The 72,089-nt window shown below is 44.6% G+C and overlaps 1 protein-coding gene across 1 annotated transcript; it reads right to left on the bottom strand.

Moving 5' to 3' along the window:
- Positions 1-25,096: 25,096 nt before the first annotated feature.
- Positions 25,097-67,179, bottom strand: brinp3a.1 (bone morphogenetic protein/retinoic acid inducible neural-specific 3a, tandem duplicate 1). Its single transcript, XM_070908658.1, has 7 exons — positions 66,926-67,179; positions 53,047-53,237; positions 51,318-51,502; positions 37,724-37,829; positions 37,087-37,323; positions 32,582-32,804; positions 25,097-26,213 (listed from the first exon to the last, which is right to left on the bottom strand). The coding sequence occupies exons 1-7, from the start codon at positions 67,177-67,179 to the stop codon at positions 25,097-25,099; spliced, it is 2,313 nt and encodes a 770-aa protein (XP_070764759.1).
- Positions 67,180-72,089: the final 4,910 nt, after the last annotated feature.

The following is a 72,089-nucleotide window of genomic DNA, read 5'->3' as shown; positions in this document are numbered from 1 at the left end:
ACTGTCAATGAAAAATATAAAATTGTTGGAGGCCATTACTTCCAAGTCATTAGTTAAAGGTGGGTGGACTGTGCAGTCTCATGAAATCATCTGTGCTGCTCTTCAAGTCGTTCTCCTTGCCGGGGAATGGGTCACTGCAGCACAGTTGTGAGTGATTGCCTCGCGAGACAACTGCGCTCTAATGTGAATTAGTATGAATAGGTGAGAGAGGCCGCACTTGTACTGTAGCAGCAGGGAGGAGTGGGAAAAGCTGTGAAATAGGTCACTTAGAGGGAACAATATTATACTAAATTTTCATTCAGCGCAAGTAGGAAAAATGCATTTAAGTGCCTATTACTCTTGAGCTCAAATTAAGGTGATCTTTGGCCTGCTCCTTGGAAAAGATCACTCGTAACAAAATGGCCATCTGTGCTGCTGTGGTCCTTACGAATGAATGTGTCCATCAGGATTGATACTGCGTTCAGGGCCGGTCCATTTTAAAGTATATCAAACATTTCAATGTCTCACAATCTGGTCAACCCGAAATTCAAGTTTATGACAGACAATATTTAACAAAGCTTGCGCGAACTGATGTATAACCTGTATGCTGTGCCAGACTGTGTTAATGCGCAATTTTCCTCCAAATTGAAAACCGTGATTTCCAAAAATGGCGGTTCGTTCTTGTCGCAAAGAGGATATTGTGTATGTGTGTGTGTGTGTGTGTGTGTGTGTGTGTGTGTGTGTGTGGTCCCGTCATCTCGTTTGATGTAAGGCGGTCTTAAAACTCTAAAGCTCTAAAGTCTTTTTCTCGTCTTGACGTTCCGATAAAATCAAACTCGTTTAATATTGTCGGATGTTTTTAGTCTCGGCTCGCGCAAAAAAACCCTCAAACGCCATCTCACACACACACACACACACACAATTCGGCTTGTATCTGATCCACCAACCAACACTTACTTTAGTGCGAAATCTTCATTTCTGAAACGGGTCGCCTCTCAATCCCACCGTCTGCTCCCACTAAAATGGCGCCGGTAACCAACGGGGGCTGGCATCGAGTTGAGGTGACAAAATTCAAAATGGAAAGTTTGAATGGAAATAGTTTATCTTTGTGGATTATATTGATGCTGAATTGACAAGAAGACTGTTGAAATCCGCAGCTCTTTATCTTGTATTTCTAGAGTGATGTGTTTTTTTTTTACGGACACTTCAGGAATTTTTAATGTTATATTTCTCAAAGGGAGTTTGGTGCAATTTTTTCCCCAGAGAAGATAAGGTTGTCTGACTGTTACTGCTATTAGTTATTGGTTTGATTGTCTAATAATGTGTGTATTAAGTTGTGATCAGGCTAATTATCAGCCACTTGTAATTCTATATATATGCAATAACCCTAACATATGCATTATGTGAACTCTGAGGCAACAGTTTATTTGTCACTCACTGCTGAAAGTCACAGAACACAATGAAAAACTAATATTTTTTATATATATTCATAGATTGTATATACAGTCTATCGTCTGCTACTACAACCAATGTATATGTATATGTAGGAATCTAGTTGTAGTCTTGTAAATAGTGAACCTGGAAGATCCCCAATCTTTGCAAAGCCTTATAGTCTGACTAAAAACTCTTTAGATGTGAGAGAGATGAGTATGGAAGATTTAAAATGCCTACATGAAAACCAAATCCACCATAGATGAGGCATAAAGCTAAAATGAAAAACAATAAAGTGTGGATTTGGCCCCCGTTTCTTACAACTACTGCAACCGATGGTAAATAAAAAGCTCCTTCTTAACAATTTACTTTAAAGATTGGAGAGGGTGCTTTCAGCGAGACAACTTATGAGACAAAATAATATATTTCAAACAGACAAAAACAAAACAAAACAAAGGTAGCAGGTATAGTCCCAGCCGCCAGACCATCCAGGGGCATGTTTACGGTGGTCCGCCACGGCACGAGAAACCTCATGTTCTGTGGCCTCGCAGCCTGAAAAGGTTTTCAAATCAACCTTTTTTTTTAATCCGGATTATTACAGGATACAATCGAAGGAGCCAAAAAGGAAATAGTGTACCCACACTGACATCAGGGATGAAAAAGATATGGTGTGAAAAAAATATATATTCATATATTCTATTCTGTTCAGTTTTCCCCCACAAAAGTAAGGTGAAGAAGTGATGAAGGTGTGATCACTGCCGAACGTTAGAGGGAGTTTGGGAGGGAGGAAGATGGAGACAGGGAGGTAGGTAAAGGGAGGGAGATGGAGGAATTGAGGGAGGGAGAACGAGATGGGAGCGGAAGGGAGGGATAAAGAAATATAGGGAGGGAAGGACAGAGGAAGATGGAGATAGGGAGGGATGGATGGAAGGAGATAGAGGGAGACGGTGAAGGAGGGAGAGGCAGGGAGGGAAATAGAGCGGGGGGGGGGGGGGGGGGGGCAGTGAGCTGGGGAGGGAGTGAGAGGTGGAGAGGGAAAGAGGAAATTATAAAAAGGTAAGATATTTAACAAACCCAATTCCCTCCAAAGAAAAACACACTGCACCATTAGACAGTCTCATTTGTTCCATTTCAATATACTCAAGTGGAACTGAAATGGGTAAATATAGCTGATAATAATACTGATAATTACAACTTTTGGAGGTCTGCACCTAGTTGTAGAAAAAAAAGACAAACTTTTCCCCTGAGACATAAGCGTGCCCTGCAAACAGGCTCCAAAAAAAAATACTGAAGAATAAGTGGAAGCCGCAGCTCGCTGTGACGGAGTCCCTCCGGCGTAGGGAGGGTGAATAAGCAGACCTTCCTGAGTCGGTAAACAGCCGGGTCGGGTTGGTGCCTTTTAAAAAAACGGGACCGCCTGCCTGTCACCGCCTGTATTCACTCGGAAACCCTCACCTTGCGTCTCATTATCGCGACTAAACTTCAGTACGCAAACGTAACGTTATCCAATCCATCACCTGCAACTATTTTGACTTTTGAATTTTGGGTGACCAATAATAAGTGTGTGTTCTGTACTGTGGTTGTGTGTGTGTGTGTCATGAAGCAGAGGGAAAATCTCGCACATTTTTACATTTTGGACTGTTTGGATTTTGTATTAGGGATGTGGTCTGGAACAGGTGTCCATCTTGGGATAAATGTGCACCAAATCAGACGGACTAAACACAGCCCAATTGACTATTTTTGGGCTGAATAACGGTGACATGACATTTAGCCCAAAAAAGTCCGTGGACGTCTGGCGCTTGGTGGGGAAGGGCTTTCTCGGATAATCATTTAATTCATTCTCGGTTTTGATTGAAACTTGTTTGATAGTGTAACGACGTGGTGTGTGTGTGTGTGTGTGTGTGTGTGTGTGTGTGCGAAGGAACGAAACTGTCCAACGCGTCGTGGGCTTTCCTCACAAGTTTAGTCAAGACCCAACAACACATCATCAGTTACACGAAGCCGTTATAACACTCCTCCTCGAACCCTTTCCTCCCTCCCCAGAGCTACGCGACAACGCGACACCACCGCAAACACCAACCATGTGCAAACAAGCTGACGGACACTCAACGACACTCACAATCTCACTCTTGCAACAGTGTGACCATGGGTTCCCCATCGGACCTTTTTATTGCCATGTCACAATTTTCCAAGGTCGCAAACAGTCACTTGAGTGAGTACACTTACATCTTAACAGATGGAACAAATGGCCCAAGCCACGTAAATAAAATCAGACTCACGATTGACTTATTTTGGCTTATTTTAACAGTCAAATAACGATTTGAATGACGGTAAAGATTTCTTTTTACCAGACCATGAGCGACGGTAGGTAACATCTCACTAGAAATATTAAGGTCTGCATGCAACTGCTGGGCTGGTAGATTGCCCACCGGCGTGACTCACTGTAGTTAATGTTCTGTTGTCGTGTTCTTCTCATGACAGCTCGGTAGGTTCACTGTCCACAAGGCCAGCCTCAACGTTTGCTGATAACCTCCACATGAGTGGCACCTGAACCCTATTAACCCCGCACTGTGTGTCGTCCTTGGTGTGCGGCGGTAGGCGGAGGTGCGCCGCTGATGAACCGCGGAAGAACGCTCGAAATCTTGAGTGCAAAGCCGAGTGTGACACTGAAGAGGGTTAAAAAAAATAGAAGCGTTTCTTTTGATTGCATGCTCCCCTTGTCGGTTGTGTTCGCTCGCGCTGAAGGACCTCGGGGGTCACGTGATCGGGAGATTGCATGAAATCATGGATCCCGAGGGTCAATTGAAGCATCAAACTTTTGGGGACGCTGCTTTTTCACCAAGGAGAGGCAAGGCAGCTTTAGCACATTTTATACACAGGGTACACATTCGCACTGAAACAACAGAACACATTTCATGAAACAAATCAAAAGAAAATATTAGAAGGAAAACAAAGACCGAGTTTCATTAAGAGCAACGACGACCAGATATGCTTTTAGCTATAATTGAAAAAGAATTTGTTGAGATCAGTCTCAAATCTTCTGGAAATTAGATAGATATGCGCAGTATTGCAGCTAACAGCAGCTAACAGCAGCTTCACCATATTTGAATTTAAGTGATGGCTGCTGACCCTTCCCCTAATTTTTCGTGATTATATATTATATATATATTTTTTAAATCTATTTTCCGACAGACTGCAAGCCAATGCAGAGATGTTCGAACTTTTGATGTTTTTAACTCTCTCAGGGGGAGGTCAGTGTCAGCCAAATGGCCCATAAGCCGTGGGGTGTTCAGACCCTACGATTTGTAGTTTCATCCCATCTAGCATGTTGTTTTGAAAGACAACCGACTCTGTGTTTGAGTCTTTCTCCGGCCCCTCTTGCCCGATGTCTTTCGCATGTCGTGCACATCATGACGGGGGACCGACCCTATCGCCTGACAAGAACATCGTGATTGGACGATGGATACGCTCAGTGACAGCATTTTAGCTTTCTACCATATGATGATAATGTCAGGGAAAGTTTAGGTTTAAGGTACACTTGGTTAAGGGTTAGGGAAAGATTGTAGTTATGTTAATAAAAAAAAGACATGCAGGTATGTAACAGGACTCCAACACTGGTGTCCTGCATAGTATTTGTCCTACATATAGTATGATGGGCTATAAATCCCATTCCATCCACCACCCACACCTCCACTCCTCACTACATAAAGGCCACTCTACCTCCTACACCGGCAATGGATGTTGGTATTGGACATAAATTAATCTAATGATGACGTAATTAGGAGGGATACTGGACTGGAAAGATGGCAAGCTTATTTAGTCATGGTTCGGTGTGCCCCGTCTCAGCCGAGTCAAGGCAAAACTGCGATCACCCTAATCTGGCAAAGTAACCACCTTGAATAAAACATAAATGTGGTGTAGCCTGATCCTAGCATTGGTCTTTGATCAGACGTGTTCTCTGTCTGGGGCTTTCACACCAGGGACCCTGGCCCGGATCAGCACACTTGACCCCAAAGTCCAGTTCGTTTGATTAGTTCGTGTACCGGACCCAGGCACGGGAAAAGGCGGTCTCGAGTACAGTTTGAAACTGTGTGTGAAAACCACTGCACCGAAACACGGAAGTAGACCGCTATTTAGAATGTGACGCTCAAACTAGTCGACTGTACCGCTCGGGTCGGCCGATCTCAACCCCTCCCTCGAACTGCAGGGCCGTGGCTGATAAAGTAGGAAGGAAGGCCATCGTTCAGCAGCAGTAATAGAAGGCAGAGGGCTCGTAGTGCTCTTGTCTACACTACACGACAACGCAAACAAATGGGCGTAGTTGATGACGCGAGGGTGCTCTTCTTCTTCTTCTTCTTCTTCTTCTTGATGTGTTATGGCGGATTGCCACCACCAAGTGCACTCGGGTACGGACCAATGTGAAAGCTGACCGGCAGGGGAGTGTGTGTGTCGGGGTGGGGGGGGGCGATCATACTCAGGCACGGTACGAATCAATCAGTACCTAATGTGAAAGCGCCCTGAATGATCTGCTGCTTTCAGCCTGACAAAACGAAAACTAGTGGACAAGCTGGTTACCACAGTTAGCAAGGACGGACAAGTGATTTAACAATCTGGCATATTTATAAAACTCGGCTCAAGTTTAATCAGGAAGACTATCTGTATGCCTCATTCATTCATCTCTCTCTCTCTCTCTCTCTCTCTCTCTTCCTGTTTCTCCAGTCAGCTTATCAAGGGGCGTTTACTCCACCCGGTAGCACATGCTTGGTCTCATATTGCTGCTGCCAAAACTTAAATGCGTTCTCCCCTCGCCCGCTGTCAGCTGTCATTTCAGTGCGGAATCACCGCGACCCTCCTCCGCCCCTGCTCATCTCCGGATCTTCAGCCATCCTTTCACCACCACCAGTGTCTAGACTCCATCGGGGGTATCCTATACTACTCACGGCTTCACTACCCCCCCCTTAAAATATGATGGGGTCTAATCACCCAAAAGAGTCTCCACATCTTTATTATGCACGTGTCAATAGAATATTTGTATGTGTGTGTATATATATATATATAGATGTATATTGTTGCCTCGTATGAAGTCTCTCCTGATTTAAATATTGTCGTCTCTTGTAAAGTTTGCATGGCTCGCTGCAAATTAAGACAAATCATAAATATTCAGTGTCATCTTGTCTGAACGAAGGCGAAACAAAAACACTTTAAGTCGCCACAGCAGGATGTAAATCCTCCCTCCTTAAAGTATTCATTTAAAGACTCATAAATTCGGCATTTAGTCAGACGAAAGCAGCCAACCAGCGGATCACGCTGTGCGTTGTGGTAGGGGGTGGGGGGGGGTGAAGGCAGCACAGCGGCAGCTTGTCATTGTTTTTTTCCCCTCTTTTCTAACTGTGGTTTGCCGACTAGATACGTAGTATAGGCATCTGTCGCTCAGCCTCGCTTTTGTTTTTCAAGGAGGTGAGGCAATGCCACGGACGCAGCTCTATACATCAGTTGATGTCAACAAAGCTGTTGAAAGTCTCTTGATGGGAAAAGAAGACATTTCGAGGTAACCCAACGCTCCACTGAAAGCATGCCATTCTATTCTGATGACGCACACACTCATGTGTTGTTTACATAATGTCAGTGTGGTAACGTGAGCGGGGTTTTTTTTATTTTTATTGTTATTAACAAGGAACAAGAAAGACTTGGAAAGGTGGAGGGGTATGGAAATAAGAGTTCTCAGATCTTCCTGGGTCCCCCTAAGGCGAAATAGAAAAAAAAAAAAAAAAAAAAGAAAGTCTCCCGGCAAAGCGTATGATCACCGCGTTTTTTAAGGAACTGTCAGCGTTCTGATGATTAGTCAGGCAGATTTAGAGGGTCTCTGAAACATGCTTGAGAGGGAGCGGAGCGCCGCGGTGACAGATGCTCGTCTGTCTGTTTCCCATCAGGCGGCGGTTTTAAATTGTTTACAATGGAAAGCGCTAAAGGTGTTTGTGCGGGTACGAATTCGCGCTTCAGTGAGGTTTTTTTTTTTTTTTTTTTTTTTTTTTTACGTGAACCCCGTTTCTGCGCGTGATGCGGGAACAGAGGAGGAAGCCGGGTAGGGCCTCCGGGCCTGATTTTCTGTTGTCATCTCTGATCTCCGAGCCTCCACCTCGTGTTTCTCCTCAGGGGCTTTTGCAGCAACAACACAGGCCAGAAGATAAATACGATAACAGCAGCTTTTAACCTACTTGTAATGAAACCTCTTGAAAGCTCGATGCAAAGTCGGATTGAAATAAGTTGATTCCAAATGTGCATACTTGAAGTAGCTTTTTTTTTTTTCTTTCTTAGAGTGTGAAGGTGGAAGGAGGGGGGGGGGTATTCTTCAAACGCTGTTGCTGAATGTGTCAGTATTTGAGAGTCAGCACAGCAGTGCTCACTTGCAGAGGGAAATAATTGGCTGCACTGTGCAAAGGCACACATGTCAGTCTTCCTGGGTGCAGCCGCGGATGTGATAATGCCTACGAGTTGTGCATCTTTCAGCGGTCTTTGGCTCTGTGCTTCTCGACGTATGGCGGACAACGCGATAAATGCCCCTTAATGAAAGTCCACAATCAAAGAGCTGCTTTTCTGCTCGTTCACGCCGCGACTCAACAGCTTTCCCCTTTTAATCGATGCCTGTCCTCGTTTGCGTGCGTGTCCGCTAATGGCCGCTCAACGCTGTGATTTTGCTCCGCCGCCATTAACGTTTCCCGTAACGTTAATTAACTGCAATTTAACCCCTCTGGGAGGAGACAGGTTGCAGTATTTTAACACCCACTGTATGAATCAGTCCTTTTTTCGCAGAGTTTTTCCTCGCTGGCTTCCTCTGAAGTTGTCTCCACGTCCTCCGCGGCGGTTCTCGCTTTAAGAGGGGTAAAAGAGGGAGGACACTTTTGATAAAAGCAGAACAGGAAGTGCATGTGTGTGAGGGAAATGTGTACATTGCTGCATAAGCTTCTAGGCCCCATTTTCCTTTGCATTGACACGAAAGACAAATGCGTTGTTACAGCGACTTGAAACACGAAGCCTACCTTCTTCCTGGCAAATTGTCAGTGGATGCCGTCTTTAATATCCACCTACACATTAATAATATAAATTACGATAACCAGGGGTATCGATGCATAAATGAAGATATGGCCCCACAGGCTTCAGTGAGAGCGGAATTTATTATTTCTTAACGTGGTTCCCGTCGCTCCTCAATGGCACTTTTTCACCTAAAAGTGCCCAGTGGCTTTCCACAGCCTGTCAGATTGTCACATATGGAAAGTACCCACAGCAGCGGCAGGACAGGAAGACACTAATAAGGTGACAAAATACAGAGCCAAGCATTTTCTAGGGGGAAAACCGCTGCCACCGTGATTTCATATGGAAGAGAAAATTAATGTGCCGCGCTCCTCCAATCCTGAATCTTATCTGTCCCCTCTGAATTTTTCAATAGTTATTGCCACCAAAAAATCGTTGGGTTTCTCCAGGCTTTTTAGAAGCGGGGGGGGGGGGGGGGGGGGGGGGGGGTCGGAAACTTGTGTGATATGCTCTCTATTTGCTGCTAATGCATAATGATTGAGAAAAAACGCTGGCACAGTAATATTCATCTTTTCTTGACCGGTGGCTCTTGGCGTTGGTTTATTACAGGAAAATGATGGAGAATTAGGATGCCGAGGTTATGCAGGAAACTAAGCAGCGACTGCCGACGAATGGCGCGCGCAGACAAACATTCGAAACACCCGTTGTGAATGGAAATTAAAGTCATAATGGTCGACTTGCACACACAAACACGTCATTGCAAACGCGTAAAAGCAGCGCTGGAGTTCTAAATGGACATTTTTAATTGCTGCATCTTGACACAGTAGTTGACGTCAAGGAGCCCAGAGGGACTCAGTTGTTTTGAAAAGTGTTCATCTCAACAAAACTGACGGGCAGGCCAATGGATAGAAGTTGCGGATCCCCCCCCCCCCGCCCCCCCTCTCTCTCGTCGTGAACCGCTCCATTGTGCTAACGAACCTGTTTTCGCTCTCTGCCCCACATCCGCAGGAGAATCATCTCTGAAGCTGCACCCTCTCATCGTGGAGCGTCACGGACTTTCAACCCACAGTCTGTCAGTTTGATTCACAACAGTCGCCGGCTTGGCATAGAAAACAGAAGAAAAATGCACAGAAACGTGTGATTCAGAGGGACCCGCTTACCGACAGACATGCTATACATAGAGAGGGGCTTGGGGGAGAAGTCCTCTGAAGGCGATCTGAGACACCTGCGCAGCCTACCGCGCCATCCATTAGATATAAGCCAGTCTCAGATGGCCTATTCTCAATTGGACGAAATCATTAGTTTTGCTTGAGCCCCTATCACTACATAGACTTAGCTGTTATCTCACCAGGGACTACTGCAGCCCCCACCACCACCACCGCCCGTGTGACTCCTCTGCTTTTCACATTCTTCTCCCTGTGATGCCCCATCATCCTTCGCTTCACTGCTGCAGCTTCTTTTCCTCTTCATCCTACATTAGGTCTTTTCTTTTTAGCTTCCTCATCCTCAGCTTTGTATTCCTACATTTTCTGGGGAGTATTCCACTCCCCTGCTCACTTCTCCTTCTCCTCTCACCCAGCATGCACTCTGTCCATTTGTTCCCCTCTCTATCATCTCTGCCGCCGCCACCCCCCCCCCCCCCCCCCCCTCCTCTCCTAGCTCCTTTTCTAACCCATCCACTATTTTCTCCTGTCCTCTCCGCCTTGCTAAACAGAGCCCCACATTATCCCCCTCCTGCTTCTATCAGGGGTAGCTAGGCCTGTCAGCCCCAAGCCTCAGTTAATCACTCAGGCAGCCAGGCAGTCGGGCAGCTCGTTGCTAGCTCCCTGGACACTAATAGCAAGACAAGCAGAGAGCGAGAGCAGGGAGGCGGGGGTGGACTCATTAGGAATACAGGTATTTAAGGAAATGGTCCATTTCAAATCAAAAGATAATTTGTCTCCTGCTCAAGCAAAGGGTTTTTTTTTTTTGTCTGAGACAGGCTGGAGTTATATTAGGTCAGCTGCAAATGTGAAGTGGTGGGATTGTGTTGCTCGCTATTCCGGGGGCCCGGGCTGTTGACATTATCAATTTGAAGCTTGATAAATACTTCTCGTGTTCAGATGGCATATTTTATTCCCAAAAGAGAGGTTGGGTTTGCTACCCAAAGGCGTTTTTTCTTTTTTTTTTTTTTATGCTGACTCAATGTTGCTGCCGAGCCGATGGGGTAGGACTCGATAAAGTTGAAATATGACCTCCATTTGCACAATGACATTACTTCAAATAAAAAAATAAATAAATAAAAAAAAGGTTGCTGTCAGGCCTCTGAGGTGATCAATGCATTTCAACAAATCCCTCACTGCCCATTTTGTGTTTGCATGGCCAAATCAATACCAGAGCGAATAAAAAATTCATACCTAACAGGCAAATGAAAACTACGAGATGAATGACAGTACTTTTTATCCGATGAGACGGAGTCCACATAACAACCTCTTGTCTCACTTTTTAATGGATCCACTCTTTGTGCTCGAGGGTTGAACACAGTAACACCTGAACTGGGTTGTAACTGGGTGCTGAGTGGGACTAGAGTGTGCCTTTCGAAAAGGAGCACCAACCCAGTCTCCCCCTTACAAATGGAAAGTTGAATTCATAATAATGAAACGCAGCCTTGCTCAATTCAACACAACGGAGGGTTTTTGCCACTGCAGTGTTTACTTTGACCGTGTTCGGACCGACATTAGCACGCAGCCCCCTCATTTACAGCATTTGAATGAGGCCAGTCCATCGACCCAGTGGGGGGGGGGTGCCAATGCAGAGGCAACAAAAGGTTGAACCCGGCTGCAACATGTCAACCAGGGCGACGCTCCCTGGTTGGCCAATAAAATAACTGCAGCCTTTTGCAGCCAGTGGTGTCATTGTATTATTAAACCACTGCGTGTCATGGATCCGTTTCTCAAAACTCATAATCTCTACAAAAAAAAACCCAACAATAAATACATTTTCAGAGAATCACAAACACTCTTAAATCACTTTGTATTGTCTTGATGTGGGTCATTAGCAGCAAGCAAGCAAACAAAACTTTATTCATGTAGCGCATTTCATTCCAGGTGGAAGCATACTGTGCAGCCCACAGCGTGAGCTACCATGGAAACTGTGGATGGTGGTAAGCCATTCAACTCAAGAAAACACAATTAAAGCAGACACATGAATAATAAATGTGAGTTACAACCATTAGGAAAATGACGACCAGTAAACCACACGGCTGTAAGCAGGTATGTACATTGCATTTTTCGAGATCAGACATCACAAAGTCACAAAAGAGACAAAGGCAAACCATAAAATACAGACTCAATATAAGAAAAACAAAAAGGGCAATATCAGTGTATTTTTTTTTTTTTGCAACACTGTCTCCTAGAGGGTTTTCAAAATGATGGATTATGTTCAGAGGTGGGGTTGGGGTGGACGGCAGACACCAGAATCCAGGGTTCGCTTCCAGACTTGTGTCTTGTGGTTTAGGTTTAGGCAACGCGAAAGCCCTTTTGGCTAAGGTTCGCCAAAGGTCGTGTCACTTTTGTGACTTTTTTCGGTATGAAAAACAAGCGCTACTAGTGCCCAAACATCACCGCGAAGAAGTTGAATAATGCCGAAATATTACATTTTACTGACACGTTTACTCTCAACATATTTGCGTCCCACCACGTCCATTAATGGACAACATTTGTGCCCTGAAGAACTTTGCCAGCATTCGGGGGCCCGTTGAGGAAACTGTCAGTGAATGAATGCGGTGTCACCTTGGAACATATAATGTCCTGTTCTCCTCATACATTCGCGTTGTGGTCCCCCTTCCACACACTGTCGGTCAAGTGGCCTAATGATGACGCCGTGAAAGCGGCTGACTCGAGAGAATCTAGGGAGACAAAGAGAATGTCAGCGTGGCGTTATGCTGTCGTTACCACTTGTACGCCACAGTGGCCGCTGTTCCGTAAAAAAAGTCACTGAAGGGTACCAAACGTCGGTGAACCTACTGAATAAAATTCACTCACTATTCTCAAAAACTACCTTCACACATACCCTGAAATACCATTGTAAGCTTGTAAGGATGGTGCTATGCAGCACAGGTGTTCCTGTTATTGTGTCCACCCCCTGCACTCTAAAAACGTGTCCGTTATCAATTAACAGAACGAAGAAAAAACATGCAGCAGTACAGCGGGAGCAGAGGAAGTGGACCTGTCACCGTGTTGACATCCCTACTTTTAGAGGAACATTCTCAGGTGCAGTGGCTGGCAGTCTCCAGTGTTTACCGGAGGAGCATCATTAGCCCGGCGTCTCACAGCCTTAAAATGTCATATATCCACAGTAATGAACTGAGAGAGCACGCACTATTCCCAAACTTCCCCGCCGCAGCGCCCACATTAATCCAAACGCTCAAACTCTGCAACTGGAGTCCCTCCACTCATTAACAGTGGCAGATATCAAGATAGGAATAATGAGAAAGTGCCCGCAAGTCAGGACATACAGTGTATAAAAGAAATGGAAAGAGCAGGAGAGAGAGAGAGAGTGGGAGAGAATAAATCCTGTCATGAATGGGAAAATACCCCCCGAGAAATGCCCCCCCCCCCCCCGGCTCGGATGACAAACAGCATGCATTCATATTGTTTGGCGACGGTGACAGCCTCCTCTTCCAGCAGCAGATAGATAATCATAAGGAGGCGCGGCTCGTGTGCAGTCTAACAAAATGTATAATAAAAGGCTGCTTTCAAGCAGAGCGTTCACGTCGCTCGGCTGCAGACGCTCCAGAGGTTTCATGCAGTCGTGTTCTTGGGAAGGTGACGTACATTTCCATCAAGTGCTGTACTTAAGTGCAACTTGGGAGTATTTCCGTCTTATGCTTATTTATACTTCTGCGAGGGAAACGCGTGTTTTCGTAACGTCGGTCGCTGGTTACTGTGCAGGTCCAGATTGACGATACAAAATGTAGATTTGTATTATATCATTATTATCATATTTAAGATAAGACTTTTAGTGATCCCTAACAAGATAGCCAACATATGAAATAAGATGCAATTAGCTCCACCTTTACCAGCTGCAACATCAATGCACCACACATTTTAAAATCCAATAATATAATATACATTTTTCTGAGTGGGCGAGCACTTTCACTTCTGGCACTATATTATGATGTACCTTGAGTCAAATATCTGAGTACTTCTTCCACCACTGGTTGTTACACAGAAAAAAAAACCCCAACTTTTTTTTTTTTATTAAACAGCATTCTGGAGCAGTGCCCTGCTACAATATTAAGATTAGCGCCGTCAATCAAAATTTGAGTAGCAAACCCGAATCACATATGCAGTAGATAGAGATGTTCTAACACTACCAGCACATATTTACTTATATATTTGCAAAGTACATTCCAGCCACAACCCAGGATGTAAATATACTGCAGCAGTGCGTGTACCTAGTGTGACCCCCGAAGCAGAACACATAAAAGTAGTGGAATACTGCTTTTAATAACGTATAACAAAGTGGATGGAGGGAAAGATCCACGAATATTTCTGTGATATTGTGGATAGAAGCTCAGGTTTGATATATTCACACTGAGACCACTTGCTATGGCTACTTTGGGACTCGGGCTAACCTTGGTGCGCATTGGTTTGAGCCGGATTAAAACCCATCTGACAGTTCCAGTCAATCTGCGACTCGTCTCGAGCACGACACTGCCTTCACCCTTGCCCTTTTTGCCCTTTTTTTTCTCCCCTCAGTAGTGTAAATCTGCCTCACAGAATCTCCGGCTGGCCAGTTCAGCTAAATCTATATACGTGGAGGCACTTACCAACTTTACACCATGAATAATCACCGGAGAATTTCCAAGTGTCATCGGCTGCACAAGGCCGATCCTCATTACGCGTCCATCCATCAGCGTGGGAGATTACATCGATACGGAATCTTGCCAAAGCATTACTGTGCAGGTATTGACTGAATATTGTTTTTCCATTTCAGAGCATCACAATATATTGCAACTCATTACACCCGTCCACTCCCGAGTCCACCTTGTGCAGCAAATTTAAACTGACTATGTCACCTCTCAAATCCTAGCTTGACCAAGCAGAATTGTATATGAAGCCCCCCCCCCACCCACACTCCCCAATCAAATCAAATAAATAGGACATAGGAAGTTATTACTTGCATGCCTTCAGGAAGAATTGACATTACAAAATTGCCAGCCATCTCTGAAACTAGGACGTCGATCAGACATTTAAAAGCACCATAAAAACTGATACCCATGCCTTTTAAATATACATATAATATATGTTAAGTACATCAAGAGCTGATTTCCATGACGTCATTTTCATGAATTATTTCGGGGACCTCCACTAGCGCCCGGTGGTGTTGCGCGCCTGCATGTGCTCAGACATTTCTGTCATCGGGTTTCAGAAAAACTTTCAGTCAGACCTCCATGCCGATGCCACGGCTGCTCTACGTTGTTTACAGGAAGTGAGGCCCAGTTGGATGTGTGACTCAGCAGGACTTCTGACAAATGAACGAGCCCCAGTCAGATCTTTAATTCAGTGCACGAGCGGGCTCAGACGTGCTGCTCGTTGTGCATAAGAGCACTTCCCAAATGTGAATTATTTAGCTGTAGTTTGGTGACAATGTACATTTATTTTTTTTTATTTTTATTTTTTTTATCATATGACTAGATACCTGTAACCTAGGTTATGCTCCATTTGGTAAAAGAAAAAAAGTGTCACATCACATACAAAGAACGTGATAAGGACGCTGGAGCACATTTGGGTTTCTGCTCATGCAGCCGAACTGATTGTGAATGACAGGAACTACTTATGCAGACGTTTTTTTTGCATCCAATCTCGACTCCAATCAGTTTATCTCCCAGACGCTCCTCGCGCTGACAACTTGTTCCTCTTATCTGCTCGACACTCAGTCTCCTGTGTCTCATGTGGCTGGAGCAGAAGAAGACGTACCCCTAATTGACATCCGGGACAACAAACGCTCATCAGTTGGCTCGTTTTGATCACCCGCGCTGGGTTGTTGTGATTTTGCGGACGAAATGCATCCTGAAAGTAAAAGTTAAATGAAATGCAGTAATGCGTTTTTTTTTGAGCCGTAAAGACATTTCAGAATTGCTGATGCACGCTAATATCAACTGAAGCCCTCGTTTGCTGCCCCGGCGCTGTGCGAGTCTGAGTGTGCGAGCAGAGTGCACAGACTGGTTTTTTTTAACTCCATTAGCTGCAGTCGGACTGACAGAAACATGGAATTTCCCACATTTTCTTGACAAAAACAGCGTTAAGCAACAATAAATAACGGAGGGAGCACGGAGGCGGGTTTTCGGGGAGAGCGGTAATCACCTATTAGGGCTAGCTGGGAGCAGAAATTGCTTCGGCTATATTTCCATGTTCTGGTTTGTGCAGGTGGTAACCCCCCCCCCCCCCCCCCCCCCCTCATATTTTCACACAACTTCATTAAAATGCCAGAACAGATATATAAGCCTGATTTGCCACAGTTAGAATATGCTGTTTGTTCTTCTATAAGATTATATGTGTTAACCCATAACCACTTACGGGAAGGTGGAACCATGAAACGCGTGTGTGTTTAAGTGGACTGAATCATTCAATGACAAAAGAACATTTTCAAAGAAGAGAATTGCTTGCATTACTGATTCAGCGATCCGATTTGTTAACACGTAGGGCTTGTTGGTTCCTTGTGTTTTTTCCACCAAAAGGAATCTTGCACGTAGCTAATTCCTCCTTCTTCTATCCAAGACTGTGCACGAATTGAAAAAGCTCTTTTCTTCTCAGAAAAACCTCAGAACATGATGCATGCCTAGAAACACTTGAATCTTTCTCATTAAATGCCACCACGGCTCCGTTAGCCTCTCAGAGTTGAGCTGTAGTGGGTGGGGGGGTGGGGGCATCGGCTTTGATTGCTCCCCTGGCCTGGAGTGGAGCTGCAGACCCCGCGCACAGGGCGGCAGTGGGCAGGTGCAGGGAAAATGCCCTGATAATTGGCTGGCTTGCGTGGCCGGGCCTCCGGTGGGGCTGGGCTGTGACTCCCGAGGAAGACACACAAAATGAGCTACTGCATCAAAAATTGAGGTTGGCAACCTCCATGCACGTCTGGGCGATTTTTCAAATGAGCATTTCTCGGGCCCCAGAGGAAACCACGGCACTCCTGCTATCATAAGCAATTGGAATAGAAATGGACACAAAATACTTTCTTTTTTGCTGGCATGCATAAGTAGGTTGGGCGAGGGGGCAAGCTGTGATGTTCAAAGAGCGGTCGGATAAGAGAGCAGGAACAAAAAGAGACATGTGTTTTATTTTTCTAAAGAAATGAGGTTAGCATATTTTTTTGTTACTGTACTTTTCCTCTTAAGCCTCACATTTCCCTTTTCCTGTTCTTTAAAGAACAGGAAAAGGGATCACAGAAATGGGCTTTGAGTCCTAATAAGAACTGTAAGGACAGCCTGGTGCATCCTGCCGCCACAGACAGGGCTTTCAAAAAGCCCAGAGCAGAAATAGCTCCATTTTCAACATCAGAGATTGCTAAACCTCTCTTTTGAAATTTCGATAAACGTTACTCCAGACAAGAGTGTTATCGGCTTTATCTTTAATCCAAAAGCAGCTACGATAACACACGTGTTTTTTTTTCCCAGTTGCGTATGCTGCTAAATGTTTAAAAGACAGTGAAATGGCAGTTTATTCTTTAATTTGCCTAATGTGACGCGTCTCGGAAGGATTCGATATGATTTGAGTGCTCAAAAAGTGGGTGTGATGCTGAGCGTGGAGCCTCCGAGGAATGTCACTCTCACCCACACCTGGCTCACCAGAGCCGGATGAGGAGGTGGTAAAAGGAAGAGAGAGAGAGACACTAAAAACTGCAGCACTTGGAGATGAAAACAGATGGCTAAAGTTCCACTGTGTTACGTTAGGTGTGCTACGAGCAGTATCAGAGCTTTCAGAGAGCGCTGGGAGTGAAGCTGCAAAACAGAAATTCGCTGGAGGGCATCATAAAGCCATCACGTTTCCGGCCAAATGATGAATTTAAGTCCAATATTTACTCTATATTCCGAGGAAACTATCTGAATCGAAAAAAACAAAGCAAAACTGGGAGTTTGTCGATTGAGGGCTTTCTTACCCCATCATCCCAAAATATTGTATTCACTTCAGGGCTACCCTGAAATCCGATGATCTGAGGAAAGAGAGCTCGCCTCGGATCCGGTCCGCACGTCACGCCTGAGCAGAACTTGGCAGAGTTGATTGAGGGACACATTTGCATTTGGCCGACCAAATCACAATTTTTATAGACCCCTTTTTGCAATTACATATTCGCCGTGTTAATGTTACTTTCAGATGGAATTAGTTCTTTATGTGCTCCGATGCTTGTAGTCCATTAATTTAGTTTTATTGCCGCTAAATTAGATTCACTTACCCCCTCTGGCAAGGAAGCATAATGTGCATAAAAATAACTTATACCCCTAAACATTTGTTCTCCAAATATTCAGCTCAAGCACACTGTAGGTAGGCCACATGAATGTCAATAACCTTCAAAACTCCTCCACGTTTCGGACGTTTATTGTGATACGGACTGAATTACTCTCTCGCCTTTTCACTCGAGTTCCTCTAAAAGTCACAGGCCGCCTCTGCCACGCTAGGACACCACGTCTCACCGCCTACTTTAAGTTTCTGAGGGAGCGTTTTCCTCCGAGGACCTGGCATTGAGACGATGATAATATTGTCACCTTCACCCGCCGCATTCCGCGCAGACGCTCTTTCACTTTCATCCCTCAACATTATGTTTTAGTGCCACTATTAAAAGGCATTATGAGTTTGCGTGAGTGTTTTTCTTTCTGCTGGAGAAAAAAAGGGGGCTGCGACTCTTCGGGGTCACTTTGGGATTTGTGTCTGATTGCAGCTCGTGTGGTGAACTATGAAGTGCACTTTCAAAGAGCCGCGCAGATTGCTCCGTGGGGAACTGCGGCCAGCCAGCGAGCTGAGGAGAAAAGACACAATGCCGAACAATAAAAGCAAAGCTGACTGCGGAAATATTTTGACTCTCAAATCACAGAACATCTGTCTCTCGAGGGAGGGAAATGCTGCGACTTGAGAGACTTGTAAGCCCTTCCTTTAAAAGAAAGGAATGATCCACTGTTTGAGTTGGAATAAAGATGTGGACATAAATATTTTCTTACGTGACAAAGTAGCTGTAAATTCAGTCAGCTGTCGAAACACGGATATCACATTTGGAATTTAATGTGTTGTTACATTTGCAGCATTTGGTTTGAACTGACATCTTATTATACTCGGCTGTATACGTGTATTTAACACTGCTCGGTGTATCAGTTGTGTTGTGGTATGCTTTCATTCAAAGCTCTGTGTTATGAATATAGTAAATGCTAATCTAATGAACTCAGCATATCATTTATATCCATATCTAATGTTAGGTTTGCATGAATAAAAGGAATTATGTTTGTTACAGTATGCAACCTGAAAAATCATAAAGGTTTTTTTTTTAAATATAGTCTGGAAAATCGCCTAAAAATGGAAAATCCCCATCCTCCAAATTTGGAAGATATGACACCATTATTTACAAAGTGATGAGAAAAGGAGGGGGAGAATCCATTCTCCACCCAGGAGGGTGGGGACACTTGGGCTATATAAGAGCATGCACAATCATTCTGTTTTCAGTTCGTTTTGGGAGCCAGCTCGGGTTTATCTCTTGTTGAAGAAGGGATCTTTTGGACCCGTTGGGACTCCAGTAGCTATTCGACCGCGCTGGAGACGAGGTGTTGGTGAAGAGGTCCAGACTCTGGCCCTGACCTGGACTTCTGACCTCCGACGGTTACTGTACGTGCTGAGGTTAATGTTTCCCTTTAATGACTGTAAACTGGAAGAGCCCAAGTGTCTCCAAATACGAGGACTGATTTGTTGTGAGAAATACACGGTATCGAATGTAACGAGGTGACACATGGGCAACTCGTGCAATCAAGTTGCATTTGGAAGGGCAAGAACTTTTGTTTGTTTTGTTTTTCTGCGCGTTTACCTAAAATCGGAAGAAAGGTTATCCTGAAACATCAAGAACGTCACTCTAGTGCCTTCCTTACTCATCATTCTGAAGGAGAGTTAAAGCATCTACAATCAATATTGGGGCTATAATCTATAATATCCAGACAGGCAGCTGCTAACCCCCCCCCCCCCCACTGTAAACTACCTGCCCAGCACCAAACAGCAGACAGAAAAAAAAATTAGCTTGTGAACAAAGTGGAGCACTTAGAAGTTAAGGATATTTTTTTTTCCCCAGGAGTTGGTGAAGACCAAAAGCAGAGCTAAAATGAATATTAAATTTGCCAGGTGGCCAGAAACCCGTTCCCAAATGAATGCTAAAGTTTTCGTATTGGCCCCCAAGTGGCCACAAATCCTTTATTGCAGCTTTAAAAAGGCGATTTTTAAATCCAGCTTTGTTTACATCCATGTTAACCAGCTGGGCAGTCTTCTTCTTTCCAGTCTTTGCTGGCACATTTGCTGCATTTGTTGGCACATAATGTATAGATCATAGACTGTATACCCCCCCCCCCCCCCCCCCCCGGTGGCTGGGACATGGGCCAAAATCAAAAAAATCAAAAAGTACACGTCAAATACATTTCTCCCAAAGTTGGTTTCTGTCGGTTTAGGTAGTTCTTATCAGGCTGAGGTTTGATCCAGTGTTCACTACAGCCTAACAACTTGAACTTTTCTCATTAAGTGCCACCACAACGTTGAGCTGAGGTGGGGCGTCAGCTTTGATTGCTCCCTGGCCTGGAGTAAAGCTCCACATTTGAATTTCGTGTGATCCTGGGATTAGTTTTTATATCATAATGCCTTAAGATTTATAAGATTATATTTGGAATGGCTTTTTTTTTTTTGTCCCTTTTTACTTTTTATTATGAAGCTGTGTGTAACATTTTTTTCTTAATGAGAAATTTAGGACTTGAGTTACTAATAAATGAGCTCTTTCAACCATGGACCTGGAATTCAATTAATGGAAGTCAATTCACATATTAAAGCTGCCTTAATCCCTTCTGTTTGAATTTGAATAAAAGGGACGAAAAAGCTAAATGGTACTGATTTCTGTTTTCATCTCAAGGCCAAGGTCTGGCTCCCCTCAGTGCAGACAGAAACACCACATCACTTAGTCCCGTCCCAAATATCACAGAGCTGCCATCAGTGAGCTCCTGAGCGTCTGATGATCGTCGCGGGAGGCCGAGATAGTCCTTATCACCAAAGCAGCGAAAAGTCAAAGAAAAATCTTTTTTAATTCTTTTGTGGCACAAAACACATTTTGCCTTTATAAAACAAACGACTCGACAGACACTCTAATGGGAATTCCTTTGCTTTTGTTGTACCGCCGACACTCAGCTTAATTCCCCATTAAGGCTGAACTCACAACAAATCCGGTGAAGTCGCCAGTCCTCCCGTTCATTTGAACGTGGGTGGTGAGGTTAGGCTGTCGTAGCCCGACCCTGCTGCATGATAAAGCTTGCGCTCCGTTCCATTAGACGTTGGGAGGGGGACATTCCCTGCTGGTAGGGTGCAATTGCAGCATTAGTATTCTACAGCGTTTCGGCTCAGATATGAGGAAAGAGACGAACGAAACATTGGCGCTCATGAGATTTGATTGAACCAGGAATAATGTATGTTTTCCGTGCAAATGCTAATGTTACAGTGTGTCAGTCTGTCTAGCTAAATAGCAGCGTTTTTACCAAAATGCAACTTCCATTCGTCCGTCCATCGATCCGTTCTCTGTTGTCTCATGTCCAGGGTTGTGGGGTGCTGCAGCATATCCCAGCAGGCACCAGGGCACATTGCTAACTACTTATAACAACTTATGAAGTAATTTATCATGCAGGTTTCAGTTTGATTGTAGAGGAAACGTTGAAAATCAAATGCTTTTTCTAAGATGACAAACAAAGTAATTCTGTGCAGTTTTGTGTTTTACTTATTTTTTATGCCAATATAAATGTAGGTAAACAAACCAAAATTCGACTTGTAATTTCCATTTCCTTTTCCTTTCCGCATTTCTATCAGGAATGAGTGATTTGCATTTGCCTGACATCTCAGGCAGAAAGCATCGTTGCTGTCTACGCGTGACGGGAGAATACGCTGGGTGATTTGAATCTCTAAAAACGGGCATTTCCACATTGACTGCCTTCATCATAAGAAATGGTTGAACATCAGAGAGGAGCACTTTGGGGGACACGGGGCGTGATGCTTTTCACGGCTTTGGAGTAAGACATAAACCCCCTGCAAATTACAACAGACTACAAACCAGTGGGAGAGCCACCTGAGATAACGGGCTTTGATGCTGCGTCTTCCCTGCTGCCTCCAGCAGCCATCCGTCAGCACAAATCCAAGAGATATCTAAAGCCCAGAAATTCTCTCTCCTGTTGCTACGGAGCATTATATGCAGTATCTTAAAAAAAATCAGCCAAATGTGATCAGTTAAATCAGACAAAAACGGACACAAAAATGCCAGACATCAAATGCTCTGTAAATTGCTACCATATCACAAGAAAGCAGCCTGTTGTCATTTTGAGCTCGCACATCTTGAATTGATGCCTTGGAATGATCGATTTGAATATGACAAAGATTACGGTCTAGACCTGCTTAATGTGAAAAGCATTATGTTGCAGCGTGGAGAGGGACCCAAAAGCAGAGCGGAGACAGGCTGGTTCTCTCTGCTACCACTTGAAGAACCGAACGATCTGGCGCAGACTGGAGCGACGAGCCGGGGGGGTTGAAGCACTGCAGGTCTTGACTAGTGGATGGAGAACAGGCGTGCAGGATGAGAGACAGCCGGAGATGGTCGAGGCCACGCCCAGACAAGCAAGGAGTGCCCTGACTTAACTCCTGTATTGACTTGGTGCTGTGTAAATGAAATCGAATTGAATTGAAAGTGCAAAGAAATAAATGAGCGTCTAATGATCCGGATGAAGCTGATATCATAATGTAAAACACCAGCTAGCGGTTATTTTTTTTCTGTAAATCAGTTACTTTTCGGTTAGGTTACCCGACCTCTTATTTGAGCTATCCAAGGAAAATGACTGTGAAGTTTCACTCAAGAAATAATCCCCCCCCCCACCCCTCAATTGCCTATCCCCGTGGGTGGTGGGCTCACAGGGTTGCGGCTCAACGTGACTGCTCAGGGCTGTTCCCGGCCGAGCCCACGGGTCAAGGACCGGCCACCAGACGTTGGCAAAAATGCGCGATTTGCTAAGCCCAGATGCTAACTACCGATAGCAAAGAGCAGTGAACAAAACCTCCAGGTAGCACCGAATTAAAATGAAAAAAACGTCACCGGCGGCAGGTCACATCGGCCGTTGCTAATTCATGTTAAGTGTGTGAGTAACTTGACAACAAGCCATAATTGAACTTGTTCCGTCAGTTTCAGGAGACGCATTCCTTCTAGTTGAACTTTCACTCCTGTCACACCCTGCGTCCGATTAAGTAGGCGACGGCTGTTATTTCAATGTCACGGGTACTCATATTTAATTAACGCTAAGGTAAATGTAAGTATTAGATTGGACTCAGTATTGGCAGATACTCCATATTATTAAAGGATGGGGATCAGGGCCAAGAAAGACTTGATCAGGACATCCCTACTAAATCTCCAGGAGTCCGACCCTGGAGACCAGCGTTCCACATCCTGAGTCGGGCTAAAGAAGCGCTTTGCCTCCTGACAGCAGATGTCAATTTTTATAAGGTCAGCAGTGAATGACAGTTTACCTGCAAAGTCAACTCACATCAATTTCAAATGAACTGATGATTCAAGGTGAAGCGCTTGTGCAGCGAGAAAAAAGAAAAACACTGCACGTCGGTTTTGTTTCTATGACAACAGTAGCTTAACGCTACAGGTTTACTACACAGCTAACAACAACGCGTAGGGTGACGAAAGCACAACACTCACCGGCAACACTCAGTGTCCGGGCCGATCTGCTGCCCCAAGTCTCCGTCTCCCCAGCGCCTTTCTGAAAAGCTCAGAGAGTGGCGGCCATATGCTGCCGCATCATGCTCTCTCCTCACGGACGCGAGGCCCTTGCAAATGGGCCTTTTTCACAGCGAAAGCACAGGTGTTACTAATGACACTGGTGACGGCTCCGTTCCATTCAAGTGTCCCAATAAGCCTGCATGCACAAAACCGGGACCCTCGAGAAGACGCTAAATGGAATTCAGCCGTTATTGATTGTATGATTTGCACCTGTGCTTTTCCTGCTGTGACAGGCAAAATGGCGTATTCCCGCCATTATGGAATTGTTGAATGCTGTGTTTTAACAGTCAGACACTTTTATTTGCCTTTTTCCACATACACAGTTTCCCCAAACTCCATTTGGATTGGTTCATTTTGAAGTGTACCTCTTTTCTTTTGTTGCATGTTTTATAATATGTAGGTAATTATATAATATATAATAACAGTTTCTCAATGGCCTATACGTTCTCGTGTAACGTCATTGCCATATTGACATTTATTATCATGCCTGTAAGAAAAGCAGTCACTTGAATCTGAAAATGACGTCATGGTATTTACATTAAAACCTCTCGGTTATGATGCAGCTCACAGTGAATGAGCCTGTACTTTTTGCAGGTTTGGCCTTGAGGAGAACAGTGCCACATAAACCTGGCTGCACTGTTGTCCCAGGGTCTCTGTACTCTGCACGCTGGCTTTCTTTAACACCCGGTTTACGTTACTGTTTATGTTTGAAAGGCCTTTTCCGCAATAACTAGTCAACCATCTATAGACCACACATAAAAATGTATTTTATTTAGTGTATTAACAAATCGTATCGTACATTTTATAGACAGTGTTTTTGTAACTTCTGTTTCACAAACAACAGCATTATAAAAATAAAAGCACATGTAACATATATTGTGATCGTGGTGTCATTTTTTTTTGTTTTTTTTTCTCTGCAAATCTGGAGTAATACAGCATCTATTTATTCCTTTTGTTTATTGTGATTTTTTTGTTTGTTTGTTTTCTTACAAAAAAAACATGTGTAGTAGAGTTTAAAAACAGGAGTGACACTTTATTGTGGAATGGAAAGCTAAAAACAATGAGGTGCCCGTCATGTTCCAGGTTAAAAGGGAGGGCCCGTGACGGTAAAAACAAGCCTTATAATGAGAACATGTACAAACAAACAAAAAAAAAAAGAAAGAAAAAACGACAAAAAAAACATGCTGGTGTCGAAATGTTTATGTTTGTGAGACGATTACATTGCTCAGGTAATACTTCATCAGCGAAAGCTCTTGTTTTACGTATGTGAGCGACTCAAATTTGTGCAGCCTACAAACGTCAGCACATTGGCAACATATCGGCGGTGGCAGATTTTTAGATTTATATCACGAACCGTCAAAGTTATCAATTATCTTCATCAGGAGAGAGAGACCGAAAAAAAAAAGAAGAAAGCTATGAGGCAAGTTTGGTGAAATCCTCCTCAATTCTACAATGTTGTACAAATTTATACGAAAAGCCGACATGAGAATCTCAAACGCACTCTTGAGATCCGTGATGACAGTGAAAATGTCCCCCAAATGTCCCTTGCGCGGCTCCAGAATTGCTCTTAACCATCATCAGGCCCGTGTGATAACTGCTCCGCCATCTGTGCACCTGGCCGCCTGCCCACTTATTAGCTACATAATTTGGTTGTTTCGTATTCCATGGAGTTGGGCTGCTTGGCACTGAAAGTCTGCAGCGCTGCCTGGATCCTGGCAACGTCTGTGGTGGACAGTTTGAGCCGGTGCCGCAGCAGGCAGGAGAAGAGGTCCAGAGGCTGAGCTCCGGGCGGCGAAAGCCTGTTGACCCGATCTCGGATCTCCAGCAGCTGCAGCAGGGCCGAGTCCTGCGATCCCTGAGTATATGGGTAGTCTAGCTGTAAAATCAAGTCCTGGATCGCTTCCGGGTCAAAGTGCATACTATAGCCGTACACCTGGATGCTGTTGATCTTCATGTAGCCTAGATTTTGCCCCGGTTCCAGGTACTCTAAGGGTTCATAATATACAGTTCCGTTCCCGTTACTCGGGGGCCCTCGGATCCGGCTTCGTAGGTAAAAGTGGACTGTCTCAAAAAATGTTTTCCACTTGTTGCCCAAAGTCAAAGTCCAGTTATAACAGTCATAGGGAAGGTCTAATTTAGTCCTCTCCCAGTCTGGGTAGTTATTCTGGTCAATGGGCATGATCCAACTTTCAGAGTGGCTCCCCCCAAACGGATTGATATAGACAGACAGCATGGGGTCCAGAGTGCTGTTCTTGGTAAGGCAGATCTGTAGAGACATCCCCAGGAGCATGTGGACGTGGTTTGACTTGTATTTGTTACTTTTCAGCGTCAGCAGCATCCTCTTCCTCCACGACGGGTCGAACCAGTTGTTCAGCCTGACGTCGTTGCTGACAAAGATCCCGTGGATGCTGATGCGGTTGTCACGTTTCTGCAGCAGGTAGCGTAGCTCCAGGTCCTGCAGGTCCGTCTCAAAGCCGATGTAGTGGTCAGTGGAGTCGGGCACTTCGTTGCGGCACACGCCCTGGCTCAGCATGTAGCCCTGGTTGCAGGTGGCGCAGCGGGAGCGGTTCTCGTAGGAGCAGGAGGCGCAGGAGGTGCCCTCGCCCACCATGCAGGGGATCACGCCCTGGCATGGGGGGTGCTCGTAGGGGCAGGAGCAGCTCCTGGTCTCCTCCAGGTAGGAGCCGATGTGGTTGTTCTCGCTGCAGTACATGATGGAGAGGATGTAGTTCAGCCAGTAGGTGAAGGGCCTGCAACAGAGACAGAGCAGCGTGTAAGACTGACTGTGGAAATCTATTTCAATAGTTTAAAAGTCTAATAGATAAAATACATGGGGCAAGGTTAAAGAAACAGTGAAACTAAATTACATTAACACAATTGTGTTAATTGGTAAGTTCTCTTGTCTGCCAGGTGTGATTATGTAAGCCTTAATATCAAATCTATCTCGTCTCTCTTCCTGTAAAACAAGATTTTGATGACACGCCCTGCATTTGTAAATCTATCAAATGGGATGTGATTCAGGGCGACCACCTAAAACCCTCCGCTCAACACTCGGTGTTCTTGAGGTGTGCGTTTCGACGTGTAACACCTCCCTCAACGTGGGCGCGGGGTGAGTTCTGTATCGCTTCACGTTGAACTCGTGCCCGCTAAGCGTCGAAGCGCTCCATATTCAAATCTATGTGATATGTTGTTCAATTTTTGAGTGGTGGCAACACCTAACTAACTAGTCTCATCCCCGTTAAACCAGTGAGCGCAGGCAAATGCACAAATACACACATTTTAATCACGTATAAAAACCATCGTTGCTAATAAATATAGGTTTAGATGTAAAACCCGTCTTGATGGAAGATAATAAAAACACAGAATATCTGATGAGGGCATTTTGAAACACGATGCAGCCCAGGAGTCCAGGATTTAGGAGTCGGTGGCTAGGACTGCATAAGTGCTGGACATTTTATTCATTCATTCACAAACTCTAATGGTAAATCCAAATTCCTGAGATTGTTTGTGAAAAAAAGGAAGCAGATGGGCCGCATGACAAGAATGTAATGTCGTGAATTAGTCTTTCGCTTGCTTTGTTCCACATCTGTCACATTTCTGAATCCACTTTTGTGAATTAACACTTTTGTTATTGAGTGCGAGCTGTTAAATTAGTTTAGTGGAAACGGTGGTGCATGTATAAATAGTTTACGTTCAAACACATATTTTTGAAGGAGAAAAAAACAAAACAAAAAAGATTTGTCCAAACAGTTGTTTGACTAAATAATAGCTGGATAGCACTGGGGATTATAACTTGAATATTACATATTACAAGTGATTAAAAGTCGGCCAAGTTTCTTTCCGCAACTGTATGAGGCATATTTCAGCATTTCAAAATAAGAGTCTACCTCAGTACGGTATTTGCCGCCGACTGTCTTCTGGCGGACGTTTGATGAGACACAATGATAAATGTGGAAGGAGCGCGAGCGTACACAGCGCCGCCGCCAAAGGAGAACAGATGAAAGCAATTTTCAAATGAATTTCAAACGGAGGCCCTTTTTCTCCCGACTCAACTGATGAAGACTTTGATATTGCGGATAGGAAGAAGCTCTCTGATTTGAAAACTGCCTCATATATAGCTACTGCAGGAGAGATACAGTGCTTTTGAGCGAGTCGTCCAACAAGAAGTGTGTTCATTTCTTTGTTTGATCTGATACAACATATTCAGATGCAACCCGGTTTGATGAAACATTGTAAAGGGACGCATTTTTAGACTCATCATCGTCGTGCAGGAATCACACGGAACGATGACAGTAGAATTGTACACGTACAAGGCGGCTCCGCGTTGTACTTAAGCATTTAATGCCTTTATGTTTGTCAGACTCCCCACATTACTGAGGCTTTTCATGACAATCATAAATGAACATGTCAGTTTTCGCTGCGTTTGTTAAGCATTGCAAACAAGGGAGAAAATGTTAGAAATACTTTGAATCCCGCCATAATCAAGTAAACAAATATCGACAAAAAACATGTACAAGGCTAGTTCCACCTTCTGAACGTGAAGAAAAAAATGGAGCCAGTGTAAAACTCAGACTCTTTTTTTTTGTTTTGTTAAGCCTAAGACACTCAATGGGCCGGTACTCGCCGCTACTGAGTGCTGGCACTTCTGTTTTTTGTCCACATGAGTACCCTTACTTCTTACTGCGTGGGTCTAGGTACGCACCCCAAACACATTCATGCAACACGTGATTTTCATCTCCACCGGCGTTCCGCGAAGACCCGCCCTACTCTGCCTCTGATTGGCTAGCGTTCGCAGCGCTGAAAATGTTCTCGTTAGAGTGGATTAAAAACGAAAAAACAGAGGACGGGGAAGAAGGTTTACAACTGGCGAGGGTTCCTGTAGACATAATACAGGTCTTATGTGGCACCCACCTGCTTTTATCCAATTTTCAATGTCAAAGACAAAAGTGTGACAACAAAGCACTGAAGGCCTGCATGTTTTTCAGGCCTGAGCCAGTGCAACAATGTAAGTGAGTGAAACACTATTCTCATGCTTTCTCTGTCATGCTATGTATACACCATTATTACAAGGGGGAAATGCTGATTTACCAGAAGATAAAGGAAGTTTATCAGTTGTACTAGTCTTGCTCATACATTATGGACTTATTATCCAATTGATTATTATCCAATTGAATCTGTATTGTCAGTTGCTTTTATTCCAGCATACATGCAATATTGTATTTGTGTACGAACTGGAAACGTATGTCGTATGTAATGAAATGCATACAAAAATAATTCTGAAGCAGGATGTATTACCAAGATATGCGTATAAATACGAATATATCCAAGGCACGTGCGATGATCATGACATGCGACTGCTGAATTAGGGTACTGGAACCTTTTTCTGGTCCAATTCAGGCGCTGGTCTTAAGCATGAAAAAGGTAAAAACAAAATGTCTATAAAAACTTGTCTGCTTCAAATCAATTTTTTTAAATTCAGTATTCCAACATCACAGTGAATGTGCAGCAGTTACTGCGTGTGACGGAGCAAAAGACATTTTCCTCATCGTATTTGAAAAAAATCTGGTGACTTTTTGTCAAAAGACAAACAAGTCGATGTAACGTGTTCAGTTCGAGTCAGTTGTGCGTGTCTCACCTCCGGAGTTGGGAGGCTGTGCACAGCGCGAGAGAGGAAGCCGTCACGCCCTCATAAAAGCGCGTTGTGTCAGCAGGACATGTGAACTGTCATGGAGACGCAGTGTGCAGTGCGGGCCAGAGAGAAGCTGGGTGTTCACTCGGCAATCTGTTCGCTGTCTGTCAGCTCATTTTCGCACCACACCAATGCCACGCACAAACTCCCTCCGTCTTGACACAGATTCAACTTTCACTAGTGAGCAAAACTTTTTTTTTTTTTTGTCCACGGAACTTTTTTTTTTTTTTTTTTTCCCATTAAAAGTGATATTTATTTACTTGGTGAACCACAAAAAAAACATCAGTTGTTTTGTTGTGGCTCCTTGTGTTCTCCGACAATGCGGCTTCAAAGGCTGTTCTAGAAAGTTCCGATAGAAACTCCCAAAGATCCGAGATTTGCCGCGCTGAGTCACAAAGCATATGATATTTTTCTGTTTGCCTTTTCTTCATCTGACAAAAGACCACGATGCTTCAGTACATAATGGCTGCAGGGATGCGTGAATTTCCTTTATAAAAAAAAAGAAAGAAAGAAAAAGAAATCCTCCATGAAGTCATTACACACTCTGCAATATGGAAAGAGTAGAGGAAAACGTTGCAGTTTCTAGTGTGGTAGCTGTCGTCTTTTGTGGGTGTATTTTGAAATGCAAAACGTATAAATTATATCCCACCAATAAAAGGTTTTTGATATAGATATGCAATAGTTCAGTTGTGGGAGGGATTGCATCTTTAAGTCTTAACTGCTTGGTTTTTTCAACCCTCTTAATATCAAGAAACAGACTTTTCCTTAGATCTTTTGAGAGCACCAGGTCATATCACAGCAGGACCCAAAATATCCAGTTTAAGTATTTACTCTCATCGCTCCCACTATATATCTCATCGCTGCATTTACTGCGCTCCCTAAATTTGCCCCAGATACTGTCCAGCAGAAGTGTTGAGGGAAAACCCAATGTGAAGATTCAGTGCACACGTGGATGATGCCTTGTTTATGGACTCATCTCCACGTTGTAGTTTTTGTAGTTTTGGTAGTTTTGGCTGTTACACTTTGTGAGCTCTCGGTAGCGTCACGAAGAGTCAAGACATCCGGATGTATATGAGCCCCAGCTGATTGCATAAAGTGCCGCTGTTTTGGATTGTTTTGACGCGGCATGAAGGCGTTAATGCCATGTTAGCAACCGTCTTTTTTTAAAGACTGTGGGGGGGGGGGGGGGGGGGGGGGTATCTAGTGACGTATTTTATGTCGTAGAACAAAACGTTGAAATCTCTAAAGCTTGTGTTAACCGCAGACCTTATTTCAGGCATCTGACCAAAAAAAAAAACCCCATTGACCTCCAGACGAGGGAACAGGAAGTGTAAAAATGCTGAGTCATTTCCGGGTTTTAGGACTCACTCCTGCAGCGCTCCATGTGGTTGAAGAGAAACTGCAGGTGTTCATTCAGCAAGAGGAAGTGTGCTGTATGTGTAGCATCCTCGCGAGAATGGTGGTCTTACTCTTACAGCTCTTCTTCAAAATGAAAAATCATTACAAGTGATGTGCATTATTCGATACTAATCATAAAAGTAGTCTTTTCATAAAATGATATGCAGTACAAAGTTGCCACGTATGCAATGTTCCAGGTAAACAACTAGCAGATGTTGGGGCCCCATACTGATAAGATTCATTATTGTTTGGGTGTCTCCCTTGGAATGTGGGAGTTATGCGATAGAGGTCTCTTTCCCTTGACCCCTCGACTGCTGTCCAAATAACTTGTATATCATCGGTTTTGGGGTACTGAGGGACCCTAGGGAAACATAAGTTTATAGACTCGTGTGTTGTAGTAGGACCCCATGTATGCCTAAATGTATAAAAGACGAGTTTGAACAGTGTTCGGGGCAGCAGTACTGATTCGGCTACGGGTGCTGTACAGGTCAAGACGCGCAGGCCTGTTGATCCTGATCTTTGATGCAAATAAAGAATATTATGTGAAAAGTCAGTATCAGCGGAGTTTCCTTCCATCATCGGATCATCGCCTACATCAGGGGAATGAAGAAGAAATTGACAACACAAGTCACACGCACAGCCGTGAAATACCTCTTTTTAACCCTTTTAACTAAATGATGGTATAGGCACTGACTGCGTGCTATAGGTGAGCTTATTTAACTAAAAACTGAAATGTTTATTCACACCTCAGGCGGCAATTGACAAAGCACAGAGAAAATCACACGCGAAAAGCGGCTTTCATTTCACTCGAGCATGCCTCACCTCACGCACTTGCAGGCGCTTGCAAGACACACTTTAATAACACTGCGTTTCTTCAGACTGGCAAGCCTAACCCAGCCGATGGATGTTGACTGCTTGTCAAGCCCCATCCTGCTGTGCATTGGGCTAATACAGCAGCTATGCTGTCTTACGTATGCGCATTTTCTTTAACGAAACTACGTCAAGGCATCGTTTTACTCAATATTACACACAATTTGAAATGCACCTTGTGTGTTGCAAGGACCAAAAAAGGTAAGGTGTAAATCCTTAGTAGATATCCAACCAAAGTGTGCACCAACTCTGTAGTTCACTGGCTATTGTGCTCCGTGCTAAAACGTTAGCATACGCTATGTTAAAAAAAAATGCAATAAAAGCAGAAAAGCAAGAGTTTGTAGCAGCTCTGAGGTCAATACACCTTGTGCGCGTATGTATGGTCTGATTTTGTAGGTGACTGGTAAAATGCTGGTATAAAGAATAATGTACCGTTTGAATGAACAGGGATTACATTCCTTTATTTAACAGGACGTGGAAGGCGGTGGGGCGATGGGGGGGGGGGACTGTAGCAGAGGATGAATATTTGGTTTCTCACCTGAAATAGCTCCTAAAATAAACCTGGCTGCGTCAGCAGTGCTGACTTAATCACATTACCTTTTCATGAGCTTGGAGTCTGCAGACTATAGGACTCGCTTTTTTTTTTACTTTTTCTGAGAAAAACACAAAAATAGATTGAATGATCTATTGAGGAGACACGGGGAACTTTTTTTTTTTTGTCTACAATTTCATCTCAAGCCAGTTAACCAGCAGGAAAATCTCCCAAACTTAGCATATTCCTTTAAAACAGGGCAAACTTTAATTTCACAGGAGGATAGCTTTGATTTCCTGGGTGTAAAAGGAGACTTGGGCTGGGAGTGCAGCCAAGTCATCAGGTGTGACTCTATAGCTCACTTCTGTAGGACCTCAGCTGAATATCAAAGCGCTTATACATTGTGTGTGTTATTAGCATAATGCCTAGTTGGGGGGGATAACAAAGTGCTGCGCACAGAGCGGGCTGAAGAAAATAAATGAGCACTGCCGTTCACAGCCTGCTTGAAAGGACTTGTGATGTGGCTGCAGGCTTTGGAATCTTCACACATGAACAACCACACACACACACACACACTCCCACATCCGTATCAACAGGAAGGTCAGCAGGAATACTTATCAGCTCCTCACCTCTCCCTCAGCATAATAATTTTGGGCTGAGTTCGACACCTCTTGCTGAGGGTGAAGAGCTTGTTGACGATGCGTCGCGCTTTGCTCAGGAGCTGCTGGGTGCTGAGCTCCAGCTGCTTGTAGCGCTGGTGAACGGTCAGCTCCATCTTCCAGAAGTACTGGATGGCGGACGTGTTCAGGGCGTAGAACGTGGGAAGCCTTCGAACGAAGTTCTGGAACTCATCTGAGAGGCAGGGAGAGATGCGAGGATGAGAGATGAACAATGTTTTTCCCCCACCAGCACAGGCCAAAACTAACTCTCTCACTTCCTTCAGCTGCATTTGGATAATTTAGCGAATGAGAGAATCACTTTGCAGAGGCGAAACTGGATGTGATATTGTTTGACGCACGTGCTAATGGAAAAAGGCAGGGGGTTGGAGTAAGAGGTTTTTTGCTGTCATACTGCAGGTCTGTCGGACAAGGAGCACAGAGGGTAATATCTGTCAGTCCTTCAGAGCTGCTGCCTGCTGCACGCACAACACGCCGCACTCAAAAAAAGAGACAACATTTCCAAGGCATTCAAGAACAATATCATCATCACTGTAACCATCATCGGTTGTATGGGAGAATCGATGCAAGCGCAGCGCTGATGAGAAAATGACTGCGCTGTTTGTAATTAGTTACCGTTATCTTGATAACACAGCAATCTGATTAGAAAACCAATTAAGTGTCAATGGCTTCCCGGGTGATTATGCGAGGTGTATTACATGTTCCTGTGAAATTAATACGTTGATTAAACAGCTTGTAATAAAACATATTAAACGGATATTTGGGGGGGGGGGGGGGGGGGGGGCACGCTTTCTCAGACGTACCTCTGAACGAAGAGAGAGACCCCGCGGTGCAGCTTCCAGTTTGTCCGTTTGTTTCAAAACGTTTTCAAGATGCCCTTTTGACATATTTATTTTACAGTTTTTATTGCATCAGATGAGGAGTTTAAAGGATTCTACTTTTGTTATTCTATATTTTTCCTATTGTCAACAAATCCCTTTCCAGCAGCCTGTCTGTGGCATGAAGCCTCAAGCCCAGTTTAAAAAAAAGAAAAAAGAAAATGGGTCATGAATGTATACTTAAATAAATAAAAAAAAAGGCTCAGTAAAAGGCTCGTTGCCAAGAAGGGGGGGGGCAATGCTTGCCCATGGCAAAGGCTTTCACTGACCACTGTTGATTGATGTGCCATGCCCATAAGGCACAGCTGGTCCTGAGGAGATTCCACACAGACACAGCCGCGGGAGGGTGGTATCTATAATATACCAGGTATATCATGTGTATTTTGTTCTCTCAGTCACATTCCACGCCACTCTCTCCCGGTCCAGGTCACCTGCGATATCTTTTGTTTTTCGTTATTGCGGCAGCGCAAACTTTCCTGGCGGTTCAGTGGAACATATTTCGCCTGGTGTCCTGGAGTCGAGGTTTGGCCTGGATATTCAGACAGCCTTTTCTAGCATTAACAAAACATAACAGTAGCACTTCAAAAATGGCACTTTTAGTCACGAGTGACGACTCTGCTGTCAGCGCAGTTCTACCGATGACCAAAGGAGCCGACATTTCTTGACTATGCTGTTTCCAGACTGTCACATGGCTTCGCTGACAAAACGTCATGTGGCGCCGCGCGTCGTGAAAGGCTTCTGCTCCAAAGTGTAATGACATTCTAACCGTAATGCCGTGGTTTTACTGGCCAAATTCAGACGTCTCTAACTCAAACAGGCATTTTTTGGGGGACCGTTTTCAGCCAAATGTGCACAAGCAAATATTCACAGCAACAGGACACGTGTTGAGATCAACTCAAAACAAACTACAGTGTCCAGGAACATGGCGGCATGGCGGCTCATTGATGTATTTTCAATAGTTTTGGGGCAACAATGGAATGAGATGTGTGTGTGTGTGTCAGGCTTTAGATATGCAGACGATATCTATTAGTAGAATCAGTTCGTTGTTGGTTTTGATTTGTTGACAACAAGACAAATGTAGAATATTTCATTTGACTTTTTTTTAGTATTTTATTCTGGAGTTCTGCTAAATCAGTGTGGCATGACATGCATGGCCTTTTTTTTGGCAAATATGAGAGATACCTGAAAGATCAAGAAACCTTATTTTTTTTGCATTGATGGAAAAATCTGTATCCTTACCAAATACAACCTGGGATACACAGACATATATATATATATATATATATATATATATATATATATATATATATCTTTATCTTTACTTGTTTGTTTACCAGACAAAGCCAAAGAAAGTAACAAGACACATATAAAAGGGAAATTGGAATGAAACAAAAGAAAGGATAAAATAGCAAAAACAAATGGCTTGCCGGTAGGATATCACCAGACTTAACCACATTCAAAAAACGGTGGCGTACAAATAACACAGCTTTAAAAAAAGTGCCTCATCAGGGTGCAAACTATTTGAAATAGACAAGGTATGGTTCAGGGTTTAATACTCGGGTTTCCTCCATGTTTTTCAGCCTGTGTCAAACGTATTATGCGATCGCTGTATTGTACAATTGACTGTGTGTATTTCTATGTCAACTGTTTTCTACTCTGGAGAAGATATTGATTAATTAAATGCTGCACGCGAAAGAGTGACTGAACCTGCTCACAGTGTCGAGTTTCCTGGGGGGGGGGGGGGGGCGGAAACTGCGAGTTGCTGCCGAACTAGACTTGTATTTCATCACCAAGACAACAATACCTAAATCCCTGGAAACCCACTCTCTACCCGCCATTATTATCTCGTCGTCCTCCGAACCCAGGAGGGTAACAGCGCTTCCCCCTTTTTGTGTGATTTTAAAAATAGGAGCCGCTGTCAGATTTGGAGTACAGACACACTGCCTCAGCATAATTAAAAACGAACTATTGGTGGGTGGTGGAGGGTGAAGATGTGCATCAGGAGGCTTATTCATTTGGCTTGGATTCTCCTGAAATTACGAGGCTGCAATTAATAAGTGGTGTGTCTTAGTAGCTGGGTTAATTTCAAGCAAATATTTTAATTAACTACGCAACGAGTGTAAAAGTATATTGAAATATATTTTTGACCGAGACCTCCTGGATCAGTGCCTGTTGCACCCCACACTGTCCTGGTACACGTTGTACCCACTGGTCAATGGATCTTTGTCCTCTGTCTAATTTGATATACCGTTATGAATATGACTCTATTATTTGTCTCACTGAAACCAGGAAACTGTATAAAGCGGTGAAGAAACGCACCACATCTTGTAAGAATGGAGAGACTGATCCAGCTATAGAACACATACTTTCCTAATTAAAGCATATCGCACTCTGCGGATGGTCGAATCAAATCGCGTCCGCCATCAGCTGACTGTGGAAACCTCATTTAACAACCAGAGTCATGATTATCAGCCTCTCTGCTCTGCCGCTGATGTTAGTTGTTCTCTATTAGATCAAATACTTATTAGATCCCCGGGGGTTTCAAGGGAACTTACTTATACTTACTTATTTTCTTTATTTAATACAGCACTGCAGTTCTCAGGGCACCTTGCTGCTTAATTTATGGGGTCGAAATGACTAATAGTTACCAAATGTTTTGGGAGTGGTCCAGTAGGTCACATCCACTGATGGTTTTTGTGGCTTCGAAGTGTCTTACAACATTATGGAAAGGATCCCTACAGACACAGACCTTGAGCACAAATGGTTAGCTGATGGGCCTGTTTCTGCCATGTTACCCAGCCGACATTAAATGACGTTAACCGGTGAAATGGCTACAACTGAGCCGCGGTATTACGTCACAGGCTAGGTTGTTTCTCCTGCGGTGCTGGAAAACCTTCATTTGACTGAATCACCGCTGACCTGGTCACATTGCTGTGAGAAGCTCCCCTCTCATTTCCTGGACATTCGAGATTTGCACCGTGCAATTTCTGCACACGGACAGGTCCAGATGGCCGCAAAAAGGTAGCTGTTTGAATGCCGAAGCAGAGGGTTATGTGTTTTTGACAGCGTACACTGTGCCTTTAATATCTCCGGCTGTTGATCAATATTTATGGCAGTGTTGGATTTACAACAAACATTTTTTTTTTTTTTTAATCTAGAAACGATTTCTCAAATGAATTTTCAGGAATGTCACGACATCACAATATATAATAATAGAGTCTTCATCGGCTGCAACATGCCTTCCGATGGTTTCGTGATGGTGTTTTAACCAAACAGCTGCTAGAGTTTGCATTTTGTGCTGTGGCCACACCTAACACTTTGGGAAAAATCCATCAGATCAAAGTCATTTCACTTAACAGGCATGAGATGCTCTTCTCTGTTGTTTTCCTACAATTTTGCATTGTGTCCTGACGAATTCCCATGACATGGATTGGATGCAATTGTCTCTCGTTTCCGTGGCCTTTCTCTCTTTGTTTTCTTTGCCCATAGGCTCCTCTAACAATAGGGTCTAATTTGCTGTCAGTGAGGAGGGTCACAGCCATTGAATGATTGCAAAAAAGGAAGAAAAAAAACACTGACCTGACTCCTCAAAGTCTTGGTTGGCCACGTTCCAGGAATCTCGGATTTTCAGCAAACTGGCTTCCATAGCCCTCAGATCCACCTCAGGGCAATTGCACTGCGGGTAGTCCACGGCGCACTGGCACCAGCAGTCATTGTCCCGGCACACAAACTGGCCCTCCTCGTTACAGCCGATGTAGTTGAGAGCTGCCTGCACAAACCTCCCCCTCAGGTACTTTGGCAGTATGGCCTGGAGGCCTGAGGCAGGGACAAAAACAGGACACGCAAACATGCAAATGATGAAGCACTGTAAGTACTTTAGACGGCTCGTGTATGCACTCACTTTCTCTGTGTTTGCCACACTTGACATACGCTTGGTGTCACATGCAATATGCTGATATTCACTTAAAAGTTTTATTTTTACTGCACGGCTCTGCTACTTTTGTTCTGAATCGTTAGTGTCTGGGATTCACTTCAGGACTCTGCGAGCATACGCATGGCAAAAAAAAAACAACAAAAAAAAAGAAGAAAAGAAAGAAAGAGTGATTGAAGCTAAATTTGTTCTGACACTCTCATGCTGCAGTTATAAGCTTGCCAGAGAACAGACACTGTGACAATTCCATCAGAAATTGGGGGAGTTCAATTATGGATGACCAACCTTGCAAATGAATCTTGTTTTCAGGGCTCTGAACCAAAACGGAGCTGACAGAGTCGAGGTTGTCATAGTTACTGCATCCAAGAGGGCCCGTCCTTGTTTCGGTCACCTAAAGGGAGGAAAACAGAAGCACATAACAATAATCCATACTGAGAAAGAAAACCCACTAATAGCATTAGATACACAGAGAGAGGGAGAGAGATAAAGGGAAAAAAAAAAAAAGAAAGCACATGTCTAAATGTCACGCAGAATGAGACTAACAGCGCCCTTTCCCTTCACTATCTCCTCCTCCGAGAAGCACAAAAAAAAAAAAATATTACGCTTTGTCTAGACTTCTCCATTGTGCAAATCATATTTAGGAGCACGTCTTTGTGAGCTAGTGGGCTAGAAATTGGGTTATGATAAGGATCCCTGGAGTAAAGGAGTAAAGCGTAATGAGTGAGTTGCGGTGTCATCTTTCAAATTCATCTCCGCGTTGTTGTTTTGCCCATTACAATGCCCACTGACGCCCATAACATGCTAAATTCCATTGTGATGCCAGTGGAAGCATGTCTCATCCAATTATGTGTGCACCCGAGGATTCGCCTAATTGCTCGGTGCAAGCTTTTACACGAGGTACTTCAATATTGTCACAGGACCACACAAGGCTGCAATGTGACGAAAGGATCGGCGACAGAATCACCTCCGTCTTCTTCAAATTGGACTCCTGTGACACCAATAAACGGTGTACGAGTAAACATTGACTCCCATGCAGTTGGGTAGATTGAGTTGTTAGTCCTGGGTGGAGCTACCTTGAATAAGCGCTCTCTCATTTCAACAAGACAGTGCAGCGGCTAAATGCAAATGTCAGCATGCTAACACGCTCACAATGACAATGCTATCATGCTGAAGCTGAGCAGGTATAAGGTTTACCGTGTTCCCTCTTAGCTTTGGTGTGTTAGCATGCTAACATTTCCTAACTGGCGCTAAACACAAAGTACAGCGAAGGCTTATTCACGAGAGAAAAGTTCAGGGGATCGCCAAAGTGATGATTCGTCCTCTGGGGACGACGAATGTCTGCACGCAACTTCACGGCTGTGCATCCGATAGTTTCAGTCTGGACCAACAGACATCCATAGAGACGCACCGTTAGCATGGCTAAAAGCACTTATTCTAACCATAAAGTGTGAATAACTTATATATACAATATATATATATACAATAATGAACCTTTATTCCTCAGTGGTGCAAAGATTACAATGTCCTTTTGCATCCAACATCCAGTGTTCTTCTACATTTGAGGTTTATTGTGGTCCTAACTTTCTCATGTTAAATCCATCTAAATGGTGGCTATAAGACTGCCAGAACGTGATTATAAAAACCCACAACATCATTCCTAACACTAGTTTTTCACTTTGACATTTCTGGTGCGCCTGTGGTGGAGTAGGAAGCAGAACTACAACGGGATCATTGTTGTCAGCGAGTGTGATTGCTTCAATTGTGACCAATCAAGTCACTCTTTACAAGAGCGCAGCTTGCACAACGGCATGTCTGACCGAAAAGGTTTCCCCCGCGAGAACCCTTCCCCCCGGAGGAAACTGACGTGGCTGTGTGGGAGGTGTAAAGTCTCCGTGAGAGAATGTATGACACCCCAAGTGAGCTACTGAGGACTGGAGGATATTAAATCGCTGCAGCTTCAAGTTAGAAAACACATTCTGTTAGTGTGAGTTTCTCTCCTCCCTCTGGAGAACTCTTGTACAAATCTAGGGGAGAAAAAAAAAAAAAAAATGGTTCAGCGTCATGAAGTGAGGCGCCAAAACAAGTTGACAGAAGTTGTTGGTTTGGCGCTGAGAGAGGGCCATCCACCAGCCAGTCCGTAAGAAGATACGGCCACCTTAATTATCCACACTCCAATGCGTCGATTCTGCATATCTGACAATCTGCCACAATCTGACAGCCATGTGTGCATAATTAGCAATGAATCCCGTGTTTTGTTTTTAAGGATTTATATCCAAGTCACATTAGACAGCTTCGATCTACGTAAAAGTACTGGAAAGGAGAAGCCGCTCGTGAGTGCTCTGTCATGAGTTGGGTGGGGCGGGGGGGGGGCGTGTTGGGAGCGTTGGCTGGAGGCGGAAAGGGCACGCACCTATTCCAAGTCATGTTAATTGACTCGGAGCAGGTCAGGACCGTGTAGGAGTGGACCAAACAATCGCATCCATTGACGCACACTGTCTATTTAAGGAAAGCGGTGTACATGCAGAACTGCGGTGAGTTGCGTGCGCGAAGATCGTCCAGATTGTCAAAAAGCCCCGCATAAACATCTGCCCCCGCGGTAAACACCACTGCGTCCTTTGAGTCCGCGCCGGAGAGCCGCAAGCAATAACTTTTTGCAATTTGCTTGGTAAATTCATGAAAAACAGCACCTGTGATTTGTACTCTGATCTTTAGCTTTTTTTTTTTTTAATAATATATGTAACATAGATGACAAGATGACGCAAATTCTATATTTACATTAATTCTAAATGAAAATGCTGCGATTCAGCATGTGGCTCGACTGAGCACAATCACGAGAAAGAAAGCGAAGCCGACTGTTTCTGCAGCCGTTAGGCTACACTCCACTGCTGTCAAAATGAATCAGTAATCATTAATAGTTATTATGATTAAAATTGGCTGGATATTTTCACACCTGTTCATTTGAAGGGCCTTGTGGTGTCATAGCGGATTTTAAAAATGTTGCAGCGCATTGGAAAAATTGGTCTGGGTCGTGCTGCAAAATTAGCCTAGCTGCGCTCCATGTCATGCAAATTCAGGCGATTACTCTCACAGCACCATTCCACTCCGCAGACGGAGAGTAGTAGAACATTTCAGGGGCTTATTTCTTACTGTACGCGAGTTGCACCTAATTTCACACGACTTCTCACGAGAACGGGTCAACCTTTGGAGAAGAAACTGCTGTAGGTTTCACAACTGCCAGCTGTAATAAGGAAAAAAACGTGGCAAATTGATAGAAACAGAAATAAGGGCGGCAAATATCTGCTTCCATTCATGGCACAGGCCAGAGCAAAGCATGAAAAAGTCGGGTCAGAAGAGACTTTCACAGACAGCGATGAGGACTGCATCAATGCAGTGATAAACCCCCCCCCCCAAAACATTCCAAATTGAGAGTCCAACTCTAGAAGTTGGGGCGAAAAACTTGGAAGCACGAAGGAGAAGTTGAGACAGGCCGTGAAAAGATCTCCCAACTTTTTTGCCCGCTGGTCTTGAAAGGTGCAACAGTATCCGAGGCTCAAAGACGCAGCGCCAGATTTGTGCTGATAAAAAAAAAACAAAACAACAGAAGCTCTCCTCTCCTTTGAGCTCACGGCGAGATAGTTCACAATCCCGGCTCAATCATCCCTGACAAAAAGCCTGATTTAGAGCACGCGTATATCTCGGCTCCACGGGCGGCAAAGACAAACTGCCAACCTGAAGGGAAATCAATCTCCCTCGCTGTCACTTGCGAATTATTGCCAAACACCATGACGGTGTCTTCTTTTAATATTTTCCCAGAGGTCCAATGTAAAGCAACAACATCTCCTCGCTAGATTAATGACAGCAACCGCGGCATCCAGCCGGGGAGGAAGAGGAAGACTTTTGCCGCTGTGGGCAGAAAAGTTGTCTTTCTTTTGACATCTGCTTTTGACAGCTGCAAGGTCAAAGAGAAATCTAAATGCAGAGAGACATGAACAGCGTTTCCCATACATAAGCTCTGCTGGGGCGGCCCGCCCAGGTAGATAATATCCAAATACCCTTACAGTGCGAGTTTTGAATGCAAAGATACCATCATTTTAGGCAGGACAGAGAGAGCGTGGAAGAGGGAGACTAACTGACTTCCATTCTTCTATTTCTTTTATTATTGACGCGTTAACACAATTAATTAAAATCCGAGCGGCCTCCGCGGGGATCCGTGGATTAATTTCTAACACAGACAGATGTCCAACTTAAAGGGGAAAATTGACCAAATGCAAATCTAAAGATGGCTTTTTCTATGCATAGCAATGAGACCATCTGCAAAAAGAGCCCAGTGGAGCAGAGCATGTGTGCACAGTCAGCCGTCTCTATTAGAAATCGACCCCAAAAAAAGAAAAGGAAAAAAATATATATCTCCTTTTGTATATTTCACTACTTCCAAGGACCTCAGCGGGGCTTTTTTTTTTTTTTGTGTGTGTGCTAAAAGCGAGAAAAAAAACATACAAGTGATTCCAAAAATGTGATATGCAAATGACATGGATCGCTCGGTGAGGGAATTATTAATGTGCCGTAATTGAGTGCAAGATAATTGTGCTGACTGTGTTGGAATAACTAACAGCTGCATTTAATGGAACATTTAATTGCACTTAAAGGCTTTCCTAGAATAAGCAGTTTGCGATGCTCACACACGCTGCGGACGTGACTTGTTTGTCTTAGCACCATGAATTTTCACGTCGCCCTCCAGGCTTGCCTTTTGGTGTCCTCTCGCCGTCTAATGCATTGGAATGCATTAATCCTGAATACATTCCGCGTGTGACTTCTGGAATGTCTTCAGGGCTGGCGGATTTCCTCCACGCTGGAGTGACCGTGGTGGCATGGCAGCAAAACTAAGCAAAGGATCAATTTTTTTAGAAACGTTTGCTCAAATTAAGAGGTCCGATCCCACAAAAGCTCATTTCGGTTTCCCATTAAGTTGCCGAACTCTTGTTCTGCACAGAATCCTTGAACCAGCAAGCTTTTAAGCTGGCAAGTGAGAGAAAAAAAAAGGCCATCAGGTCAGTGCTCAGCTTCACAAGCATGAATCAACATATAGGCCTATAAAATATTGCCTTGGGGAAAAAAAAAAAAAGGAGAGGAAACAACCAACCAGTCAACTACAGCTGGCTGACGGTAGAAGTGTCTTAGGAAGGTTCAGTGCCCCTTTGGCACAGATCCTCTTAGTAACTCTAGAGGGATGAATAACATTCTTCGCCACGATACGCCACATCACATATAATACACATCGTTTTTTATCTAACCATTCACTGAGCTCTCCTGCCCTGTATGGAAGCATTTGTTATGTCTCCTCACTCATATATTCACATTTTTTTTTCCTTTACTAGTAATTGTCACCAGTGTGTATGTATATAAATATACAGCGCTTAATAAATGTATTAGACCCCCCGCCCAGTGTAAGGTGTTTGCCCCCGCTGCCCTAAATGAACAGTATTGCTGATGACCAAAATATCTGATGTCTCTGTAATGGTTAATCCACCAGTATGTGCAAGCCAAGCTCTTTGATCAAAGTGATATCTTTAATGCTAAAATATAATTATTGTTGTTATCCATGAATTCTCAAATTTACTGTTTTACAAAAAAGCAGAAAGAAAATAATAAAGCACATTGTTATTTTTTGATTGAGATGCCAAATTACAGTTATTTACTTGCATTCCTGAACAGAAACATTTGTTTTAGTGGTTGCAAAGAATGCAAGCTGTCATCAGGGCCAAAGGAGGTCATACAGAATATTAAGATTTCTGGTTAATATATGTGAATAAGGACTATTTAGTTGTTCCAGTTTGTTGTTTGCCTAATAAATAACAATACAATTTTTAGTTTGAAACAAGTTTTTGACAGATTTCTAAAATATTTGTGTTTTCTCATTTTTATGACAGGTGGTCTAATACATTTGTTAAGCACTGTACATTTTTTTTAAGATGATTTTTTGGGGCATTTTGCCTGGAATTGACAGTGATAGAGAGGAAAGGTGGGAGATAGAGAGGGGGGGTGACGCGGCAAGGACTCGGCCTTTTGTTGAGTGAGCTACAGGGTGCCCCCCCCCCCCCCCCCCAGTGTGTATATTCAAGCAGCAAGCAACCATTCCCAAGTGAGCCCTGGGGGCATCCTTTTTAGCTTCATGTTGCCCTCCGTCGTCTGCCTGCTGCCAGGCGCATTGTTCGGGGGGGGGGAAACTTGACGCAGTCCCACTTTCAGGCGACGCGGTGCGCTAGCGCGGCAGCCGCTAGTTTTACTCAGTTTCTACAGCGGAAGGGAGAGATGTTGAAGAGGTTGTGCACACAGAAACAAGCTCAGTTTCTCTCAAGCTCAAATATGAGAGACTGGGAAATAACAGCGAAAAGTCACCACCATAAAAAAAATACGTGATTTCATTGAGGAGCTGGAACTGAATGTTTAGAGCTGATAAACGGAATTAAATGAAACACGGTGAAAGGAAATGATGCTACAAGTTGGCTATTGAAATACCTGCATTATCTTAATCAGATTACGCCTTGTCTTGTACAGTGTACAGATGGATGATAGCCTCTCTGTTATTGGTGTGGGGCCTCGGCAGGGCAACGCAAGCACTTAGCCCGTTAACATGGTCCACTGATACAGATGGCTCTGAGGCACATCCATTATTTAAACTTGTAAGGCTTTAATATTATTATAAGACCAGTTAGGCGAGAGCGAATTTCTTTTTTTTTTTTTTTTTTTTTCATCACTGCTGCGAATCCTTCATATGAATAATTCCACAAAACAGCATAAAATGTCACTTAGTGAGCTTGTGTTGCCAGATTGAGCAACAATGGACTTAAATGGACTAAATGGCTGCACTTTCTGCTCGCTGGGGGAAAAAAAAAAAAGATACAAGATCCCATTAATGTTTCATGAAAATCATCGCTCATTTCAAAATTGCCTCGTTCGCTGCACACCTCCAAGAATTGTCATTTTGCTTAATCGTGGCACAGCAGACGTGAAAATCCACATTTCTCATCTAAGATACGTTTGCGCCTGTTTATGCAGTCTTTGAGGATTTCAGTTCCATGTTTTAAGACCACTTTGTTGCGCTGGCTTAGACTCTAATGTCAACCAGCGAGGGATAAGCTTATAAACTATGAGCAAGAAAAAGGGGAAGAGGAAGGAAATAGCATCAGAATGAGATTATTATGTGCCCTCGAACAGAACAAAAAAAAAAAAAAGGCGCCTCGAAGCCACAGGGGAGCAGAGGGGAACCCTTGGAAGAAGAAAGTGGAATAATACTGTATGTGGCGTTATGTTCACCGAGTCTCTTTAAGGGAATCTAAGCTATGCTTTTTTTACAGGACGTACCACTCACTTGAAAAGGGAGCCGAGAGAGCAAATTAGATTCTGTGTATTTATTTGTGCTCTCCAGGCTTCCCTTCCTTTAACCAGCTGCAGATTAAAGAGCGATGGCTGGAAGAAGTCAGACTCAACAAAAATGTTGACAATCATATGTCAAACATGTGAGAGACTAAAGCCAGGAGCTGTCCTCCACCAACAATTATCTGAAGCCTCTTCACCTATAGGGTGTTGCAGGGATGACTGTATGTCAGAAGTTAGCGTCGCCCCTGGTTCACCTCCACTAAAAGCCAGTGGGATTTGTTCCACGGGATTTTGGAGTATTGCAGAAAATGAGCTCTGTGGCAAAAACAAAAGTTCATGATACTTTGCACGTTTTGTTCAGCGAGATAATCTTCACTAATGAACACCACTTTTATGATTTTTGAAGCGTAAATGGAAATCGCCAGAAGTAAAAAGCTAACGTTATAAGGCTATAAAGGAACTACAGCACGGTCACATTACTTCAACGTCACCACCGCTGAGCTTCACTTTGAAGAGAGTATAGATAGATATAGATATATAGACACATAGATATAGAGTATAAACACAGCGAGGCTGTGAAGGCGGACTAGTGAGTAGATGACTTTCCGTGTTCGGCATGAAGACGTTTAATGTCCGTGACGACCTCTGTAGTCTCATTTAGCCGCTTGTTAGCAACCGCCTTTTTTAAGACGCGCAAAAGCTTCAAAATTCACGAGTGGGGGGGGGGGGGGGTTATCTATCTATCTCTAATCTCTTCAGCTTGTGTTAACCACAGACCTTATTTGAGGCATCTGACCAAAAACCCATTCAAGAAACCCGCTGACCTCCATGCTGGAGTGTAAAAAGTGCTGACTCATTTCTGGGTTTTAGGACTCGGTCCTGCAGCACTCGACAACATATCAGGGAAGGGTGAACCTATAGATCTTGCCAAAGGTTGAAGGGGTTGGAGACGTGGCTAAAAAGACAAGACAAAAGAAAAACATTTATGTTGTTTTCTGAATAATGAAGATGCTGAAATGAATTATTCATCACACTTGTGATAACAGAGGACAGAGTGCTTTGTTTTTTTTTTTTCTAAATGTGGTTTCGTTTTGTTTACACTACCATCACAACTGCCCCAAACTCAGGGAGCCGTGTTCTTCTTCCTCAGCAGCCATTATCTGATTTCTGAAGCTCGAGTCTTACTTGTGTTCTCCTCTGCTCCAGCGGATGAAGCGCAACGCCGCATTGACTGACTGAACATTCGAGGCTCAGCACAGCAAATTGGGTCAAACATTCCTTATCACTTCTCCTCCCCGTCAATGATATTCTCCTCCCAAACTTTAGTTTAATGAATCTTCAACACAGAGAAGCCTGGGCTTCAAATCAAAGGTAAGCGCATTGATTGATGCAGCATTTCCTGTGTACCTGCCGCACCTTGATCTGGGGCTAAAAGGCCTGCTAAATAAGGCCTGCCTGTCCTCGTCTCGTCTCTTCTGCTCGGTCGCATGTGACACCTTAACTCATACCACAGAAATGTCTGACAAATGACAGAGGCTCTCAAAGGAAATTACTGAAATGGAAGGGCGGATTCATCACACTATGTAACAGCGGAGCCATTTTTTTTTTTTTTTTTTTTTCAACACTCCTATCTCAGTTTTCCCGTCTTTGATTATTTTCCAGTACTGCTGCTGCTGCTGCTGCTGCCGTGCTCAGTTCTCCAGGCCTCCGGGCCAGGCATTTCTACCATTTTCATGTTATCTCTTAAAACCAGGGGACCAGCGCTCTTCTTAAAGGCAGCTTTGTCTTGGCATCTGTCTTCATTGGGGTGAGGTAAAAACCCATGTTCAGAATTAAAGGCTGCTGACGCTGTGAATATTTTACATCAGTCACCTGAAAATGCCTCACAAACAAATGTAGCCCAGAGGGCTCTTTCTCTATTCATCTCAATCAGAGGGGGGTTTTTAGCAGCACTTTGGTTCAATGGCGGCTGCCAAATCAGCCCTACGTCCTCTTGCCAATTCACTTTAGCGAATGTACAGTTTTATCTCTCACGGACTGTATAGTGAGACATCACTAAGGACAAGTCAATGAAAAATGGGCTGCGGCTCAGAAAGAGGCAAGCAATTTAGCTTTTTTTAGCTGCAGCTACACGGTCAGAATGAGGGAAATGGACCCTGATGTTTCTGCTTTCCCGGTGGAGCTCTGTCTCGGAGACTGCTTCCTGTTTGTTTTTCTACCTGCTATAAGAAATGACATCCCCTTCCCAACACACCGCTCCACCAATCATTACCTACAACCTAGGCGTGTAAACTAATAATCAACTGTGAGCTGGCGTCGCAGTTCATACACACAATATTACACCGCATGTACTGGTGAAAGACCAGTCCCGCGTTGCTCAAACCCCAAATGTTACTTGGTAAGTGGAGGGGTGTTTTTTTTGCATTTCATTTATAACACGAAAATCAAAGCTAGCCGGTTAAAAATCTGACCAGTGTAGTTGACGCAATAGCCCACATGCAGTATTCACAGTTCCTCATTTCAAAACAGGTCTTGCGCACCACAAGGTCTGAGCAACACCGTGTGCAGCACCAAAAACTTCTGTACACTGCACTCACTTTGTCTCGTCAAGATCTTTTTGGTCAGGGTGGCCTTCATTATGCCATCGCACAAGCGCAAACACACTTGGTGGAGTCTTCAATTATACATATTGATTCGTCTTTTGGCAGAACAGATGAGCAATTCGCTGTTTAACGTGTTTAAGTCAAATATGGTAAATGGACTGAATACATGCAGCACTCTTCTAACTTAACAAAGCGCTTTACATCCAGGGTTTGGACATTGAGGTGGTGGAGAACTACAGATTCCTGGGTGTTCTCCTGAACAATAACCTGGACTGGTCTGACCACAACAGCACGGACAGGGACAGGAGGAGGCTCAACAGACTGATTAGGCGAGCCGGCTCTGTCCTGCTGGACTCCATTGAGGAGGTGGGGGAGAGGAGGATGGACAACACCTCTCATCACCCCCCTGCACGAGACTGTGGGGGGGGCCCTGAGCAGCTCCTTCAGCATCCAGACTGTTACACCCACGGTGTGAGAAGGAGCGCTACCGCAGGTCGTTCATTCCTACAGCTATAAGACTGTTTATATTTTTCTGTGTATATATTTATTTTGTCCCCCATATTTTTTATATCTGTATGTATTATATGTATATCGTTTTTTTTAAAAATACTTCTGGTTTTTTTATTGACACAGTGCTTGTCTGCTGTGTGTTTCTGCACCTTTCTGTCTTTGCTGCTGTGCTGTGTAAATTTCCCCGCTGCTGGGATTAATAAAAAAAGTCTAAAGTCTAAGTCTACAAGCCGAATAAAGCCTCTAGAACCCAATTTGATGGTGAAATACGCACGGTCAGAAAGCTGGAAACAGGCTGGTGTTTTGGAAATACACGGTTTTCACAGGACAGCGACGAACAATGCTGCCGTGAATTGAAATCGGTATCTTTGGTATCTGTTTCCTAAAGCTATTTCAAAGTGACCTTTCTTCGGTCATGCGATGACGCCATCATGCTGATGAAGAGTTTCTGAAAAAAAGCAAGTATGTGGACCTTTGGGTTCAAACGATTTCGTCCTCGAAACTGTTCCCGGGGTCGAGAGCGAACCCCCATGTTTAAAAGGTCACTGCGGCCTAAGAAGAAACAGATGCCATCACAGGTCTAAAGACAGTTCATGTTCAAGCAACAATCAGGTCAGATGTGTTTGGGTGCGACACATCCGGCAGAGGCAGGTGTAATCACAGCACACAGGACGCGACAGACGGGCTGAGGAACCTGACAGTATCTCAGATGGTGTTCTTGCCGGCTGCCCGATATTACCTACATTCCGTGACATTAATCTGTTGTTTACCACAAGCGAGTGCAAACACATTAAAGCCACGTGAGGGAACACACACCACCCCCCCCCACCCCCCCCCGAAAGCAAAGACAATTCAGTGTGCGGCGCGAAGGGCGAACTCAGCCGATTCAATTCCTTCTTTTTGATAACAACCGACAGAGTGATGAATGAACACACCCCAAAGGTATTAAGCAGTAAAAGATGCAGGGTGATATTTACATCATAAGCATATCTTGATATGCATAGCCTGCTGCGCCACATAAGAGCCTGTGAATGCACACATGAAAGAGTGAGGAGGGTGAAGTAAACAATGCTCCTCGCTTCATCTCCTCTCTCGATTGAACTCTCATTCGCTCATTGAGCGTGCATGCGTACATGTTTGCTCAAATTTCAAAGCAAAGCGCCATAGCGAGCATATACAACGATACAACGCAAGGCTGGCGTGGGAAAAAAAAAAAAAATCCATTTTTTAAGCAACCTGCTGAACAAAGAATGTCAAGCAGATCAGTCTTTTTTTTTTTTTTTTTTTTTTTTTTTGCTTGCACAGTACGACGTTTCTTTTATTAAAAAGAATATTTTACTCCACTTGTTCAAACATAATAACGCATGGGATGCCGGCTGTACGACAGCGGTTTTTCCAAAGTGTGTGACGTGGCCCCCTGGGGTGCCTTAAGGATAGGCCAATGGTACTGCAATGCTTCACCACATCAAAAACCAAGGCAAAACCCCCCCCCCCCAAAAAAACAGCTCACTCACGGTTGCCAGTTCATATAGTGAAAGAAAAAAAAAAAAAAGATGCTTTCCTGCACGCAGATTTTCCAGGTGCACAGCAGTGCAGAAACGGAGCAAGCGACGGAAAGATTTGTCACCTTAGATGGAGCTCAAAGAAATGCTGATACAGGCGCTCGGCTTTCGAGTTTTCCAGAACGTTCCATTTCCGGGGAAGAGATGCCCCAAAACGACATGTGTTTACGTCAAAGTGACAAAGCTCTCATATGAGTTATGGGTCTTGTCTGTCGAAGAACAAAGGAAAGAAGTAGACAACTGAGGGAGGAGGAAGTCATTTTAACCTGAACCATGATATTCCCCTAACCCCAACCGAGTCGATTTTGTTCCTAAACCTAACAAGACCTTAACCGTAGCATCAGACGTGAAAAACGGTGATTTGTGAAGGTTTTGGAAGTCCCTGACAAACAATGCCGTCTTGTCGATAGTGAGGAGAAACAAAAACACTTATATTTGTCTTTCTGGAGGGCATGGACAAGTGACGTCTTTTGTTGTTTGATCGGGACGACTTGTTGGCAGGAAAAAAAACTGTCAAATGCGGCAATGGTGCCAGGTAAGCTCAAGAAACATCTGGAGACAAAACCCTCTCTAGCCAACAAAGATACTGATTTGTACAATCCCCCCCCCCGGGGATCAATAAAGTATTTCCGATTCTGATTCTGAGTACTTCCAGCAAATAAGCATGAAGAATTAGCATTAAGAGTTCACTGGGTCCGGACCTTTGAATCGGCCCACTCCACCGAGGTTGACTGATTGTGGTCTGGCATCATGACATTGGAACAGCGGTTTGTTGGTTGAAAAGCGATCGAATGGTTAGGGAAAATCAAATCCCCCTCCCCTACGGAAACCGGTGAAAACGGGGTTTTCGTGGTTTAAAAAAACGTTTGGGAACCACTGCTGTAGGACACATTTTGCCCAACGGTTTTTAAGTCTAGTGTGAAGAAAATCTATTAAGTAATAAAGCGCCGTTCTCTCTGGATAATTTCCCTTAAAGCACCACGGACATATTTATTTGGAATTCTGCTCCTGAAGTAACCGGAGGTAGCCTATGAAATGGCTGTCGCTGGGTTTTTGGCAAGAACATTAAGCGAGGCATTAAAGTGCATTCACTATGAAGGGTTCATTAACTAAAAATGGTAATAAAAGTAGCTGAAGTTTATCAGTCCACATAGAGGGTCCTGGTCTGTAAATGAGGGTCTAATTTTGTCAACCAAGGACTGACTGATTTTTTTATGTCCTTTAAAATATGTTTTAATAATGATATTCTGCATTTGAAGCAGGCCAGAGTAGCCCACCGAGGGCCTGTTGATGGGTCGTAAACTGCATACAGTAATTGGTAGTAAGTGGTAAGTACTTGGCAAGTACTTCGACCACTGTAGAGTGTCTTAATTTGTTCCAATACTTATGCCCAGAGGGGAACAGAAGCAGCACTGTAATCTCAAAAAACATACGCAAACAAACAGCAAGAATAGGTTCCGTATGTGCCGGCAGATTTCCATGTGCTGGACGAGAGGCTTCTCAAAGTTTCAAAATTGCAAGTGCATGTGGACGTTATAGCATTCATATTTCAATGTTATGGTAAAGACCCCGTAATATTCTGTTGTCATCGTATTGCTTTATCAACCAGCAAAACCTGCTGATTCAGCTGAGTTGCTGAATTGTTTCCACTCAGTGCAGCACACTGGCCACTGGTTTCATTAATTCTTTAGCGAATTAGCTAATCAAGACCGCTTGCCGTGCTTTGAAAAAAATTGCTGAAAGGCAATTCAAAGCTTCGGCAAAAGAGCACGCGGTTCTTTTTCGCTGGCGTTTGAGAGAAGCTCAGAGAGAGGGGCGAGCTTTTACCTTGATGGCGGTGGAGGCGATCTGGATGTGGTGCAGCTTGTGCAGGGTGCTCTCCCTGTCGATGAAGTAGGAGGCGGCCAGCTGGTGCAGAGCTTCCAGAGTCACAGCTGTGCCGTTGGATTCACTCACTTCAGACGTCCGACTCAACTTCCGCTTGTCCACAAAGATCATTAATGACTCTTCCCCTGTGAGTCAAGCACAAGCAGACACATGCACAGGCTCCGTCAATGAGTCATCCCCCCGTGAACATACACAGACGCATAATGTTCTCAGCGGTGTGGTGGTAAATATTAACCCATGAACACCTGCCAGCGCTCATTACACAATCACGCAAGCAGAGAAAACAACACCTCTGAAGGCGGAAAAGCTAATGAGAAACCCAGCTCCCTTTCGCTAATTTCACGCTGTGGTCTACATCGTGTCGAATGTGGTGATATGTCTGCAGATACAGTGTAGAGCACAGATCGAGACGCTTTATGGAGCAAGCCCTTCAATACAGACGGAGCCAAAGCTTTTCAGAGGACAGCGTATTGACAAACGGTGGAAAGAGTGGAAGATCGATGGGGAAAAATCCTTTCAAACAGCGTTGGGTTTTACGGCGAATGTGGTTTTAATTTGGAGAGGCATTAGAACTAACACAGGACTACAGTACATTACCACTGGGGATAGATTAAGGCTAACACGTGTCTCCGCCACAGTGTGAAAAAAAAAAACAAACATTCAATTTGTCTTATTATTTTGAGTCCTGAAACCTTTTAACAACCAGCAGAAAAAAAAAAAAAACCCCTGATTGGCTTGAGATTGTTTCATGTGTTTCCAATGCAAATGAAGGAATTATGCAGTCCAATTTTCTTACTTCTATTGCAATGGGCTCCTTTATTCGGTCTATATTCAATATAATCGTAATTATTAATCATAGCAAGGAATAGCAGTTTATGTCAAGTTATATTGAGGTGTAAAAAATGCTACCTAAAGCGCCTTTAAAACACATCCCATAAAAAAAAACTACCCATATACTGTAGGTTATGTTAGGCCATGCTTTAGCTTTTGTACTTTTTGTTTGCAACACATGACGTCCTTCCAGTCTATTTTGAATACTGATGGCTTTGAGAGTTTATGCACAAGAGGTACAAGATGAAAAGAGCCAGCAGAGGAGCTGGGAGGAGATAGATTGTGCAGCAGATAGCCATGGGAGCTTTACTGCGCATTACAGTGCTCTGGCTAACTTACGCCTATTGTTATGGAAACAGAGGATCCACTGACGCCTTTTGTCGAAACAACTCCAAACACAGATTCGACGCGTTGATTCGGAGGATATGAGCTTCAACAACCACAAACGATCCCGGTCACAGCCGAGACACTCTTTAATCAAATATTTAGTTTTATGAGTGCCATGCAAGAAGCTGTAGAGCTTCAGCTATGATACACTGCTAGATCTGTATCCTTTTTACTCTTTTATAGCAAGTCACCTTCATTTGATAGTCTGATGGTCTACAGCAACAAGGATGGACAAGCAGAGGAAGAGGGGTGTGACTGTAAGGTGGTAGGGTTCCTGAGGTCAAAACAACGTTCCTGGAGGGGTTCCTGTTGTGGAAAAGGGCCACATGTTCGTCCTGGGTCTGGGCCACCTGGATGCCCAAAACCTCACCTTTGCAACACTTCCTTTCTCCCAGGTGTTCGGGTAGGTCAGTAAAACCAAAGAGAACCGCAGCCCATCTACTTGACTTACCTCCAAGCGTGGCGGACAGCAGGAAGTGGGTTCCGTATTTCCTGATAATGTTGTCAGTGACGGCGCCGAGGCTGGGCCTCCTGCCCAGCTGCCTAATGATCTCGAGGAACTCGGGGTCCAGCGGCAAGGAAAAGCCATTGTTCTCTTGTCTCTCCAGGGCCAAGCTGTTCACCTTCCAGCGGCCAAACTCCCTGCAATGTCACACAAACACATGCTCGGTGTAAGAAAAGGACACACAACACGTGAATGCTGCATGCAAAGACTAAATCCACCAAGTCCGTCTGAACAGTTGTTTTCTGTTCTTGAAAGGAAGGGGGGAGGGGGAATTGTTGTGATTTTTAAGTGGACGGGACGCAGCTTGCCCCTCACGGGGAGGCTCATACTCAGATCTGCTCCTTGCCAGGCGGAAAATATGATGTCTGCACGACCTCTAAGTGAATCTTGTGTGCCACTCTTTAAAAGAAGAATGGTCTCATGCTGTTTCCACCTCCGGCTCAGAGAATTGCTTTGCACCATGGTGAAAAACATTGTGTTTCTCCACCGATTTTAAATAATAGCGCAATCTTTCCTCATCTCGAGTCACTTTTTGAGGCGCTGCGGTTGGACTGGAGTGTAATCACGGACAGAGTCTTGCTGTTTTCGGCGCCTCTTTAGGAGGGAACAGGCTTCATCTGGAGTCGTTTGATATTCAGCCTGGCCTTGGAGCATGCCAGCTGCCTTTATCTACCAAGTGCAGCCTGAGTGCTGCTGCTTGATGCATAGATTAGCACTATTAAAATACGGCTGATTATAAACACGGTTGGCAGGGGAGAAAATGTGGACCTTTCTCAGTCACTCCTCGGTAGGTGGTGGACTTATCATTGGGGGGAAAAGGACTCCAAATATAAAATGTTACATGCATTTGAGTGAGAATCTGCGAATCTATGTGAGATTCACAATATCAAAATCCACCCTGTTATGTCAAAAGAGTGACTGCAGCACAAAACATACCCATACACACCTCTCCTCTTTATCTACTCTCTTTGCTCAGAGATCAAGTGCTGGGAAATCTAGTTCAAAGAATGTTAAGTTACAAATAAGACGAACTTCACCACCCTCCCTCCCCCACCTGCCACTAAGACACATACATCTAAGGCAGTTTACAAATGGCTAGAGGATGTAGAGTCAACCATTTTCTTTCTTTGCGTCCAAAACACACACGAACAAAATGTTTTCATTACGAAAAAAAAAAGTTCCATTTGTGGCTGTTGGAATTCACGGTAGTTGCCTTTCCACCCAGACGCTTCTCCGGTACAGAGAGGAATGATTGATAATCAACGGCCATGACTCACGAACACCTGAGACACCACCCTGATGAAAAGAAACGCTGCAATGCTTCATTTCGACTTGATTACAGCCATGTTGTCCTGGGAGAAGAAACAAAGAATTTATTCAACACTGCGATATTCTGTTTGCTCAACCATTTTTTTTTTTATCATCTTGATTTTTATCATGCAAAACTGCAGTCCGGAAGATGCGGTAACAAGACTGGTAATTTGTCCAACTGGCAGCCACCTCCCGTCTATATTTTACAGCTCACTGGTCAACATGGACGTAGCCCATATTTTACTCTACAGTTTCCGTCCCATCACGACCGCATTAATCCATTTTTGACATGACACGTTAGGCTCGTAACGCCGACATACAAAGGCTCATGTGTTTGCAAGCAATGCTAAATCCCGCTGACAGGGTGCGATATCTGTTGTTATTTGGGTCGGTCTGTTATTTGTGAGAAACATAATCTTAGCAATTTAGCTGCCACTTTCTTCCCCAGCTAGTCGTTAGCTTTGTCTGCCTTGCCTTGTTTGGCGATGGGCAGGCAGCATACAGTGGGTTTATCAGAGCTTTTTTGTTGTTGTTGTTGTTGTTGTTTGGATTGCTGCTGCTGCTGCTGCTGGAAACAGGATAGATGAGGTGCACCGAGAGCATTCATGGGCACTAAAAAAGGTATCACTCTGTAAATGCAGTAAAATGCAACGCTGTGAACCTGACACACGGAAGACACGCGTTAATCCGAACGCTGGAGGATATGCATTAGGACTACTGCTGTAGGACAAGAACTGCCAGCGTTATTTATAGCATTTGTTTCCGATTATATCTACTATTCCTGGTGGTATCTACAACAGGAAACGTGCAAAGCAATGAGCGAAAAGAAGCTAACAAAAAGCATGTTGCAGGAGGGTAAGGTAAGGTCAAACAGGCTATGCCTTGCTATATTACGTTGTGTTTTCCATTCACCGGATTAACCAGTTACTATGTTCAGTTACGTCACCATTGCTTCATCTATATCACCAACCCTTAGTGGCATCCCATGCCAACAATTTGCTCTTGTCACAGGCCGACACAATCGAATGCAAATGCAAAGGCGGCTTTCAAGACTGCGCAAAGTGGGACTGTAGCTTCTATACCTGACATGCCAGCTTATATGGTTTCTGGGAAGTAAGACTTTCAAAAATGTTAAAACATTTTCTCCGAACACAAAGGAAGCAAATGGGAACTGACGCGTCTTTCCCCCTCTATACAACCCCCTCCCCCTGCCCCCAACACCCTATAGACACACACACACACACACACACACACACACACCAACTCCCTCATGCAAAGACACACGCATTCACACACCCTGCAGCTGCGAACATCTAAACAAAGCTGCCCTTGCTGCAACACAACTTTTGCTATCGCCGAGAATATCGCAGAAACCCCCATGGGTGCGGGGCCGGCTGCCAATCAATTTCCCACCAATAACAATGACCCCCTGAGAAAAATACAAAACAGAAAACAGCTCATTAAGGCCTGTTTCATGTCGGGGTTTCTCTATAACGAGCGGCCATTAGTGCTCCTCTCCGTCCGCTGGGGGCCCGGGGGTGGGGTGGGGGGGGTGGGGGGGGCGGCGGGGAGAGAGAATGAGGGAGAGCTTAACTGTGATCGACACAGTGCTTCGCTACGCCACTCGCTGATGGACGTTTATGAATGGTGCCGCGCCTAAGTCGGAGAATACAGCACACACACACACACACACACAGATCTGTTGTCGAACACCTCACCTTTTGACACACACACACACACACACACACACACACACACAAAGATCTTGTGTTTCATGGAAGACTGCAGGTTTATTTCACCCTTAACTGTTCTCAGTGAGATGCTGAGTGAATGGAATAGCCTATCACAGACATACACACACACACACAAAGGGCGGCTGGTTTATTTCACCCGCAGCTCTGTGCAGCAGGGGGGCTTGCTGCACATCTACCTGTCAGCCCCCCCCCACCATTGGGTGAGCTGGAACGCTGTGCGCCGGGAGGTGAGGAGCTGCGAGAGCTACAGAGGCCGCGATCAGAGCTGGGGGAGTCATACCCCGGTACATGTCCATCACGGCCCAGGTGTCTCAGATCCATCACAGCGTACAGGCAGCCCGAGGGCCCCCGCCTGGTGCCCAACATAACAAATCAGGGAATCAACCCAGCGAATAACCTGCTGATGCGGCTGACACACCCCGCAGAGCCGAGCAATGCAGATCGTGTCAGTTCAGTGCAGTGTGTGACTGAGCGGGCCAGGAGAGTTTCTGCTCCCGCTAATGAAATCTCCTGAGGCACGTTCACGCGTGGAAATCACAGCACGAACAGTAAATGTTTTCAAATACACGCAAAACACAGTGTCGGGAAAACAGATCAATCTTACAGCAGCCATCTGAACGTCTAAAAGTGCCTTTTAGCTCAAAGGGGCCCTTTTTGTAAGTCGGTTCAACAATATTAGATTGCTACTATGAAACAGATAAAACGGCAATTTTTCATTTGTTCATTTCTGCCGACATGTGGCTCCTCGTGTTCTGTTGTTGTTGTTTGAGCTGCTATACAAAAATAAACCCCTTTCTTTATGAAAAACAAACAAACAAGTGTATTGGTTATTTTTTTAATGGGTCACAAACATTCATCCAATCTAAATAGTACATTTTAATCTTGTCGGTTGATGATCGAAATTTAAATTAGCATCCCTGCGGCACCCGCCCACATACGCTATTGTTTCCATCAGCCTCAATGTCATTTTTCTTTGTGAGGAATGCCTAAGGGAGTGTCTATATAAAGGCCCTCTGCGGGGTGAAATTCTGACCCTCTCGCTAATAAAAACCCCACAAGCTATGACTGCTTGGACTGATTGGAAACCACACATCTTTCAAACTTTGGCCTTAATCCACGCTAAATCGGGTTATACCAATGCACGGTCAATTCTGAATCCTTTCCGAGGGATTTGCACACGAATTCTTGCCGTTCGTTCCCGTTGACCCGAGCAATTCACGAACCGTGCACTCGAAGCCACGGGTGGCCGCCAACGTGTGGGGATGCGTGACCAAACCTCTGCCATCCATGAAACTCATTCGCACGTAACGGCCGCGCTAACAAAAAACTGCCAGTGTCTCCGATGAAACCGCGTCCAAACTTTGTCCGGGTTTTCACAACTCGTCCTCTACAGTAAGCCCAACAGCGCCCACGACCCTTCTGCTGCTGGTGTCTCTCTGTCGTGCTGACGGTGACGTGGCGAGCTGCGACGCGTCCTCATTTCCGCCCATCATAGGAACATTTGAATGTCGCAGAGAGAGAGAAAGAGAGGAAGTAAAAATAACTAGTCTTGTCTTTGCAGGTGTTCCGAATATTTGCATTCATACACTGTTTCTGACAGCGAGCTGATTACCGCTGGAGACAGTTTTCCTCCGCCTCTCATTTCCTGGCTGTTGTACTCAGACACTGTGTAATGACTTTACAGCGGTTAGGTCCAGATCATTGCTCTACACATCTAAACTCTGGATTCAAACTGTGATTTACGAGGGTGAAAAAAGCAAAAGTATTTACACTCTGGCAAAACTGTGGAATGTCAGGCATTTGTTTGTTGCATTATGCAGTAATTAATGCACATTTTGAACCATACCAGTGGTAGAAAGGGGAGGAGGTTAATTAAATGACTTCCTGTATTTGATTGATTGACTCAGGAAAATCTAATTTCACCTCCAACCTCATGCAGTATTGAACTTACATATTTGTATTTCATCGCACATTCAAATTCTGTTATGTTATTATATTGGCCGCCCTACAGAGATTATATTTATATACTTCTAACTCATTTATTTTGCCAATATGTTTCAACGCATCTTGAGTCCCATATTTATATATATAAATAATATAATATATTATATTATATTTAGGCAATAAAAGCTCTTTGGTTCCATTGTGGGTAATATGATAAAAACGCCTGTCCTGTCACTCTTTCCCTAACCTTAACTAAGTGCTGTAAGTACCCGAACATGATGCTTTAGTTGGTATGAGCAGATATGTATTGCAAGAATGAAATATGTTTTGGGTTTATCAGTGATCAGTTATGTTCAGTATCTACAGTTTGAGATTACTCCTCCTTCAAAACATATTAGCTGTGGCAAATGAGCAGAGTGTAGACGTAATTTCTAAGAGACAGGACTGAACTAGAAAATCTATGACTGGCCATGACAAGGCTAGTTTGCGATTCTTCACATTTTGACAAAGACCTCAAAAAATAAAACACTGAGGGGGGGAGGGGGGGGGGGGGCAGTATTTCATTAAATAAAAGTGGCATAAGGTGAAAGACAGTCATTTTATTTAATGGCAATGGTTTGCATTTCTCTAAGTGGATCCAACATTTAATGTGAAGAGAAAAAAAAAAAAAAAGACACACTACCCCGACATTTAGCTTTACCAGGATAGGATAGATAATATGGTTATCATCAAAAAAATAAAAAATACAAGAAGGCCTGAGCCAGAACACATTGTTGTGTTTTGTAAGCTAGGTTACCCTAGATACCAAAATAACCCACTGAGCAAAACAGTTGGTTGATGTGGACTCAAAGTTATTTCAAGGACCTCCCCAAAGAGAATTGTGCAAAATGGGAGAAAAGTCCTTCATGCTTCATTCGGTAAGATAAACCAAATTACATTTATTTGGAAGACCTTGCAAGCAGACTGCAGCCGCTCTGCTGTTTTCAATGTTGCAGATTTTTTTTTTTTTTCTTTGCCGCATTTTGCTTTTTTTCTTCTTCTTCTTCTTCCTCTTCTTCTTCTTCTTCTTCTTCTTCTTCTTCTTCTTCTCCTCTTGGTTTAATCTGATGTGACGTTGATCCTTCTCAATATGCACGCGGCATTAGCAACAGAGAATTGATTTTTAGAAATTAAGAATTACAAACAAAGAGGCTTTGCTTTTGAGCGGCATCAAAAGAGATTCTACACATGCCAGTTGCATCAGGAGCGTTTTTTTTTCGTTTTTTTTTTCCCTGAAAGGCACCTTCATAGTGGCATCACATCAACTTTTTTTTTTAATTGGGCTAGTGATGATCCAGTCTTAACAAGAGGAGAGCTGGAGAGTCAAATGAGAGTGTGGGAGTAAGATGGGGGGGGGGGGGGTCGTGTCTTTTAGTTAACCACCCAAAGCGGAGACAAACGGGGAACGAAAGCTAAGATCTAAATGGAGGAAGAGTGTGTAATGATGTAGTTAACAGTTGTGAACGCTTCGCGAAATTGCCACCAACCGCTTTTTCCAGCAGCATCAAACAAACATCAGACCATTAATTTGTGAAAATCCCATTAAACCTCTGAGAGGTCCTCGCAACGTGACAACACTCAGTTTCCTGCTCGTTTTTTTGCTTTCCCCTCCGTGCCTTTGATGCTGCAACGTGTTGCTCAAGCACGCATTTCACAACACTCGACTGCCACCGACAACTGCGCCCGTCGCCACGGGCATTCTGAAAACTTCTGCGGGGGATTGGGATGGATTCCATTGGGGATGCAAAATGGTACAAAACAAAGGAAACCTAGACCTACCTCGATGGGTTGAAATAGATTCCGGCTTACTGGACAAACGCAGACACTGTAACCACATGCACCTGCTTCAGTGTTATAGATAAACCCTACCTTTTACTGTCCAGACTCATTATTACCTATTATTCAGAGGTCTACCCTGGTTGCCCAGCAACCGCATGAAGACAGCAAGACTCGAGAAATTCCCTAGCTCCTGGCCAAGAAATAGTCCAGTACATGACCCTCAATAAAACCACAACAGATCTGGATATGAATTAAGCAAATGAGAGTATAATGTGTTAAATGAGTGAGCTGGAGAGCTTCTGGTGTGAGTTTTTTTTTTTTTTTTCTTTGGACAGAGCCATGCTTCAAATCTTGATGCTAAGTTAAGCTAATCATTTGCTGTCTGGAGCTATACAGTTAGAGCACAGACGTGAGAGAGTAGTATTGATCCTCTTCAGCTTACTCTTGGCAAGAGAGTGAATAAACACGTTTCCCAAAATATCAAATATTTTTTTTTGTTGTTGAAAGGATAGGGTTGTCCTGTAGGAGACAGGATGCTGACCAGTCTCCGGTCATCCACCCTGACCTCCTCCCAAAGAAAACAATCCATTGCCGGACGGCCTGTCACACACTGTTACAGCAGTTCAGACAGAGCGAGCATGTTTACCAATCAATGGCTCATTCATCAGCTGCTTGGCTACCATAAGTACCTCATCCTTATACATTATGCTTTTGGCTTTGTTGACTTTATTAAGATGTATTGTGTGTGTGTGTGTGTGTGTGTGTTGAGAGGAATCATCTTTGATGCTCAGGTTCTTTGAGAACTCCCTCAAAATGGTATCTGGTATAAATGCTATAAATGGTCACTTCCTTGACATAATTGTCTCTGAACGAACTGCTTACTTTTATTTCCCAGCCAAAGCCGCTTTGACCGCTTTACGCCCTTCTCTTTCTTTTGCCTTTTAGCAAAGCTTAAACACGTATATGTATCTTTGCAGAACGGGAAACAACACGTAATTGTACCATTTTACCTTAGTTTAACCTTTGGAGGCATCAAACTCAGGCCAATCTTGTGAAATACTTCACGGTGTTAAAGAAAAACAGCCAAAATGTAGCAGGAGGGTGAATTTTGTTTAAAAAAAAAACAAAAAACAATTGCATTATTGATTTGTAGCTGCTGTTAATATCACTACACCCCTGATAAGAGAAAGCAGGGGCAAGTAAGAGAGAGAGCATGATTTGCAGGAGGGTTTGCTGACATGAAGACTGCTGATCCCTTTTGTACTGCAATTTGTCACAACACTGTTGACAAGAGACTTCTCTGCGCACACAAACCAAGGAACGCCTGGAATCACATTGTGTACATAATGAGGCATGCACATACTGTTAATACATGCTGCGCATACACACTCAACCTCCAAAACACACACACAAACAAATGGAACAGAAGACATAAGAGCCACCAGCTACGCTAAATCCTGCTCCTCATGACACAGTCGCTTTCTGTCAACGACATGGCTGCATGGGCTCCTTAAAATCATAACCACATACCGTAGCTGCTCATAAGCATCCACATTTGCTCGATCGTTACCAAGTGCTGGCTCCATTTGCTTTATTACACGCTTTAAGCAGTTGATGACCATGCATTTCGTCGACATCGGTACAGCGGACAGGCCAAAGAGCACGAATGGTGACAGGTTGAATCCAAACTACAGTTGAACCTTCCTTTCTAATCTGAGAGTTGTTGAGTAAAATGTAATCATAAGGGGGGGGGGGGGGGGGGAACCTTCAAACTGTAGTGGCTCAAAAGCAGCGATGGACAATAACTGTTTGAATTCTTGAAAGTGTGTAGGACTTTGTTGCCAGGACATCATGAAATGTCTCCCTTTTTGTACTGCGCCTTTTGCGAAGACGTCAAAAAACACAAGAAAAACCGCGCCGCGAAGAGCCGTTTATTGGTGATGCATCCTGCCAGTGACCACTCGCGACGCCAGTTTTAAACTTGGGCAAACAATACCTAAGGAAACTGGTGCGCAGGCCCCTACCCCAATGATCGTAACTCAGGCCATCCGTAGAAAATGCAAGCACACTCATGCGGTGTCTCTTCTTTCGTGAAAGCTGCTTCCATGGACCTCTGGCCCCCGATAACTCCCCCATCACACACTTGTCAGAAGCCATAAGCTCTGCGCTGGATGAAGTCCTCGTCACTGCCGTCGCTGCTGGTGCTCAAGAGGAGGAGGCTCGGCTCGGCTTCTGTGCCTGGAGACACGTTCAACCTCAGACTGGAGGACGACGGACTCGTCTCCGCCACAGCTCTGCCACTGACCCAAGCCGCTAGGCATTCGTGCGCGACAGAAGGCTGCAGCTCGATGAAAACTCTCTCTCTCTCTATGTGTGTTTGCTGAAAATCTTTACCATAATAATTTCCAGACACTAATATATTGATTCTAAACAAACTTGATTTGGAAAACAGTGGGAGGCAGAATGTGTTCTGGCTTTAAAGAAGCATAGCACCAACAATGACCGAGGAATGAAATAAACCAGCTGACACCAACCGCTTAATTGTTGCAATCACATCAAGGCCCGAATAGTCTCATTTCAACATCCAACAGTCCTGCTACGATTACCTGTTCTCTCTTAGTAGCAAAGGTGGAAGTGGCGCAACATTGTCACGCCAAAAGAAAACAGAGAACCCAGAGACTACAGCTCATGTCCCATTCCCTCTCAAACACAAACCATTAAGGCAACCTTCCCTCCAGACTAAACGACGAAATGGGTCGTCCATCGTTGCCTTCCCAACGCTGTTTTGTCAGTACCTTCCGAAACCACGGCGAGATCATTGATATGAAAGTTTGCTACTTGGTTAAAAGGGAAAGATCACGGTCATGGTTCAAAGAAATCAATGTTGACTTTTAGAGAAAGTTAACATGTCTTGCATGTAGGGCTGCAACTAACGTTTCGTTTCATTATCGATTAATCTGCCGATTGTTGTTGCGGTTAATCGTTTAGTCTGTCAAGAAATGTCAAGAAATTGTGAAAGATTTTCCCATTTTCCCAGAGCACGAGAGACGCCTTCGGATTTCTTCTTTCGTCCGACCAACAGTCGAAAAAACCCAAAGACTCTTCACTTAACGACAAAGAGAAGCAGCAAATCCTCGACATTTAAGGAGCTTCAAACGTTTGAAAAGTGACCGAAAAGGATTTATCGATTGTCAAAATAGTTGGTTGAGTCGATCCATCGATTCATCGAGTCGCCGTTGCAGCTCTCCTTGCATGTAAAAGTCACGTCCGCCCTGATCTCCTTCGACAAGAGGTTCAACAAACAAACTGAATGCTATGCTAGCTTGCGGCCCTTCTTGTCGCCACCTGTAACTTCTCCACCATCTAATAAATGGCATGATTACGCAAGGGCAGCACAGGCACTGTCATGTCACGCTCTCTGCAAACGTGTTAGCATGTAACTGAAACACTAATCAGTCCACAATTACAAGAAAGGACACCTCACGAAGCCAGCGCGATAGCCAGTGGGCTGACGGGACGAAAAGGGAGGAGAAACCACGGGAGATTTAGGCGTGATATAAACGTTTATGGGCCATGAAGGCGAAGGAAACGAGGAGCCGACATTTTGACTGACGTGCGATATGTTTTATTTCGCAACGCCACAAGATTCTAAACTGCCGGACACAACGTGCGTCTGTTCGTTTTTTTCGCGCTCACTGACACCTCTGATGCCTGCGTTAACGGCGGCAAAACCCGCACAGAAATACCCCCGATTTGAACTCACGCTATCAGCGCGAACAAGAACGGCAGTCAATAGAGAAATGCTGTAAATTGCTTTACAGGAGTCGTTTTTTTTTTTTTTTTTTTTCCAAATGGAGCTGTTACGACCTTTGCGACACTTGCCGGGAGAAGAGAAAGAACGCCTGACATAACGGGCGCACATTTAAGTTAAGTGCCTCTATGCCTGCTTTTGAATCGGCTGAAACCATTAATTTCTCACTCCCATTATTGCATCTGATCAGACCTCGGGAAGAGAAAACCTCACTCACTCTGAGGATTTTCACTAATTTCACTAATTTCACTAATTAGAAATGGCTACAAGCTGTTCTGGCGCAGTGACTGGCCGGCAGGGGGGGGTAAAGCCCGGATTCCTCACGTGTCCCCCCTCCTCTGTACTCAAACTCCTCCAGTCCTCCCCCCTCATCCCAGACTCCCTCTCCCCTGCCCCTAGACGGGAAAAGGCCAACTGAGCTCTGGAGAATATTTATGAGCGAGGGAGAGCAATTGGTTTGAGATCATTCGACACGGGAGGGAGGGAGAAGGGGGTGGTGGTGAGGGGGAGGGAGAGAAAATACATGAAAATGTGAGATGCACGTGGAGATAAAGTCAGACAGAGGTTGGATATTAACGTTTTTATTTAAGCTTCTTTTAATCTGGCAGTTAATAAAAAGTAATGACTCTTTGCTGTTCTTCCCTCTCTGCCCCCCCCCCCCCCCCCCCAGGGGATCAATAAAGCATTCCTGATTCTGATCTCTGTGTGGCGCACGTGTCACCGCTTTGATGCACAAGCGTCGAGGAAAAGTCTGAGGACCTTTCGGCCGCTCTCTCAGTTCTACAAGAGGCCACTTTGGGTTTCTGGACTCGAGCCGTCGCCGCTATGCGTCGCGATCCCGAATCCAAGACAACAACAACAACAAGACTTATGGAGCCATAAAGGGCCGTAACGTGTCAGCAAGAAGCACAAGCAAGTGTCGTTGATCAATACTAATGATGGGGGGCGGGGGGGGGGGTTTGGCTTTCGAAATTCACGAGTGTGCTTTGAAAGAAAAAAAGGGACTGCGCAGCCCATTGCATTTTGAAGGCACTTCTGATCTCTTCAGTTCTCAGCTAACTGGCTGCTCAGCGATGGATGACAGTGCTGCGGGTGCAAGATATTTAAAGCCTAAAAAGACGTGCTTTCTTCAAGCCGAGGGGAAGCGAAATGACAATGCAGGAGCAGCATTCCGCGTTTTAACTGAAATATCCAGTTCCTATTTTTGCACTAATTAGTCCACTTGTTTTTTTTTTCCCTTCTTCAGAGGTATGGAAAGGCCACTGAGGCTCAAGGGGAAAGCAGGGTTATAGACTTGTCTAGTGTGCATATTGGACATTTGCTGATAGAGGTCAACGGAAGTCATACTGTACTTTACAGATAAAAGTCAGACGATGTGCGTTGAGTATTTCAAAACTGTCTGTCTCCCGCATGCAAATCGCTGCTGCTGTCTCCATGCCCAGGGTGGGGTGGGAAGACAAAGGACAAGACGGGGGAGAAAAGGGAGGAATAGAGACATCTTGAGGGACTGAAAGGAGAGGCGGCGGCGGCGGGGGGGGGGGGGGGGGGGGGGGGCTGGTAGAGGGAGGGAGTGATGAATGTGGGGAAGCCAACGGCGCTACATTCTCTATCTTTGCCTGGCATTGTCACCCCTGTCAGCTGCTAAATGCCAGTGTCAGTCAAAGCTCTGTTCTGCTGGCACCAGCCCCTCCACTGCAGGGCTGTGGACGGCATCGCTCTCATCGCCGGGTATCAAAACACTTACCTGGCACAACACACACACAGCCATACACTCCAGTATGCACATCCAATCAGACACACAGTATCCTGACAAGATGTCTTGCTGTTGTTGTTGTTGTTGTTGTTGTTGTTGTTTTTGGCTGAAAAACAGTACAACAGTACAAAAGCAGCGTCGTTTTTTGGCCGCTCTCGATGAAAAGTGCGCTTTGAAAAGGTTTCGCGGGATCAGAGAAATGTCTTAATCCCCCCCACCCCCACCCCCAGAGAGGACCACGGCACCCCTGAAGTCAAAACAGGAGAGTACACAAAAACCCACTCACTGTGGCAATTTGTAAAATAAACATGTATACATAAGATGATATATCCATCACACAAATACACAAATACACACACACACACACACACAAGATGTTACCCCCCTACAGTCATACACTGTGTGTGGGGGTCATGCTGCCTTTAACAGATACTTAAAACCCCGCCTGAAAGAATTTTATCAGCCCAGAGTTTCAGCGTTGACTTTAAAATGCTCTTCTGAAGGCGTTTCTTATCCTGAAGAGGACAAAACTCGCACACACACACACACACACACACAACACACCCACACACACACGGGCTACCAACAAAACGCAGAGAGCCTGCCAGGCACAGTCCAGGTTTAGAGCTGTTGCACTTGTGTGCGTTAGCCCGGGCCATTCATGTTGCAACGGCTGGCGAGCTTCATCGTCATTCCTTTTCTTTAGAGATGCAAAGGATGGCTCAGAATTTTTTTTTTTTTTCTTTTTAGAGACAGCACACAACGTGCATGTTGTGCACATATATCCAACTGACAACAAAACAGGCAGCCACAATCTCTGTGCAATCTTTTCCCCACCCTTTAATTCAACTCTCTTGTATCCTCGTAGCAAACCATACCCTGCTGCGTCCTAAGCGCACACACACACACACCCCCACCATCCTCCCCACCACACACACTTCTGCACAAGTCTGCCCCACCGTCACACATCAACTGGCTCAGTCGGATATCTGTTTCGTCCCACTGCTTTCGCCCCCAAAACCCCCCAAAAAGCCCTCCTGCGGTATCTCCACTTTTGAGTTCCCACTGATGCGCAGGAGCCGGAGCGCTTGTATCGCGCTCAAACCATATGTCTCTGCTGCCCACAAAGAAGAGGAAGCAGGCAGCCGTCACCCAAAAGAAGCTTGCATCCATACAGCACACACACACACACACATGCAGAGCTTTCACTCATATGCAAAACGCCACTGAGTAATCGCCTCAACGCTTTAGCCCACAGTTCACCACCTACTGAATCTGCATCTTTTATAGTCTGAAGGAAAGTACTACGCGAACTCCATACTATACTTTTCTAAAGAAATCCTGCTTTACGCAAGCGCACAGCATCTCTGCATTTGGTTCTGGATCCAGATTTCACAAACAGCCCCCCTCTCAGGCTTTTAGACCACCTCTCACCTGTATATCTTGTACTTGGTGGTGAATCCCTGCTGGTAGCGCTCTGTGAAATCAACAAACTCCTGCGAGTGGTGAAAAGGACCCTTGTCCGACAGGAGCCAGCCCAGGGGCCCGGCGGAGCCACTGAAGCCAGCCCCGGCAGGGTCCGCCGCCCTGGCCCCTACTGACACCCAGTTCTGGAGCAGGCTTAGTGTTAACCACTTCCATAGAAACATGAGGGCCGTCAGTCTAACGGAGATGCACGGGCCACTCATGCTGCTTCCCCCGGCCCCGGTGACTCTTCATTCTCCCTGCACTCTGGATGAGTCCTGCCGGAAAGGGGAGGAAGGGAGGAGAGGGGAGAGGAGTTGAAGCAGGGCAGACACAGAGAACAATGAGGCTGAAATTTTGAGTTTGGGGCGTGAGTGGGATGAAGATGAACTGAGGAGAGCCATTGCTGGGTCAGACATTATGGCAAAGGGCCACTATTTTTTTTATTCTTTTTTTTTAGAGGTTACAACATCTGCATTGCTTTTAATGTGCATAATAAAGCAAATCACATTCTAAAAGAATGTATTTTAAATTGAATTTGGATATTTATAAAAAAAAAAAAAAAAAAATTCCGTTTTGTTTTGTTTTTTAATGTGATGCTTTTCTTTTTCTTTCTTTCTTTTTTTTTTTTTTACCTTATTCTGTAAGTATCGTGGTCCCTGTCTGGTCGGAAATAGTCCCCGCAAAATCCCCCGGTAGGACCGTGAAGTTGGGTTCGGCATTGGAAAAAGGACTGACGCCACAAAAAACGCAAACGGACGCGCAAATTACGGGCAGCGCAACTTGAGCGAAAACACAAGATGACATCCAACCCTCAAGACCCAGAGCGCGCTCCTCTTCCCTCCCGTCACCAGGGCATATTTCCAGCGGAGGAGCCTCCGACGGTGCGCAGTCGGTGCTGTAGGTCCAGTCCGACGCAACGAGTCGCGGCGTGCGCCGACGCTTCAGGAGCGCGCAGGGTCAAAGCTGTCCAGGTAGACTAATTACTCGAACGCACCGGCGCGTTTTGGATTCGGCGTGAAGGCGCGGGGGACCGACTGACCACCCGCGTGTGAGAAGCGCGGCATGCCGCTGTCCTTTAACTCATTTTGCTCTTTATTGGAGAGAGGCGATCGGAGGTGGTGGTGGTGGGTGGTGGTGGGCGCATGCATGCAGGGCGCACGGGGAGGCTGCTGATGCTGCTGACGGTGCCTGGACTCCCGGCGCACGGAATGTGTGAATGTGCATTCGCGGCGCTCTCTCCCTGCCCCTGCGCACCGCACACCGCCGCAATTTAATTTATTCCAGCAGCGAGCAACACTCCCGGTTGGCTGAGACGTAGATGGAGGAAGTGAGAGTAGGAGGTGTTCCGAGGAGGAGGGGGTGGGCAGGTTGGATGAGGTATGGTCAGAGGATGCCGATGTGCTGGAGTCAGACGCCTCATGTTAAAAGGCAATAATACAGATTAAAAAAGGCGGGATAGAGAGGAAAGCAGGGTATTTCAACTTTAACAAGGCGAGTCATTCTAAATCTACTGGCAGGATCACTGTCAAGCTTTCTCATAGCAAGATAAGGCTCAATTAACCCTCGTTATCAAAAGCTGTTTTTCTAAAAGTTGAGCCGGGGGAAAAAACAAAACATCACAATGTGACTTGCTGGCAACCTGTTAATATATTAGCACCTTAGTGCGAAGTTTGAATTCTATGAATAATGACTTTAATGATGGTTATGGTGATGATTATGATGACAGATCATGAGGAGGAGGAGGAGAGGGTGTATTCTGCCCCCCCCCCCCGCCCCCCGCAGTTATTCTCGTTATCTTCTTCGCCCTCTTCCTCCCTCTCCTTTTTTTTTTTTTTCTTCTTCCCTTCTTCTTCCTGCAGAATAATCATCACTTTCACCATCAGCAAACTTAATTAGATCTGCTCTATCCCCCGCTCTATCCGAGCGCCTGGGCGTCGGACACCGAGCGCGGATCAGAGAGGGTAGGGAGCAGGCGAACGGAGGGAGGGGGGGGGGGGACGTGCGCTGCCTTTCAGCTTTTCTGCAGACGTTCAAAGGGAGGTTTATACAGGGATTGGATTAGAGAAATGAACACCATTGAGTCGCGCGAATTCTCTGGTTCCCAAACTCAAAGAGAAGCCCAAATCCCGCAGCAAGCGACTCGCGGATTCTGGAGTGAGAGAATGAGTTTGATTTGCCACGGTTTCATCATCACGTCTCGGGATTGGGTGGCTTTCCCTTCTGACCCTGCCTCGCAGCCACGATGACTTGTGAAGGACAACTACCTAATGGGAACGGAACATTCTTTGGTTCTGGAAGTGTTGTTTTTGAGGATGATTTTTTTTTAGGCTGCATTGTGGCTGACCATTTAAAGTTTGTCTGCAAGCAGGTTAGACTCTCTGAAAAGTTCTGAATAAAAGATGAGAGAGTGTCGCGGCTCATTACTTTCAATGGATTCACGTTGCATTTTGGGCACTTTTCAGGTTTCAGAGCCCAAACGCTCACACAGAGCAGAGCCGGGGGAAGCAAGTCCCCGCAGCTCATATTTACTGTTTCACATGAATCATGCATCAATTTGTGTGTGTGTGTGTGTGTGTGTGTGTGTGTGTGCTTGTTCGCAAGGCCACAGAATTGATTGCCAGTTGATGGAACATAAGGATGTCCATGCGAGACCAGACGTAAACCAACGTCAACAACAACAAGCAACAACAACAAAAAAAATCAAAGAGAATGTCACAGCAAAGGGCTCATTATGGCTCCAGAAAGGTGCGAGGAAATGAGTAGGTCACAGTGGCTGAGCAGTGACCTATAACAAGGAGTCATCCTTGTGCTCTTTGACGCCGCTTTCAACCAAAGCTTGCGAAAGTCTTGGGGTCCTGCATTCAGCCAGACGTCCTCCTGCAAAGGTTTTAAAATTTATAAACCGTGAAAAAAGATCCTGTAGTCTTGCTGCCAGTGCCAATGCAGCAGTGGCAACAAGCCCGGTTGCTCCTGTCCTGTGTGCGCTTCTGTCTTGCTCCTATCATATCCAAACTTATCATTGGCTTCAACTTTTACCTCAGCTTTAAATGTGCTGTCCCTTTATGGAATTGGTTGAATTTTTTTTTTTAACCACTTAGGCGCAGCGGTCACAAGTTGTGAACGCATATGTAGCCTTTTAAGTTGATATGGTGCGCTTGTCGCTTATCGCTGCAACGTTAGCATTCATTTGGAGTTGTGTTTCAGGCCTCCTGGTGAATCTGAAGTCCAACAAGTCCGCCTAACTCTCTTCTCGCTTTGTTTTTTTCGGTCTCCGCCAACTCCTGAGGGAAATATCTGGCTTTTTAGCCGCTAAATGCTCCACTGTGTTAAGCACAAGCTAGTCTTGGATGACCATATTTTCGCCAAAAACCGGGACCCTGAGGTATCCCGCGCGTCCATGCAGGCTCACATGAACACGCTTATGCATGCACTGTGGAGGACAGCACTTAGCACACCCACCTTTCAACACCATGGAGGCCATGAACGCAACATTTTCGTACTTTACGAAGGAAGGAGTGAGGCCTCCTGGAGAGACAGGTTCTGTCGTAGCCTAGCAACAGCCTTTGATTGATTGACACACATACAGACAAATGAGTGTTGAATTCAGACGCGCAGTGCTTTATGATTTTAGGTGATAACGAGTGGGACAGAACATGATAAACGTCTATGTAAGGGCTGGAAGCAAGTTTAATGTTGTAATTATTATTTTAGTTGTGGTGAAAACGGGGACATTCGGCTAGTGAATGTTGAAAACATTGAAGTGTTTTACAGCTATTTGTCAGGACTCGGGACACCCAGCTTGAAACCGGGACAATCCCGGACAAACCGGGACCTTTTGGTCACCGTGAGCTGGTCGCCTACTGTGTCTGTCTGTCTGCTGTCATTTCCAGCTCTATATTTTTATTCTGGGACTCCACTAGAGCAGCTTTGCATGATTCACAGTTAAAAAAAAAACATCCTTAAATGTGGATGTCAACTTGTCCAGAAAGTAGATAACAACGTTGGAAACCTAGTATTCAGAGCAGTCTGAAGCCTGAGCTTTTTGCTCACAGCAATTACTTTTACAAACGTTTACCTCATGTAATATGAAAATCCGACATCGTAACATGAAATATATGTGACAGAAAATAAGGAGAAGTGTAACACACTGCCCGTCCAAAAAAAAAAAGTCACCACCTGGATTTAACTAAGCAAATAGGTAAGAGCCTTCCATTGGATAATTACTGCAGTGATGAATATGTTTCAGCTGGCAACAACTTATTTAACCCCAGCTGATGCGGTGAGTAGCTTCTCATTTCTTAAACAACCATGTCGGAAGACATATCCTGTGGTCCTGGAAAGGATGTTAATCTGATTCAGAAGGGTGAAATTATTGGCCCGCATCAAGCAAAGAACACAACTAAGGAGATTGCTGAAACTACTAAAATCGGGTTAAGAACCATCCAACGCGTTATTAAAACCTGGAAGGATAGTGGTGAACCATCATCTTGGAGGAAGAAATGTGGTCGGAACAAGCTCTTGGATGATCGTGATCGGAGATCACTTCAACGTTTGGTGAAATCATATCGTAAGAAATCAACAGTAGAACTCACGGCTATGTTTAATAGTGAAAGTAAGAGCATTTCCACACGCACAATGCGAAGGGAACTCAAGGGATCGGGACTAAACAGCTGTGTAGTCCTAAGAAAACCACTGATCAGTGAGGCTAATCGGAAAAAAAAGGCTTCAATTTGCTAGGGAGCATAAAGATTGGACTCTGGAGCAATGGAAGAAGGTCATGTGGTCTGATGGGTCCAGATTTACCCTGTTCCAGAGTGATGGGCGCATCAGGGTAAGAAGAGAGGCGGATGAAGTGATGCACCCATCATGCCTAGGGCCTACCGTACAAGCCTGTGGGGGCAGTGTTATGATCTGGGGTTGCTGCAGTTGGTCAGGTCTAGGTTCAGCAACGTTATGTGCCCAAAGAATGAGGTCAGCTGACTACCTGAATATACTGAACGACCAGGTCTTTCCATCAATGGAGTTGTTCTTCCCTGATGGCACGGGCATATTCCAAGATGACAATGCCGGGATTCATCGGGCTCACATTGTGAATGAGTGGTTCAGGGAGTATGAGACATCATTTTCACAC

This window comes from Enoplosus armatus, chromosome 7 (genome assembly GCF_043641665.1).
Source record: "Enoplosus armatus isolate fEnoArm2 chromosome 7, fEnoArm2.hap1, whole genome shotgun sequence".
Taxonomy (NCBI): Eukaryota; Metazoa; Chordata; class Actinopteri; order Centrarchiformes; family Enoplosidae; genus Enoplosus; species Enoplosus armatus.
Note: the sequence above shows the minus strand (reverse complement) of the source record. Positions and strands in the feature narration are given on the sequence as shown.

Coding starts and splice junctions, on each gene's coding strand:
- brinp3a.1 (XM_070908658.1), bottom strand. CDS start 67,179: ATGAGTGGCCCGTGCATCTCCGTTAGACTGACGGCCCTCATGTTTCTA. Junction 53,238..66,925: donor ACCAAGTACAAGATATACAG/GTGAGAGGTGGT, acceptor GTGACATTGCAG/GGAGTTTGGCCGCTGGAAGG. Junction 37,830..51,317: donor TCGCCTCCACCGCCATCAAG/GTAAAAGCTCGC, acceptor TCCTCCCTTTAG/GTGACCGAAACAAGGACGGG.